We start from the raw sequence: 72,089 nt of genomic DNA, 5'->3' as shown, positions 1-72,089 counted from the left end.
TAAATAAATAAATGAATACAATCCTATTTTAAAATGAAAAAGTAGGTTTATAATGTTCGGAGTCAAGGAAATTTTGAGTAATTATACCTTAGTAAAATTAGTGACATTATCTCCTCATTATGTGACCCTCAGAATACAATATTGCCCCTAATATTCACTCTTTTAGGACAAAACTCACTTTCTTTTCTGGTACTTTTAGTCTGGTCAGCATCTCAAAAACATTCAACAAACACATCAAGTCAATCAAAACTTTGAGAATTTGACCCCAGTATTTGACAGATTGAAAGATGACTCTCTAGATAAGCTTGGTGAAATTCCATAGATAAACATAAAAATATCTAGAATAAAGTTCAAGTGAAGTTTTCAATGATTTGGTAACTTAATGATCAAGTATAAAAACAACAGAAGCAAAAAATCTGAGAATTACATCAGCAAAATAAGTTATGTAAGGTATAACCATTATTACAAATGTTAATTTCAGAGCACGAGAGAGGCAGACCATGAATTGGGAAGAAGTATAATTTTAATAATTTATATTTATATTCCCAGTGTAAGCAATGATCAAGTGGAATCATTAATGGTCAAGCTTGATCATAGAAGAAGAAAAAAATAGATGACATGATCAAAAAAATCAAGTTTTATCAAAGTAGAAATATTACAGAATTCTAAACCCAATCTTGAGAGAGAAATATGCTTTTGTTTTGAGAGATGATATCAATATTAGTCATGATGTAATACAAAGGTAGCACAATATGTATATGTGTGTACATATACACCCACACACCCACACACACCCCCACACACCCCCCACACACATACACACACACGGTTGGGAAGAAAACATTTATTGCATGTATATTTTGTGGTAAGGTATTTTACTTTGATTACGCACACAATATGGAAATGTGGGTGTTATTATCCCCAGAATACAAATAAGGAAACTACATTGACCAAGAATTATATGAGCATGATCCTAGTGCAAGCCCTTCCAGTTATGAACTCTATGGGTCTGGGGAAAATCACAACCTCTCTAAGCTTCAGTTTCTTCACTGACAGTATAAAGATGATACTTGCCTTGCTAAACTTCCACAGTTGCTTTGTGATGGCAATCAGATAACACATGGAGCTTCCATAATCCATAGAGCTCACAGTATAACAGTTTTTTACAGTTACAAAAGACATGCAGATAGAACCAACATGAGCATAAGTAGAGTGGTTAAGAGCCTAGCCCCTCGTATCATAGAAGTATGCATCTTGGCTATGTTATTTTCTACCTGCATAACAGTAGAGCTGCTTAATCTCTTTATACCTCAGTTTCCATATTGGTAAATGGTAATAATGATAATGCCTAGCCTATCTTATAGAATCATTATAAGTATTAAAAGTTCTTAGGAGACGCTGGTCATCCTAACTTCTCTATAGAGAACCAGACTCTGCGCATCTTTGCCAATTTTCACCAATGACTAAATAATTTGTAAATATAATTCTGTTTATATCAACAAATATTTATTAAAAATCAACACTGGAAAACATTATATATTTTAGGGAGTGCAAAGATGAATAATATCTCTTCACTTGACTCATCCTGCCGAGACAAATAAACACATAAATAACCATAATATAAGGCAAAGTGTGATACGTAGGAGTATCAGAGAAATTCCTGCTATACTTCCTGTATGAAACAAATATTTAATTGCCATCGTTTGAGTCTGTCCAGCCCCTTGGTCTATGGTAATTGAAGGACAACACATAGGGAGGTATTTTCTATATAGATAAGCACAGTAAAAATTCACACTCATAATCTGGGTCTATGTTCAAAATGAAATGAAGATGGGAGCTTTTATACCAAGAGTACCATTCATTGGGCTGTCCTCTGGAAAGTAATATAACATAACTGGTCCACGGATTTGGAATTTTTTTTCCCAGAGCGCAGATGGATATGTGCTGATTCTCTCATGTTCTCATTACTACTGCAACCCACGTTAAAGACAGTTGCCTGTGCTTGGAAATCAGTGTTTAAGAATGGAACGAATCAAAGATAAAAGACATGTAAAGAGATTGAATCTGAAACCTCATTTCTCTAGGTTACTACTATGTAATCAATCTGTTGAATTCAGATGCCCAGACACCATACTGAAAAGGTTGCTCTTTTTCCTTTTCCTGTGCAAGTTCAGCAAGTATTTACTTGAGATCCATGAAGCTCAGATTGCATATTTCAGCTCTTATTCAGAAATTTAGCTAAGTCATCAGTAATATTTCAATACCATCCCATTTACACTATAACAATAACCTTTTTCCTGTTCTTTGTTGGAATTGTTCATTGATAGCTACTACTTGAAACAAAATTTAAGCATTTCACCTACATTTCTGTAATAACTAACCTTTTAATTGGTCTGAGTCCTACACTTTCTGTTATTTTCAAATCCATTATGGAGGGCAGCCCGGGTGGCTCAGCGGTTTAGTGCTGCCTTCAGCCCAGGTTGTGATCCTGGAGACCCGGGATCGAGTCCCATGTCAGGCTCCCTGCATGGAACCTGCTTCTCCCCATGCCTGTCTCTGCCTCTCAAGTGCACGCTCTGTGTCTCTCATGAATAAATAAATAATATATATATATATAAAAACAAATCCATTATAGAAAAATTCTCATAGTGCCTGTCATTTTTCAAAGTACTTCCATTTGTTCAACTGTATTATCATTCAGCTATGGAGGGGTTGAGCAGGCTCAAATGAGTGAGAGCAGGAAAATGTTGGATTCATACCTGAAAGGGCACCTGGGTGGCTCAGTTGGTTAAACATCCAACTCTTGATTTCAGCTTAGGCCATGATTTCAGGGTCATGAGATCCAGCCCATGTCTGCTCCGCACTAAGTGTAGAGTCTGCTTGTCCCTCTCCCTCTGCTCCTCCCCTAGCTCTCCTTCTCTTTCTCTCAAACAAACAAATAAAATCTTCATTTAAAAAAAAGGAAATGTTTTGTTCATACTTGAATCATAGAATAATTACTCTCTGATATTCCCACATGTCACACTCTGCATTTAATTATCATTATTTACTTTCCTTATGAGACTATGAGCCTTCAGAGTGAAGAGACTCTTATCTTTATCATCTTTGCATCCCCTAATGTGCAAGTATATTACAGTATACAAGTACATTACAATTCATATCAGGAACTTTCAGTGGTTGCTTAATAATAGTTTATTAGGGGGAAAAAAAAAACCTTCACAGCGTGTCTCCCACCCACCTAAATTCCAATCTTATCTCTTGATATTCCCCTATATATAACCTATGCTCAGATGGACTCCAAACCTAAGAAGTTAAAGGAAAGAGAAGAAAAGATTATTTTGTTTCATCTCCAGACAGTCTACATTGGTTGTCGATAAAGTTCAAAAATATATGTCTTAGTATATATATACTAAACTGATATTCCCAACTCTAGAACAAGTGAAGTATTTCCTATTCTCCAAGGTCACTGTGCAATTTTCTACACCCAGTTTTTTTTTTTTTTAATTTTCAGCCTACAATGGTAAGTTTCATTCTCAGATCACTGCTTCTCAATATCCATCTTAAATAACACCTCCTGCATGAAGCTTTTCCTGATTTATTGCTTTTCTAAGAACTTCTATGACATTTTGCTTATATCTGTTTCTTTTATATATGAAACATAGTCTGCCTTATAGCCATCTGTAAGATTGTTTCATTAACAAACGTAACAAATATAATCTCTTTTAAAGGCAAGAATTAAAACTTTTAATAAAGTATTTGATAGAGTATAAGGCTTTAAATATAGATCAGTCATTTTTTAAAAACTAGGTGTTACATTATTTTATACTAGTTGGTTCCCAGAGTTACCCCTGTAATTTCCAATTTGGAGTGGTCAGCCTCTACACAATTAACACAAGAAACTACACGTCAAAGGACATAAGCAAGCTCCCAAACTCACCTTAAATGTACCTTTCTTCTAAAGCAAATGTGTTATACCGCTAAATGCCAGCAGGCCCACTTAGTTCCACCGAGCCACAGAAAGTTGGAAGTTTCTAATTATCAGCACAGCAGCATACAGCTTTTACATAATGACTCAGTTTTATGCAACATCATTGCTCTGAACAAGGGAGAAATGTTAATGGGCAGAGTGAAATGAACTATGCAGATGGACATGACAGGAAGCAGCACCTTTTCGGCACTACTGTCATTTGAGTTATTTGACTATACTCATGGTCCCATGCATGGGGCCTAGAAATAAGGCTCCTGGGCCTTCTTGTTAAGTGGCACATTAGTGCCAGAGAAAAGAGGCAGTTTGTTTCACCAAGGATGGTTATGATGCCCATTCCTCACTCAATGCAACAAGAGGAATGAGCTTTGTACCTAAAAGGAGGCAGTTCCTAAAGGAACTACTTCAGTTCCTTACTCTATAAACCAATCTCCTTGATGGCCTAAACTCTTTATCACAGTGCCTTCACCCTTCCTCTTTACATCATCCTGCTCCTTTATACCATCATAGCCTTACACCATTTCTGAAATGTAAACCACTTATGTTCCTTTTTCTTCATTCCCTATTCTTAAATACCCCGTGACTTCATCTTCCCAAATGTCTGTTTCCTGTGGCAGAGATGATTTTTGTATAGTTAATAATACCCTCAAATGCTGCTTTACAAACTATCAGGAAACATCACTGGTGACTTGAGGTGTTTTGGTACCATGGAAACATGCACTAAAATTTCCAAACCTAGTTCAAAGGAATATATTTTCCCAAAGTTGATAAAAGATCACCTCAACACCCCTCCAAAAAATGTAAAAACAATCCATCTTGTATTATTATAACAATTTTCCTAGTTTTCCTCCTGCCTCTTCTTTACTATTAATGTTACAACCACTTCTGTGAAGTCTTAGCAGCCTGAATCAGCAACCAATAAGAGCAGATCTCTGAATTTTCATTCCCCATATAGAGACCTTAGTCTGCTTGGGAATTTTTGGTGTTGGGTTACTTAAAGTAATGTTAAATTACAGGAAAAAGAATTTTATATTTTATGTTTATAAATGAGGCATAGGTTTCTAGTGTTTGAAAAAGTGGACAGTGTGACAGAAGGGAAAACCAATAGGACAAATCAAACTCAACACCCAAACAACAAATAATCCAGTTAAGAAATGGGCAGAAGACATGATATGAATAGACATTTCTCCAAAGAAGACATCCAGATGGCCAACAGACACATGAAAACATGCTCAGCATCACTCATCATCAGGGAAATACAAATCAAAACCACAATAAGATACCACCTCACATCAGGTCAGAATGCCTAAATTAACAACACAAGAAACAACAGATGGTGGAGAGCATCCAAAGAAGGAACCCTCTTAAACTGCTGGTGGGAGTGCAAACTAGTGCAGCCACTCTAGAAAACAAGATGGAGTTTCCTCAAAAAGTTAAAAATGGAACTACTGTACAACCCAGCAATAGTACTACTAGGTATTTACCCAAAGGATACAAAAATATTGATTTGAAGGAGCACATGCACTGCAATGTTTATAGCAGCACTATCAACAAGAGCCAAGCTATGGAAAGAGCCCAAGTTTCCATCAACTGATGGATGGATAAAGAAGATACATACAATGGAATATTATTCAGCCATAAAAAAATACATTTTGTCACTTGCAATGACATGGATGGAAGTAGAATGTATTATGCTAAGCAAAATAAGTCAGAGAAAGACAAAAACCATATGATTTTACTCATATGTGGAATTTAAGAAACAGATGAATATAGAGGAAGGAAGGAAAAAAAAGGCAGGAAACCAGAAAAGACTACCAACTATAGAGAACAAAATGAGAGTTGCTGAAATTGAGGTAGAAGGGTATGGGCTAAATGGGTGATGGGTATTAAGGAGGGCACTAGTTGGGTTGAGCACTGGGTTTTCTATGTAACTGATAACTCACTAATTTTACTCCTGAAACCAATATTACACTATATGTTAACTAACTAGAATTTAAATAAAAACTTAAAAAAAAGACAAAGTAAAAAGCAAGGTAAACTGCAATCCAAATCCAAAGCAAAATTCACTATAACTTAAAGAAGTCAACTATTATAATGTGCTAACCATATGAGGTTAATTAAAGTCTTCTGGAAATTCATGGGAAAAAAATCCTAGTATTTCTCTAAAGTACATTGTTTACTCCATACATTCTATATGTTCCTGATTCTCATTTCTCCTACATTAATTTAATTTTATATTCCTGGGTACAAACAAAAAATTGAATGTTTTCATTGAATGTTTCTTAAATACTGTGCCATGTAATAGTTGATCATCTTCAGGCTAAAATCTCACATGTATTCAAGTGTTTGTAGAAATAGACATCTGCTTGACTTCTCTAAAATATTTCTACATAGTTAGGGAATGGCTACTTAAACCTCAAAGAAAGCAGAGGAAATCTGAACTCGGAAAATTTCATAGGTCAAGGACTGAGGATGTGATTTAGGATTTAGATGATTTAATGAATAACATGACCTTTTCCTCTGCATCAATCTTTCCTATTAACTGTGACTGTGGTCAAATCACTAAATTTATCAACTGTTCCACTGCTACTTCTGTAAAATGGAGATTACAAATTCTACTACACAGATTATAATTAGAAATATGTATAATAAAATATAAAGAAAGTCTTTGTAAATTGTGGGAACTACACAAATAAAAAAAAATAGAAAGATCTTGCCCTAGACTAGGAGCTCATGCCTGTCTTTCTCCTTTGATAGTATGCTTCAGCCAGACAATAATTGGTGAATGGGCCAATTTATCCCTATTTTTTATCCTGAAGGCATTCTTTTGGGTATGTCATTTCTGAAAGTAAAACATATTAAATATGTGTTGCAAATAAGCATTATGCTTTTTTCTCAATAGTTTGCTTTAAGCATTTGTTTTATATGCTGAATTATAAAATTATTTATATCGGGACTTTAATTTATACAACAAAATCTATGTAACTCTCCTAACTCCAATATATGACTTGAATGAATTTCATTGCTTTTCCTTTTCCAAATTCAACATACCACATATCACACACACGCATGCACACACACACACGCACACAAACAGAAAGCAAGTCTTAGGAAAAGTAACATTATCAGATGGTTGCACATGTGCATAACTACTTAGATAGTTATAAATTAGAAATACTATCTTTAAAAAACAATTGGACTCCTAAATTCACCATTTATTAACTTATGGGATCTTGAGCAGGATATCTATCTCACGAATTTTGTTTTTATAGCTACCATCCAAATTCTGTAAGATAAGGAAAATATGTTTTTAATATAATCACAGTATTTTTATAGGAAAATTTGTGACAGTGCTTTGTAAATTATAAAACAGCCTAGAAATAGAAAACATCGTTGCAATTACAGTAATAATTATTATTAATGTTATTTATCAAATGAAAAAACAAAACCTTAATGATGCCATAGATAATGAACTTCACATCCTCGATTCTGGTACTGTCCTAGACACCCTACTAGGTCAACATTAGACCCAAAACCTTTAGCTGAGGCTGCAATCACAGTCTGAGTGGTAATTATGAGAATTAGCACCAAGTATATAGCCAAAAGTTGGACAGTTTAGTCCAAATAGGACAAAATAAAGAGGTAGAACCAAGATTCAATCAAGATCAATTACCTTTGAAAATAAAGGTGAAATCCTATTGAATATGATGGTGGCTAAAGTGAACAGAAAGAGAAAAGATAGAAACATTTCTTAAGGGAGAGTTCTGGGGCCTTTGCCAGCAATTTATGAAACTCTGATACTGGCATGGTGTCCTGGGAAAAACATATAGGGAATGGTAAGTCATATTAGGAATGGTAGGTCACAGAATCAAAGACTGTTCAAGTCAGTGATTTAGCTCAACCTGAGTTGCACAAATTGTAATTTGGGAATAGAGATGGGAAAATGACTGGTCCAGAGACACACAGCCGTGGTAGATTACACATTTGATCCTGAATAACTGTTAAACTTAAAGCTCATGGACATTTCATAAGGAGACTGGGCTTTAGGTGATATTGTCATATTATTTTCATTCTCAGTTTGAAGACAATATCTCCCAATCCAGTTTCCCTTTCTGATCTCTCCAAATTATTTTTTTAAGATATTTTAAATTTATTTGAGAGAGGGAGAGAGCAACAAGCACAAGCAGGGGGCAGGAGTAGAGGGAGAGGGAAAATCAGGCTCCTCACAGAGCAGGGAGCCCAACATGGGACTCAATCCCAGGACCCCAAGATCATGACGGAGCCGAAACGCCCAGTTGACTGAGCCACCCAGGTGCCCCTCTCCAAATGATCCTTAAATACAATAAGTTTCCAAAATGCTAATAAGAAGCAGAACTATTGCTACTTACAAAAAGAAACCATATGTCTTTTCACAATGGCATAAGTCATCTAAAACACTAAAAATATTCCTATAAATTCCATTCCCAATTTTACTACCAAAGTATTTACTTACCTTATTGTTAAGATGATTCATTAATATTTAGTTATTGATAAAAATTAATAAAATGTTAAGAATATTTATATAAACATCCTCTAAAAAGCAAATATGTGCATGCTTTTTTAATATGGATATTATTAGTAACAGTTGACTCACTAAACGTTGTTTTCTTTTTTAATATAAAACTTCTAGGATTTCAAAACTTCTCAATACTACATGGCTCCAACAACTTAAAATAAATGTTAATGATCACTAGAGCTAGTAGTCATGAATATTAAAAATTTTGCACTAAATATGTTTTTACTTATAAAAATATTGATAATAGCTTTTTTTTAAACCATGTATTAGCTACTTACTCTATGTGTGCAGTGATTTTATGTATCCCTTATATATTCTTTATAAGAATGTGAAAGAATCACAGAAGTGTGAAGCCCTGATGAAGGCAGGCTTGCAAGCCTTCTCATTCATCTCTGGCCGTCTCAGTTACTTGAACCAAAAAATTATCTTCTTCTCTAAGCCAATTTGAGTTATCTCTCCTTTTACTATAATTAAACAACCTAAAAGAGGAAAAACCTCAAGAAAATTATGATACCTTTCTCTATGAGATATCCCAGACTCCCTATGTGACAATTTATACCTTAGAATATGGTCAAATCACATAATTCTTCTTTCCACTATAAGCTTATATACATTTCTTGAGCAGAGGTTCTGTATCTTATTCTTTTCATATCTTTCACTAGACCTCTTGCATATATGAGGTACTCAAAAAATAATTTTCACATTACTAATTAGTCTATTTATGCAAATGCTTCTTAGCTGAAACGATAAAAGAGTTACTTATTTTCTGTTTATTTTAGTCCCTGATGCACTAAATCTCCATTGATGATTCATGTTTGACAACCACCCTCACAATACATAAAAGTTCCAGTGTATTCTGTTCCTCCCGAATCTGTCTCCCTAGACAGTGCAGCCAGGAAACGTGACAGCACCTAGGCAGCCCAGCCAGATCTCTGACAGGTGCCACCCACGTCACACAGCCAGAGACCCAAAAGGGAAACAGGGCATAAGAACATGGAGTGTCAGGGAAACTCCAGGGTGCCATGACAGACCGATGAGAGCTATGTCTAAATAATGTTGATGGGAGACCAGTCCTCTGGGGTCAGCAACCCTCGCCTTCAAACATTAGGAAAACAACAGCAGTAAACCTTTTCTTAAGAATAGGGAGAGAAAAGGTAGTCAGACTCAATGAAATTAAATTAATTCAAGTGTTACCTTTGAATTTTTAAAAACTTATCATTGACTTTTAACAAAATCAATGGGCACTTTTTTTTTTTCCCATCCCTTCCTCACCAACATAGAGACAAAGAATTGCTTTATCAAGGAGGATACACAGGAAAGGCACAGAAAGAAGCCATACATATGGTCATGGTATGCTTGCGCACCTTGCAGAGCTACTCATTTTGGTGGCTCCTTTTCCTCTGTGCTGGCACTAAAGATTTAAATGAGTAAACAACGCTTCATAAACATTCTTTCATTTTATAATGCCTAGCCTGTAAACAACACATATCATCATCCATCTTTTCTTTCTGCAAAGTACAAAATAGTTTTAGGTAAAATGACCGTCTGACAAATTATAACATATTGGGGAAAAAATGGCAAGTGCCTACTATGTGCTTCCCACCTCACTTCTACACACAGTTGTTTTCAAAATACTCTGTCTTCAGAGATCTCACTCTAGTCAAAGTGATTCTCCCTGAAACAAGAGGACTCATAGTTTGGTAACTTTCATTCCTTTACTTTACCTTTCACACTCTTAACATACAAAATATTTAAAATTACAAACTAAAACAAAGCAGGAATTCTGTCCCTATAGTCATCATAGAAGAGGGTCTTTAAAGTATAAATTAGGGGATCCCTGGGTGGCTCAGTGGTTTAGGGAGTGATCCTGGAGTCCTGGGGATCGAGTCCCATGTTGGGCTCCTTGCTTGGAACCTCCTTCTCCCTCTTTCTCTCTCTCTTTCTGGGTCTCTCATTAATAAATAAATAAAATCTTTAAAAAAAGTATAAATTATACTTTTTCTCAAAGACTATAAGGCAGGAAACCATCCTCCTAAGAATGTTCTCTCTCTGCATTTATTTTTATAGTAGCATCTTTAGAGTTCTACTTAAGGGATATTTTAATTAATATACATGTACCCTGAATTATATATAATTGATGCCAGTGGAAAATCTGATCAATGTTTGTTTATGTAACACATTAAAATATTTCTACACAAAAGAATGCAAGTTCAGTTGTACCTTTAGAAATAAAAGCTAATTTACCCTACTAAAAAAAAAAAAAAAAATATATATATATATATATATATATATATATATATATATATATATGAAATGCATTAAGGTCTTGCTGTGTGTCGCAATTAACCAGGTAAATTAACCATCACCAACTATCTAGATTAGTTTAAAGATTTACAGGTACTCCTTTCAAATGCTAATCATTCAATTTGCCTTTACAAATCCATAGCATACTCAAGCAGATTTCCTACAACACAAACAATAGCCCTTTGCTTGATAGAAGAGACAAACATTTTCACTCAAATCAAAGATGCGTTTTTTTTACCAGTATAGATATTGTCAAAAAATCAGTACAATAAGGAAAGAAAGACAAATTAGAGACAAAATTAAAGAAAATGAGATAACAGCAATGTATGAAGGATTCAGTATTCAAAGATAGTAACTGAAATTTGATGCTGCAGTTAATCAAATGCAATATTCAATAAATCCTAAACTTTTGATCCAATAACAAGACTGATTTTTTTTTTTTAACTTTCCAGCTTCTAGTTCCACATGTAAGGAGCTTAGAAGTCAGGATTCCATCCCAATGAATAAAAAATTGAACAGATTGAAAAATTAACAAACTCTTCTTCTCAGATCCCTAAGACAGCAGAGGACACAAGGCAAGCCACCATCCCATAGTTTAGAGAGAGACATGTGACTACAGGGAGTCACTGCTTACTGGAAGAGAAACACATAAGTGGATATTGTTGTGGGAACTAGTGCTAAGGTAGAAAAATATGAATTATAATTTTTGAATTGCTGGAAGTTCAGTGTGCTGAGAAAACCCAGAGCAGTGTACAGATTCAATGCAATCTTTATCAAAATACCAATACTATTTTTCACAGAACTAAAACAAATACTCTTAAAATTTGTATGGAACCACAAAAAGGTCCCCAAAAGCCAAAGCAATCTTGAGAAAGAAAAGCAAAGCTAGAGGTATCACAATTCCAGATTCTAAGATATAGTACAAAAGTATAGTAATCAAAATAGTATGGTACTGTCACAAAAATAGACTTGTAGATTAATGGAACAGGATTGAGATCCTACAAATAAACACACTGGGATGCCTGGGTGGGCAGTCAGTTAAGCATTTGACTCTCAATTTCAGCTCAGGTCATGATCTCAGGGTCATAAGATTAAGCCCCACATCAGGCTCTGCTCTGGGTATGGGACCTGCTTAAGACCCTCTCTCTCCCTTTCCTTTTGCCCTTCCCTGCCACACACATGCACTTGAAAAGAAAAAGAATAAGACAAGAGAAAAAAAAAAGAAAGAAAGAAAGAAAGAAAGAAAGAAGAAAGAAAAGAAAGAAAGAAAGAAAGAAAGAAAGAAAGAAGAAAGAAAGAAAGAAAGAAAGAGAAAGAAAGAAAGAAAGAAAAGAAAGAAAGAAAGAAAGAAAGAAAGAAAGAAAGAAAGAAAGAAAGAGAAGGAAACTCATGCCTATATGGTTAATTAATCTACAACAAAGGAGGCAAGAATACACAATAGGGAAAAGACAGTCTCGTCAACAAATGGTTTTGGGAAAACTGGACAGTTACATGCATATGTATGAAATTGGACTACTTCCTTATACCATACACAAAATAAACTCAAAATGGATTAAAGACCTACATGTGAGACCTGAAACCATAAAACTCCTAAAAGAAAACATAGGCAGTAATTTCTTGAACATTGGCCTTAGAAATACATTTATGGATATGTTTCCTCAAGCAAGGGAAACAAAAGCAAAAATAAACTATTTAGACTACAGCAAATAACAAGCTTTTGCAGAGCAAAGGAAACCATCAACAAAGTGAAAAGGCAGCCAACTACATGGGAGAAGTTATTCACAGATGACATATCTGATAAGGGGTTAATATCCAAAATATATTGTTTTTAAGACTATACAACTCAACATTAAAACAAACAATCTGTTTTAAAAATGAGCAGAAGGCCTGAATAGACATTTTTCCAAAGACATACAGAGAGCTGACAGAGACATGAAAATAAGCTCTACTAATCATCAGGGAAATAAGCTCCACTAATCATCAGGGAAACACAAGTCAGACCCACAATGAGCTATCACCTCACACCTGGCAAAATGGTTATTATCAAAAGAGACAAGAAATAGCAAGTGTTGCTAAGGATGTGGAGAAAAAGGAGCCCCCATGCACTGCTGGTGGAATGTAAATTGATGCAACCACTGTGGAAACCAGTAGGAAGTTTTGTCAAAAAAGTTAAAAATAGAAATACCACACAATCCAGAAATACCACTACTCAGTATTTACCCAAAGAAAACAAAAACACTAATTCAAAAAGATATTTGTATCCCTATGTTAATCACAGCATTATTTATGATAGCCAAGATATCAAAACAACCTAAGCATCTACTGATAGATGAAGATTAATCTGTACACATAACAATTGGTATGATGGTGCAATGTAGCATTGAAAAAAATGAAAGCCATTTTAGCAGTATAAGAAATAAAAGAAAGACTTGAATTAGAAATATCAATGCAATTTTTTAAGAAAAGATTCTGGCTTCTGGGGGAAAAAATGTTTCTGGCAAGATAAAAAGGAAACCTGTAGCTTTTGTCATCCTATCCTATCCTATCCTATCTCAAATGCTCATATAAGGCAACGTATACAATACTCAATCAGTAGCTTCTAGACTCAATCCACTAGAAGCTGTCTTCCTGTGGAACAACTGATTCAATCTATGTAGGCGGGACAACTCAAAATGAGCCAGAGACACGGTGTTGTCAAAACAAGTACACTCTCAGAGTAACAGAGATTGTTAAAAGGGATAAAGAGGTCAGTCTGAAAAGAGAGCTACTATTGGCCAAGTAGTATCAATAATCTCCTCAAGACAATCCTCGATCCACTGTGGCCTTCCTGTAACTGTCAGATAAAACCCTGAAGAGTCTTGGAAGCCTTAGTGTTGAATTAAAAGGATCTATGAAGCATGCCCTTCAGATATATAGAAGTCATCATGTCCATGCAAAAGTTTCTAATGTTGCTCTGTCTTAAATCATTCTAAGGTCTTAACAAAGGTTCTTATTCCTAACCTGGATTTGATCTTTGTGTTGAGATCCTTTCTTACCTGGAGAATCCTTTACTGTCTGAAAAAAACCTTCTAGACATTTTACATGTCTTCTAAATTCCATTTTAAAACTGAATAATGTGTTCTTTAACACACTTCTCTCCTCTCTCATTTCATTATTAGTAGCTAGAAGAGGCTTGGTGGCACCTTCAGGACCATGCCTGGAAATATCCTTAGCTGCATCAGAAAGTTCATTTGGTGTATTTCCCCTTTTCTATGCTAACATAAGCAAGAGTCCTTTTAGTTTTCATTCATTATATAACTAGGGTCTCCTTCTCCCCAGCACTCAGTGACATCTTCCTCATTGCTTTAGCCCTCCTCTGACAGTCTTCCTGAGTTCCTTTGGCTTCACTGCTCAAGACCTTTCAGGCTTCCTTCACAGTCTCCTCAAGCCCCTTCTATCTACTGATAACTTGTCCCCAATCTAATGACACAAGTTTTGGTGTTTTGATAGAACCCTACTTCCAGATCCAAAATTTCACACATTGAAAATTGCACATTGCACATACTGTCACGAAGCAAATGCCTCAAAATTTTAAAACCCCCAAAATCATTTTATTGTCTGCCATGGTTTCTGCAGATTAGGGATTTGGAAAAGGCTCAGCTGGATAGTTATGATTTGAGTTCTCACATGATCACAATCAGACCCTCCAGAGTGAGAATACTGGCAGCTGTTGCAGCTGGAGACTAGCCAACATCTTTTTCTTTATGTGGTCTTAGGGCTTCTCCGTGTTCTCTACCTATAAACTAGTTTGGACTTCTTTATAGCATGGTAACTTCAGGGCAGTTGGGATTATTTATATGATGGCTTGGAGTTCCACACTGATGTTCTGATGAACAATGTGGAAGCTGCATTTTCTTTTTTTGATGTAGCCTCAGAAGGCATGCATTGTTGATTCTACTGCATTCTACTGGTTGCCAGCAAATCATAAATAAACTCAGATTCTAGGGAAGAAGAAATAAACTCTAGTTCAAGTGAAAAAGTTCTAGAAATCCATATGGGTAAGAGGCGTTCTAATAACCATCTTGGAAAATAAAATTTGAGGGTCTAATTGCGGAAAGCCTCATTTGCTGGACCAACAAATTGGACAATTATCTTATATAGACTAGTTCTAAATTTCAGTGTTAAGATTAGTCGAGAGGCATATTACAAGTAATTTACACAAAGAATAGTTACAACTATCAAAACTGAAATAAAATTACTAAAAAATAAAATAGAGCTCATATAAAGTTATCGCTATTATAATATCACATTCATTCACTTAGATACTTAGTAACAAAGTGGTGGAATTATAGCTAGTTAATGGGTGATTTTACATTTATAAAGCCAGTTTTGTGTATGCCAAAGCTTCACTGGATTATATTTAAGATGTGAATATTGTCCCTCTTGCGTTTCAGGATGGGAAATTAGTGAAAACCGCTGTTGTAGCCAATGAGGAGGCATTGAAAACTTGAATGTCAGTATCAGTCCATGAATTCTAGCCTCAGCTGTGACTTCATTGAGGTTAAATATGATTTTTATTCATCTTTTTTACTACCATCTCTTTTACCAGAGAGCCTATTCCACATTTTTGTCAGTTTTCTCAACCTCTAAATTCACCCTTACACACTTCATTTTTCTTTTTAAAAAATATTTTTTATAGATTTTATTTATTCATGAGAGACACACAGAGAGAGATAGAGGCAGAGACACAGGCAGAGGGAGAAGGAGGCTCCATGCAGGGAGCCCAATGTGGGACTCCATCCCGGGTCCCCAGGATCATGCCCGGCTAAAGGTGGCGCTAAACCACTGAGCCACCGAGGCTGCCCCACACACTTCATTTTTCAACAGACGGTTTCAGCTTATTCTTTTTTCCTTACTCAAGTTAACAGCATCACCATTAACCAGTCACCCAAGCTAGACACTTCAGAGCTTTCCTCAACTTCTCTAACTCTTCAATCCCTAAAAATCTGTTCTCAAATCTTATTCAGTCTATACCAAAAATGCCTCTTTGGTCTTCACTACCCTAGTTCAGTCCTTCAACAGCCTTTATTCAAATTAGTTCAGTGAACATCTCACTTGTCCTCTAAATCCAAGTCTCTAGTCTTCAATCAATACTCCTTGCTTCCTTACAAGCAATCCACATTGTTTCCTTGAATTTTTTCTAATCATAAAAGTGGATAAAGAAGACTTCCCTTTGCATGATGCCAGTAAAATTTAAAACCCACTTGCTTCATATCAGACTTCTCAATCTATGAAATTCAGCAGTCCAACTGTTGAGTACAAGTGAGTACAGATGCTATTCTAAGTCAAAGAGTGTGTTTGTTGTGGGGGAAGGGAATAGGGACCAAAATCATTACATTACACCTAGATAAAAAAAAATTTATCTTAAGTATGGTAAGAAGTACAAAAGAACTAAATATAAAATAGTTTATTACGCTAGTGATATGCTTAAAATTTCCCTTACTATTAATCAATTCAAAGTATTTTATAAATACATTTTCAAGAAATTTTACATTCAGTTGTATAGTGACAATTTTCCCATTTCTAATATTTCATCAAAATCTTTGCTAATATTTATATTCATATGTCAAAAAAATTATCTTTATTGGTGATATAGTTAATAAATAAAACTTAAACTATCATCATAATATTGAGCTTTCAAAATCAAAAGAATCATATCCCTCCCCAGATAATTTTTTTAACTCAACCCAGAAATAATTCTATGCTTTTACTGCAATGGACTTTTCACCATTTCCTATTTTCACCCCAGCTATGACTGACATAATCCTACAAACCTACTAGAGCTAAGGAAAATATGGAGCCTTTGCTGATGGGCCATATATAATTAATTTTGTCTTTCTGGGGCTACCAGGATATTTTAGTCATTGTATCAATATGACATTTAGACCTGTATCACCAAAATATTAAACACAATATTCAGAAGCTGTTCTTGGAATATTTTGAATCTAAAGTGAAAATCTCTTTAGTCTGGGGAAACTACTAGTTTTGGGGATGCAGGTATTTTCCCTAATACCAACTGGTAGGTCAGGGTCAGTGACTAATCAGACAAGGGATTGCTGACGTTCCTTGTCTCTGCTTTAATAGCAAAATAGGAATGATTTCAGAGACTATCAAACAAAAAAACAAAGGAGCGGAATGCCCTAACTCATATGGGATCAAGCACCTCAAATTTGGATGAAACTAAAAAGATAAACAAGGTCTATATAATAAAATATATATCACATATAAAATATATACAACATATAATATGTGTAACGTGTAATAATTCATGTTACATAATTACAATATATTTACATATAGTTATATGTAACTATAGAATATATAACATAAAATATATGATATAGACATCCTTTAAAATATTACTTTAATAAACTACATTTTTTCATTGAAGCTGATGGAGCTCAGAGAGGATCAGCATCATGCCCAGCATCAAATGGGCATCTAATAACTGATAGAGTCAGCACTAAAGTCAGACTTTCTGACACCCACTTTTTTTTTCTGATACCAAATTTTTTATGTTCCCTTCATCATACTACTCAGTCACCAATATGCCGTCTATGCCCAGGAATTAGACAATGAAAACAGACAGATGTGGATACATTTTCAAGAGCAGTCAAAGTGAGATAGTTGCAGCGATTCAGCTCAAAGCAAGAAGCAATGTGGACATTACATGACACCACGATTAAAGCACATAACTGATCCCTGATAGTGGAAATGTGTGAGGCTGAGATAATTGGTTTTTCCAGCTCTTCATCCAAAACCAAGTAAAATTCACCAGTGGGCACTAAGTGCTAAAGAGATAGACGCTTGTCAGGAAGAGAAGAAGTCAGTGACGGAAATAGCTTCTAGTGCATGGAAGTTACCTCTAATATACAAAACATTGGAGTGTTGAAGTAAAAAACAATTTAGTTTGACACCTATGCTACAAATTTGATTAAAAAATAGGTCTGAAAGGCAGCTACTGCTTAAGATAAAAATATATGGGTTTTTTTTCTGTTCCTAAAGAAAACATCAGATGCTATTACGGCATAAAAATAATAAATAAAACTTAAAATATCACAAAAGCTGAAATTGTTCTGCAGACATGGCTGATTTTGATCCTATTCTAGTTAGCATGGTTCTGCCGCTGTGCACATTGTGACAGAGCAAACAAGATAACAAGAAGCTCAGAATGACTTTTTCTTTTTTAAATATTCTGATCTCTTGGGTTTAATCCAACCTTTAAGGCACAATAATAATAATTAGACTGTCAACACATTATACAACTAATTTGTGAGCTGCAATAATAAAAATAACAGGGTGAGGGCAAGATAAAGACAATATTCCTACAATTTAGAGAGCATTAACGGTTCAGAGTAAAATATAGCAAAATATATAAATTGGGTGGAAAAAAATCGAAAGAAGAATTCTGGTGAATGTCAAATCTGCTAGAGTATTCCTAGACTGTAAAAAACAGAAAAATCATAAAAATTTGGGGATACTTACTGAGGTATTCTAAACTAAAGAGCCAGATCTCTGCTTGACAATGGCTAGAAATGAACTAAAATTTAAGAATTCTGAAATTTACTTTTCCAAACTTTTCTATGAAGCACATAGCATTACTCTATAGTCATTTGTATAGCAGTTCTAAATATTTCAAACACAAGAAATAATTTCTACCTATAAGAAATAATTTAAGGTACACACCTGGTGTCTGACAAACATGGTCCTTAACTTCTGGAAGTCATATAACACCTCTGCTGAAGACTGTGTGGGGAACAGCAAAGTAGGCCAGTTACACAGAGGGAGAATCTATTCCCTGCTCCAGGCAGACAACAAGGTGAGCCTCCACTGCATTCTGAAATGAGCACCATGATAAATCATTGACTAAAATTTCCTTGTTCTCTAGTAGGCTCCTAAGAACTAGTCACACTCCGTTTCATAAAGAGGAAAGACTGTGACAGAGAATCACTCTAAGCATACCTACTTAAACATCTTGATATTGAACATGTCACTTAGGTTACAGCTAAATGAAACCATCTGCCTGCCTTCTTATACCACATTACTTCTCAGCATACTCAGTTCATTTCTGTGCTTTGAAAATGGCATAAAACATGTAGGAAGCAACTTACCTGCTATATAGTATTTTGTTAGAGTGCATTGCCAGCTGCATGAGACAAATACAATTTTCAAGGTCATTCCCATGGTAGAGAGAGTTAACAACTACATCGAGACCCAAGAGGATGGTGCTAATTAAACTGGCATCTAACAAGACATATTCTGTGAAATCAAGACTTCCTGCTGCCACAGCAAAATGTTCCACACTGTGTATTTTCTTTGATAGCCCTCTTTCTGGAAGTCAGTCCTTCCTTTAAATTACCTCTTCGATGCTATTACTACATCACTGGAACATTAGATGGCAAGGCAGTATAATGGAGTGATTGCCTAAGAGAGTGAGCTCTAGGGTAGGAATGCCTTAGTTCAAACCAGGATTCCAGGATTCCACTTTAGAGCTGCAATCGTGCCCAATACCACTAACTCTCGGGTTCTTTTTTTGGGTTTTCCCCCCATTTTGTTTTGTTGTAATATCTGAAAGGATAATAATGTGTATCTTACAGGACTAGTCTAACATTGAACTTTTAAAAATCTATGTGGAATGCTTAGCATCTTGCCTGAAATAAGCACTTAATAAAACTCCAGTTCTCAAAATATATTTGGCCCCAAATCCATCGTTGTTACCACATATGAACTGAATGCTTACCCTATGGTATATATTCTATCAGACTCAGGGCCTTCTCAGAAATTTCTACGTAGAACAAATAAGACTGCCTTTGTAGATATTTAGAGTCTTAGTATATTACCTGTCCAGTGTCTGGTCAGTGACCTTAGGGAAAGAGCAAAACAAAGCAAAAAAGATTTTTTAAAATATCAGCTGACCCATTTTTGTGCATGAATATCAACATTAATATATTGACCTTGTTTTCTAAAGAAGAAAAACATTTGTGCTTAAAATATCAGTTGATTCACACATACCACAGATTTTCTTTTCTCTTCTTAACAGTCCACCAAGGATGTGCAATATGGCCTCAGCCATAGAATTTTCATGTTTGCTGCTTTTCCTGAGTTGATCATTGAGTTGTCTGAAAAAAAAATATTTGAGAATTGTTTAATATTTAATATGTCTTGATAAGTCTGCTAGCCTAAGGATTTCATGGGTTACTGAGCTATAAGACTTTCCTTATCTTTCTCCTTTTACCATACATATCAAGTGCATGTCAACATTTGACATCAAAAATTATAATCTCTAATCGGTCACTTCATACTCTATGCATTCAATCACCAATGTAGTATTTTACCGCGCAATTTTACCTTGGTGGAAATCAATTTAAATAATCTGATCTTTCTCAGACTTTACCCTATTTCCTGGGTGATTACATTTGTTTCTCTGACCAAAAAAAGTAGATTTAGCCATTCAACCCCCCACTTATCATCTAGTTTTTATGTCCAATAATTATGTGGAGAAAGAATACACATACACAAGAAAGATCATTAGATGAATGGAAGTATAATGAAAATTCCAAATGAGAAATAAAGTAATAATTCCTATAAAGATTTCAAGGATGGGAAGATTTCAGGTAATGCTTGAAATGGAAAAATAAAATGATATATTAGGAGGTAAACTCAAGCTCTTGTCTGGTCAGCAAGTTTATGAAGTATCACAGTCTCTGAACTAGTACGATTCAAAAAAACCCATAGAAATGTTTTCTGGCGTCTAAAACTGTAACAGATGGCACACCTAGGTATATGCCCATTAATGTGAGCTGATATATGCTTGCAGAAAATCAGTGTTATAAAGTGGTATACCCACAGGAGGCCTTTCAATATTGTAATACTCACTTAGACTCATTTCTTTTCCAAATAAAACATGGTTTTTCTATACTTTCTATGAAGTAGCAGCATCTTTTCCTTCAAAAGTTAAGATAAGGACCTACCAAGCTTTCAGGCTCAAAAATATATACATTAATTTATCAAAATTATAAATATTATATCTTGGATATTTACTTTTTGCTCTTCAAATATTCCCTTAAATCTAGTTTGTAGAGCTAGCTTCTGTCATTTCTCAATTGATTGTTCACAAAAGGAAAATCTTCTTTCATAAAAGAAAAATCTCCTTTCTCAAAAAACAATTTGAGATTTATGTTCATACCTTTTTATCACCCTTAAGGAGCCAGATCTGTTTACAGGCATCTCATTTAAGGAGAATTCTGATGTGGTGTGGAAGGAATTAAAAATAAAGGAAATTGATCTGATCTAATTTGATGTAACATAAGCCAAGTGGTTTATTATAGACAAACTCCCTCAACTGTGAGTTGTTGCCCACTAAAGGAAGTTTCATATAAATGATTACATGAATGGAGAGATGTAAAATCTGGTAGACACATCCACCACAATATTAATTTTCTTTTTCCATAAATGGTATCTCATACCCCATCCAACCAGATATAACCAGGAAAAGTCACTCAAATGAAAACAAAAATATTCTTATATGTACGTGATGAAGTTAATGATCCACATCTGGAGATTTGTGTGAGGATAAGAAGTCAAACTTTAAAACATAAATCACTGAAACCTATCAATCTCCAATCCTTTATAGATCTTAATCACCTCTATCACAAATATTAAACCAAAATCTTCAAAATGTCTCAATTACATGGTAAAGAGATTAAAAAGTATAGACAGTTCCATCCAAAGTCCATAGGTTCTCTAACTCTCACCTACCTGGATGTAGATTAATGAGTTGTCATGTTGAATTCTTTGCCAGGCGTATGTATACATTTATTTATTTCAATATCAAATTATAGAAACAAGACAATTAGGAATCCTAAGTGGATGGAAGAAATTCTTGACACTGGGTTAGACCAAGGCTAGTAAAGTGGGAGTGTAGACCAGTGTGGCTCAATAAAGAAACTGAAAGATAATATTTAAAACCTTTTATAGAAGTTTGATATTGCTGGGACATTTTTATTATATTTTATAAAGTTGTCCATCCTCAATATATCATAAATTTAAAATAATGGTGATGATGAAGAAGGAGGAGACAGAAGAAGAAGGAAGAAGAGGAGGAGGAAGAGGAGAAGAAAAAGAAGAAAAATGTGGTTAGACTATATAGGTCCTACTAATGTCCTGGCCAGGACAGAAGACAAAACAGAGGCAGAGTTGGGATGATTTTTGCTTTCTTGAAAGTTTAATCTAACACTGGCTTGTAAATGATGCTCTTCTGGGTAAAGACTTGGATTGTAATCCTTACTAGCTAAGTCATTTTGGGCAGTGCTGCTCAGCAAGCAGGACCCCTCCCCTGGGCCACACATAGGCAACCTTACTCTTCAGAGCACAACTGGCCCTGAACAGTGCAGAGGTTGGGGCACTGCCCACTGCCCCTTGCAGTCAAAAGTCCAATATAACTTTTGAATCCCCCAAAACTTACTTACTAATAGTCTACTGTTGACAGGAAGCCATACTAGTAACATAAGCAGTCAATTAATACACGTGTACTAAACTTGTATGCTATATGTACTAAACAGTGTGTTCTTACTATAAAGTAAGCTAGAGGAAAGAAAATATTAAGAAAATCATAAGGAAGAGAAAATAATTTACAGAACTGTAACCTATTTTATCGAAAAAAAAAAAATGCACATAGAGGGCCCGTGAAATTCAAACCTGTGTTTTGCAAGGATCAATTGTACTGTTCCTTAAAATATCTAATAGAGTGCCTGGAACTAGAGTCTTCCAGGAAGGGTGCCCTATACCCAAAGCAATCCACATGGATTCTATTCACCAGAAGCTCCTACCACCAGACCACCCACCTCCAGCCTGTTCCTCCCTTTCAGGGGCCTTCCAACCTTACACCTACAACTTCATCCCATCTCTTACATGTGGGGCTAACCAAATGCCACAAAGAGCCCCAGGACTCATGCCTATTATTTCTAAGGGGGAGCAGAATACATCACCCCAAAATGTGCCACTTTGGTAAATGGATTATTCTGGGCTGAGGACAATCACCGCCCAGCAGCCTCAGGAAGAGACATTAACTGCCCCTCCCCCACCCGACTTCACTGCCTAAAAGAATTTGGATAGAAGGCCTGTACCAGAAGAGACCTACTACCAGAAATAACTTTTTAATATCAGAAAAACTTATCTGCGTGGCATGGCAAACCTTGTTCACCAAACATTTGCTTTTCTCATCTTCCTGTGAATTGTCTTCCTCCCCTTTGAAGCCCCTGAACTATACCTCTTTCTCCTTAATTCTGGATGGTATATAAGCCTCAAGTACCTGACATCTGGGGAGTCTCATATTTTAATGGGGCTTCTATACATACATTTTTCTCCTGTAAATCTGTCTTATGTCAATTAAATCATTATACCCACTAAAGAACCTAGAAAAGTTTCCCACTCTTACATTTCCTTCAGGAGCCACATGAAAAGCCTGGTTTAGAGCAGCCTGGCTAGTGGATTGTTTCCAAGTTATTTAAGATGTCTCAAATTGTTTTAATAGACAGGGGCCCAGGAAAAAATGTTTGCCCCTATACACATTCTCTGTCTCTGTCTCTCTCTCTCTCTGTCTCTCTTTTTCTCTCAGGCAGCCCTGACTTCAAACAAATTGAAGCCTCCATTTCCTTGTTGGTTAAATGGGGGGAAAAAATAATACTTATCATGTTGTTCTGAGAATCAAACTGTGTAAAATACCCAATAAAGTGCTCGATCCAATGTAAGTTCCCAATAAACAACACTGTTACTTCTAATATTGTGTGTGCATTTCTTAATACACATAGATGTCTAATAAATATTCATTCCCTCACATCATCATCAAACACCTAACTGACTCCACAAGGACCTCAGCTCAGTCCTCATTTCCTCTTTGTTCTAACCCTGGTTCTAGCTCTCCCTGCTGATATCAGGGAGATTTTCCCATCTTCAAATGGAGTTCCCTTATGTGGCTCAGTGTAGTCGGCCACGCTAGGGTGATAGATTTGCAGCATGTGTGCAGAAATGTTGCAAGCTGATTGGTTAACAAAGCGTGTTTCATCCATTTGTGGGCATTTATATGCTTCCAGGTGAAGGATGTATTCTCAAGTTGGTAGCAGACCCTTAATCAGACTTTGTCTTACACTGGTCTCATTCCCTGAAGTCTGTTTCTTGTCACATCCCTGTAGGCATTTGAATTTGTGAGTTTCTACACACTTCAACTCCATTAGCTTCTATCCTTATTTAGTATTGAGGAACAGAAAGACAAATAGTTTACCCTCTTGGCTAGTGACACAAAGAGGTCCCCTTGCTTACACAGTTGCCCCGCCCATGACCTTTCTTGGTATGTGGTCCTCTGCTGCCCCCTAAGGGCCTCTGCTCACTTTACCCACTGGCCTTGGTTGAGGCCACTGAAACCATTAATAATCCTTGTTCTGGATTCAGTGTGTGGAATGCAGTGCATGGAGTGTGTCCTGGAGTAATTTACAAAGTTATATATCATAAAGGATGATTTTGAAGCATAAAATATACTCCCCACCTGAAAGTGTTCTTTTTGTCAGATCCTTTTCATAGACTAATCCCACTTTCTTGAAATATATCATCACTTCATTAGTTGTCTATCTATAGTCCCTGCTAAATGGAGAACACAGGCAGAGCCATATAATCCAGCCTGGCCATGAGGAAATGGCTCCAAAAAAGAAGAATTCCTACTTAGACTCACGTAAAGTGAGTAGAAAATAGATATGCGATGAAGAAAAAGCTTAGAGTTGTTAAGGAAATGATAATAGATCATTGTGGATAAAGAGCTGAACATTGTACATAAAGATGGGATAATGAAAGAAAGTGGGAAAAGAGGAAATTGGAAATGTAAGTAGATACAGAGCATTAGGAGCCATATTTAAAAGTTTATACTTTATTCTAAAAACACTAGGGATCCACTGGTGGGTTTTAAGCAACAAATATTGTGTTCAGGTTAATATTTCTGAAAGATCACCTAAGAACACTATTATAGCAATCCAGGCATGAGAGGATGATTGTCTGGACTAGATGAACAGAACTGAGGAAAGTAGATAAAGTCTGAAGATATTTAGAAAGTAAGATCAACAGATACTGTGAAAAAAGAGGTGAGTCAAGGATGATCAAGTTTCTGTTTTGGATCACTGAGTACATATGGTGGTAGAATTAATTAAGATCAGTATCTCAACACAAAAATATGAACCATATAAGAGAAAATATATAAACATTGTCAAAATTTAAAATTTCTGCTCTTTGGGCACCAGGGTGACTCAGTTGATTGTCTGCCTTCGGCTCAGGTCATGATCCCAGGGTCCTGGGATCAAATCCTGCATCAGGCTCCCTGCTGTGTGAGGAGTCTGCTTCTCCCTCTCTCTCTCCCCCCACCCTTCCCTGCTCATCTTCTCTCTCTCTCTCTCAAATAAATATATAAATCTTTAAGAAAATAAAATTCCGCTCTTCAAAAAACATTATTAAGAAATAAATCAAGTTAACTGGGAAAAAATATTCACATAATACATATATCTGAAAATGACTTGTTACCAATTCAATAAGACAAGCCAATAAGAAAATGGCAAAGATTTGAACTATATATGTTTTTGTGTACAATTACACAAACACTGCACACCCATTTCAATGGCAATTTAAAAAAAAAAACTGACAATGCCAAGTCTTGACAAGAATATAGAATAGCTGGAAATCACATATATTGCTGGAAAAAAATGTAAAATTATACAGTTTCTTGGGAAAACAATTTAGTAGTTTAGAATAAACCTAAGTATGCACTTGCCTTGCCATATAACCCAACAATTTACTTCTAGGGATTCACCCAAGAGAAATAAAAACATATGTCCTCCACAAAGACTACAAACAGACATTGAAACAGCTTTATTCAAATGGCTAAACCAACTCAAAATTTAAGGTAGGAAAATTGTGGCATATTTATACAATGAAATACTAGTCATCAAAAGGAAAGAAATAATCTATTGAAACACAAAACTTAAATGAATATACATAGCACTTCAAGTGAAAGGAGCTACAAACAAAAGTGTACATACTGTATGATTCCATTTAATATGAAACTCTAATATAGGAAGCGAATCAGTGGTTACCTAAACCAAGGTAGCATGGGTTGAGTGGGAAGGGACATAAGAGAACTTTTGAAGGTGATGGACGTGCTTTGTATCTTGATGATGATGGTGTTTCATGGGGCTTTAAATTTGTCAAAGTCCATTAATGTGCACTTACAAAGAGTGCATTTTGTTGTTTAAGTCAATAAAGCGGACTTAAACAATAAACAGATAAATACTTGGTAAATTAAAAGGTCATAATTGACAATTCATGAGCTCCACATGATGAAGTTTCTTTGGCTTCCTTATCTCTCTGGAGCCCCTTTTAATTGAATTCTAGTAGAAAAACACAATGACGTGTCTTCACAGTATTTTGAAGGATAAAAAAATCAATTTTCAAATGTTTTTTTAACTAATGTGTGATACAAAGCATTAGTTATCCCTCAATCAAAAAAAAAAAAAAACCTCTTTAATTTAGCCTATAACTTTCAGAATATTTTCACTCAATGAACCTTTATGCAGATATCATCCTTTCTAATAAATAGCCTTGTTGAATCATCACAAAAGTGAAAAAAATAACAAATGAAAGTGGCAGAATGAAAAAGAGACTGTACTAATGATCAGTGTTAATACAACCACCAAACAGCTGCTCAGCTCTTTCCAGAACTAGCCTTACCCTCTACTACATCTTCTTTAGCCTTTCTCTTCTGACTCTGGACCATCTGTCATTTGGCAGATAAGCCATATTCGGAGACATCTATATTCAACTACCATTCTCAAACCCTGTGAGTATGCACTAATTCTAAACAAGACTATGATGATCTATTTTAACATTTTGTTTGCCTTAGTTTCATTTAAAATTCTGTCACACATGGGAAAAACTTAGATTTCAGTAGCAAAATGCAGCATAATTGCCTCTGAGAAGGTTCCCTTACCTTCTGCAAGCTTTTAGTATCAATTCAATAAATTTTCAAGCCTTGCAAAGAAAGAGAATACCACATAATTTCCTCTAGTCAATAATGAAGATTCATTGGGGATTCAGCTAATTTAGAAGCCTCACAGATTCTAAGCATCTGTAGGATTTTTCTCCTTAGCTACATTTCAATCTCAGTCCTGAATATAATATTTTAATTAGTTATGTCCATATTCAATTATCATTTTCCTGCTTTCCAAATGTTATATATCACTCATGAGAAATGGAAACCAAATTCTCTTTCTTGATCTTTGAAATAGCCCAGAGTGCTCAGGTAATTTCCAAATCTATTTTCTCACTTGTGTAGGGTAAGAAAATGAAACGGACCCAGCTTGCTGAGCTAAATAGGAAAAGTTCAGAACTGAGATGAAGAGGTAAATTATCATTTCCAATACATCAAATCAACAAGTTTATAGACAACCTAGGAAATTCTACACCTTTCTACTGAACTCCCACTGAACATATCATCTAAGATGAGGGGGGAAACATGGAGGCAGTGTTATCTTCCTATATGACTGTTCCTAGGGGTCTATTTTGTTTAAACCAAGGATAGCAGGTCATTACTCTCTTGATAAACTCTCCAGTTTATGCTCAGAGCAGTCAAAATACTTGATTTAAAAAATAAAATGAAAAGAGCCCTTACATGCGATAAAAACCAATTTCGTTTTAATTCAGAAATAAAAATAGAGCCTAGTGCAACCAACTGTTTACTCTTCTACTTAACCATGTTTTTACATTCCGGTAGAGAAAGACCAGTTTACTCTCTGCACAAATGCAAACATTTGAAATGACCACAGGGCACTGTGTGAGAGGTTCCCAAAACAGGACAATTGCCTTCTTTCTACTACTGTTTCCATTCCCTCCCCTTTTTCAATTTAGAGTGTTTGGTAACTTGCCCATTCGCCTAAGAATCAGCGGGTATAACTATCTTTAAGGACAAGATTGTGCTGTAAAAATAACCAGGTAAGAGACAGGGTGCTAGTGCTCCCATCACTAGAGACCAGTGGCAGCTTCTGGCACACACAGCTGGTAAACAGAACAGCAAGCAAGCCAAAGACCAAGACAGTTCAGATGTTAGAATGCTTTGCTTACCAAGAAAGCACCTACTATATTTGAACAAACTTTTACACTTAAAACAAACATGGTGGAACTGAAGGCAACGCATATTTTAACTACACTTCCTCTGAAAAAAAACACTATTCCGACTAAACATCTAAATAGATTCATGACTGCAAACACTTGGGAGAACTGTAATGGTAGGCGCTGCAGCCTCGCCACTGGAAAAATATAAAGGCTAACAAAGCCTGACCCTGTCACCTCCTGCTACTCACTCTTAAGCCCTTTCCTTTCCAAAGACCAAGCAAGGAAAAGTGGAAATAAGGACAATCATTTTTCGTTACTGATGGAAATAGAGTTTTATGAATATGCAGTTTCACTCCAGTCCCCAAAATCTGTATTTAGGATCCTCTTATTAAATAAAATCAGGCTCCACTTCAGTTTTCAACAGTGACACAAATAAACACATTCATACTCACATGTATATAGAAAATGCACACATAATTTTTGGGGAAATTCAGAAATCCACAGCACGTGCTCCATTCAATTCAATTCAATGCACAAACATGCCTTTGGCCTGTCGAGGTGTGTTATGAAAAGCACAAGTTATATTTACTTTCCAGCTTTTAACCCTGCCTCGTCACCAATGTACAGAGTACTCCTACCTTTCTTACTGTCTATAATGTCATAAATATTTAGAATTAAGCAGAAAAACCTGGCCCTAATGTTAGCAAGTAAACAATCCAATTAAAGACAGAACAAAACAAAACAAAACAAAAAAACCTCAGCTGACTCTTATTCTACAATTCAGAGTTGGCTTCTGGTGCCATTTAAATACATAGGATCAATGCCCTTAAAGAAAAGTCAAAAAAAAAAAAAAAGTCAAAAAAAAAAATAGAAAAGTCACACTAAAATTGGTGCTTTTAATTCTCGTCAGTAAAGCTATCCCCTTACTTCCTGAAATAATGACTTTCACGGAACAAAATTTGATAAGGAGCCCCAAATTAGAATCAAAAGATAAGTTGCACAAAGCTACAGGATACATTTTTTCTGTAGTTGTGTGTGTGTGTGTGTGTGTGTGTGTGCGTGTGTGTGTGGTTTTAACCTCTGCTTTTCTAACCTCTGACTAAAGGAATAATAACCTAATATATTTTTTCAAGAAACAGTGACAACTGCTGTCACCCTTTCCTTCACTGTGTAGAAACGGGACAAATTCCAAAGCCATCTCTGGTACTATAATTATTGGATTTTGCTTTCTGCTTAAGGTTTTCATTATTGTATAATGTTGTTACAAATGAAGGGAAGAGATTAAGAAGTAAAAGAGGAAAATCTCAATCCAGAACACTGGTTTTTTTTTTTTTTTTTTTTTTAAGTAGCCTCCATGCCCAATGTGGAGCCCAACATGGGGCTCAAATTTACAACCGTGAGATCAAGACCTAAGCTGAGATCATGAATCAGAGATGCTCAACCAACCAAAAGCCACCCTGGTGCCCCGTAGGACATTTTTAAGAAACTTGTTCTAGGAGGTGGTTAGGGGCCCACCTTCAGCTCAGGTCATAATCCCAGAGTCCTGGGATCAAGCCCCAAATCCTGCTCCCTGCTCGGGAAAGAACCTGCTTCTCCCTCTCCCTCTGCCTTTCCTCTCAGCTCATGCTCTCTCTCTCTCTCTCTCTGTCTCTCTCTCTCTCAAATAAATAAAATTGAAAGAGGAAAGGAAAGGAAAAAGGAAAGGGAAGGGAAGGGAAGGAAAAGAAAATATTTTAGTGGAGGAAAAATAGAACTCTTCATTTTCCTGCTGCCACATGTGGCTTAATCCGCAAGTCCCCAGCCTGCTCCTCCCTGGGTTGAGAACCCCCCCCCCCCATCCCTGTTCCACCACTCTCAGCTTATTCCTTTAAAGTCTACTTCATTACTCTAACTTCTTGATTTTATCTACTCTAAATTTCCAGGTTCTCTACCTGCAAAGCTTTTCATCCACATTTAAGGAGTAAGCAGCCTCTTAGTGTCCCTTGGTATGCGGCCACAGCCTGCAACAGTGACATTCTGTGTGTTTAGATGCACCTGAGCTGACGTGGATTCAAAGTGCCCCAGCAGCAGCATCTTTGCACAGGCGGGACAATTATATATCTATGCCCTTTCAGGGAAGAGAAAGGAGACCACCCGCCCCAAGCCAGTGCCACCAGCTAGCTCTCCTCTGGTTCTTTACAGCCCCCACGCAGCTGTTCCAGCGCAGAGGGAAAGCACAGCTGCCTCAGTTTGACTCACACCTACAGGGCTTTTCTTCATTCCCTCTCTCATTTCCATGATCCCCAACTGCTTGCATCTCTCCTCCCCTTTTATCTGTATTAGAGGAAGTACGAGGCTGTGGGCAGAGCCCTTTTGTCTTCCTGTTTAGATCAGACATGTAAATAAACACATCTGTTTGGCTAGGGCACAAGCAAAGCCTTAAATAGTAGCATTGCCGAAAAGACATCGCTAAGTTCTGCTCAAGAATTATTACAATTAAGATTTCTCATGACAAGGCAGCTTTCATACAGCTAATCAAACAAGACATCATCTCACAAACCCACTTGCCTCCTTTTTGCATATATGAAAAATGCTGTTACTTAGAGAGCCCTAGAAGGCAAGCAATTGCATAGAACAGCCAAGTAAATCCATGTTCTCAAAACAGGGCACCACGGAGAAAATCACAGCCCTTTAAAATAACAACTCTCTCTAAAGCAGATAAAATCCTTGAAGAAAAAACCAAAAAACTGCTTTAGAGAATTGAAGTTGTTTTCATGAATTTCTCTCCTTCAATCTATTCGGTATTTTTTCACAAAAATGGATGTCAATACTAGATATGTATTTTGTTATTTGTGAAAAAATACATCTCTCTCTCTTTTTTTTTTTAAAGATTTTATTCATTCGTTCATGAGACACAGAGAGAGGCAGAGACACACGCAGAGGGAGAAGTAGGCTCCCTGCCAGGAGCCCAATGCGGGACTCGATCCCAGGACCCCGGAATCACAACCTGAGCCAAAGGCAGATGCTCAATCACTGAGCATCCAGGTGCCCCCCCAAAAATATATCTCTTGAGGATTGTCTACTTTATTAGTACTGAACAGATTATTAACCAATTTTTTAAGCTATCTTTCTTGAAGGGAAATTTAATGGTTCATGTTTATTTCTTATGTTTAAAAAAAACCTAATCCTCACTTACATAACACCAACATCATCCACATTTATACAATACAATTTGTTCATTTAGGTACTTCCCAAACATTTTGAAAAGCTTTTAGCTCAGTTTCTGTTTTCTTGTCCAGGGCCAGGTACAGTGCTATCTAGAAGAAAAGACCATCCTCTGTTATGTAATTGTACCCATTATTTAGCCAGCATGGCCACCAGGTCAATGGCTGGTCTGCAGTGACCATGGCACTTTGTCATACCACAAATTAGCTGCAGGCAACTCTCAAGCCAGATCAGCCCAGAACATTGCCCTGCACTCTTCCCAAGTGTTAATCGCCTTTCTGAATGTCAGAGTGCCAAGCATGTGGACAAAAAGAATTCCAGCCAGCCTCCCTAGGCCAATTCACTCCACCGGTTCACTTTTCATGAGGCTGGGTCATGTCACCTGTTTACTTTCTCCTACTGTGCTACAACCTTCAGATGGTGCACATGCTGAATCCTACCCCCTTATCCATCTGGCAAATCCATACTCCTGAGGCCCAGGCATCTCCTCTAGTGCAAGGCTGTGATGATGCCAAACAACACTGTTTATCTTTCTTTTTTCAATGCAACCAGCAGAACCTGTACTCACTTTCTTTCTTTTACCAAACCTCTGATTACACTGTACTATGGTGATTTGTTTGCATGTCCATCCTTCTCCCCTGCTCTCACTTTTGCTCTAAAGTTTCTTCCGGGGCCTAATCTCGATACCATTCCTCAGCCTTCCCTGAAGGCTCAAGTTGGTTTCCTCATTATATGCTCCCATTCTGTGCTGTTCTCTTCCTTTATATAAAATCACATCTGTCAGCATCTATACAATTTCTATTTCCCAGAACCTTAAGTTCTCTAACTAGAGGGACCTTGACAGCCTTGTTCACAGCTGCATACCCAAGGCCTGGGACAGTGCTTGGAATCCAACAGTTCTCAACTGTTTGAAAACATGAAGTTAACAAATGACAGCATGGTAGCTTCTTGAGTGTTGGAACTTTATTCAAGTTTTTACGCCCAAGTCAGTGAGCAACAATTTTCTGAATCAATGATCAATTTAGCAAATTATGTGTTCTTCACTTACACTCTACAAATATAGTCAAGTTACAACAAACTTGATTCTCCAGGAAAGTGTATAACTTAATTTCCCAAAATTTGTAAGTATCACAGATACAGCAAAGTAGAGTAAAGCACTGGGAATTGAGTTTTTTTTTTTAAGTAAAAATTTTTAAACTCGTAGTATCTTGAAAATATTATACCACGCCATAAAAATTTGTTCTGATATATATCCAGCAGCTAAACAAAAGCCAATACATATTCATGCATGTTTGTCATCAAGCATGGAAAAATAAAATCACAGGTAATTCAGAGTAATTCAAGCCTTGACTTTAGTTTTACTTTCAATATTACTTTCTACTCATACTTGCATATTTTTAAAAATAATCAATTAGTCATAGTCAACATTTATGTTCAGAGACCATATGAGGCAGTATGGAGAAATGCAAAAGAAACAGGAGGGAGACAGATGGCTCCATGTAATATACATAATAAACAGTCCTGCTTTGCTCTGCCTTACTTGAATATTATGCATTCAATCCGTAATGCTTTATATTCTTTTGCATAGGTGTGGGTTTTCTCCTCTGATTAGACCTGAAATTTCCTGGCAACAAGTACCTTGACTTTTAGTTAACTCCTTTCCATCACCATTTATCCTTCCTTTTTACTGTACCAATTCATACCTTCACTCACCCGATGTTTTGAGTGTCTGCTGTGTCAATTGCCCTGCGAGACACAGGATATACAGTAGAGAACAAGATAAAGTCTCTGCTCCCATGGGGCTATACTGAATGTGCATGTGGGAGGTGGGGCAAAGCAAAGATTAAACAAGCAAACAAACACATATGAAAACTTTAGCTGGAAAAGTGCTATAAAAACACATGTATAAGGGATTAGATTAAGGGATTAAAACTAATAAAGATTAGGGTTATTTAAGATGAAATGGCCAAGGAACATTTAAGCAAACACCTGAATATATTAAGGAAACCTTGAAAAATCTGGGTAGAAGAATGTTGTAGGCAGAGAGAACAAAAATGCAAAGGCCCTGAGGTGGTAATGAGCCCTGTGAGCTCCAAGAACATCAGAAGGATGGTGTGGCTGAACCTGAGTGCATAAGGGGCAAAGGAAGATGAGGTTAGAAAGAGAAGATCATGGAAGTCCAATCTGGGCTGTGATAAGCAGTTTAGATTTTATATTCATGTGACAAGAAGCTTATGGAAGGTTTTGAGCAAGGGAGTAACATAATCTGATTTGTCTTTTAAGAAGATTACTGTGGCTGCCATGTAGCGAATATACCAGCAATGTTGCAAAAAAATGGGAGCTGGGTGACCAATCAGGAGATATTACAATGGACCAGGCAAGAGGTGGGAGTGCTTTGGGTTGAGGTAGAGAGAAGTGGTTGGATTTTTAATGTACTTTCAAAGTAGAGCCAGAAGATAGGACTCGCTAATGGTTTGCATCTGAGTTGTGAGAAAATGAGAAGAATCAAGGAGGACTTCTAGGTGACTGATCTGAGGAGTAAGAGTTCTGATATGTGGAAGACTAGGGGAGAAGCCTAAAATAGGGTTTCAAGAGCAGATGCTCCATAAATGCTAATTTGGTAATTGAAAAACAGAAAAGTACAAATTAATAGCATTACAAGCTGTTTATATAAGTGATAATAAGTACATAGCCTCAAATTCCAAATCTGCAGCACTTTAGAAAGTAGCAATAGTAATCAGAGCAAAAACTGGAATAAAATAACATCCTGAGATATATCATCTTTAGAGAGTACAATTGAAAATCACTGCAGACAATGGTAGGACCTTAGCTTCAAATTTCACAAATTCTAAGAGCTCTTACATTAATTAAAATTAGTTTGAAATTATTTGTTGAATCATTAGCAATACTTTAATTCATTTATCTCTCATGTATTTAGCAGAAAACATCACTGTTTAGCATTGGAATCTCCTACCTCTAGATACTGATGCTCTCAGAGGAGTTCGAACAGACAAGCTAAATCATCTTTATTAATTGTCATGATAGTAATCAGCTGAGAACTTTCAACTTGACCTCTATGTAGCATTCAGAACAAATAAAGATTCGTTGCTACGATATCTTAATAACGTAAATATCCATTCCATCAAGCCATGCTTTTGAAATTCATCTCAGAGTTTAATAGGGAAGTACCAGCTCCTTAATTGGTAAGGTTTGATTAATATGTCCTTTCTTACATCCACATGGCCCATTTGCAGTAGGTTAAATTTGTTTCATTTTTCAAGTTACAACAGTTTAGGGATTTCTGCCTCCCTTTCATCTCTGATATAAAGTTTTGCACCTAGGCAACATATACTAATCTATTTTTAGTGATATTCTAGCCACTTAAATTCAAGACTCTAGACATTTAATAAAACATTTATTTCTTGGTGGTTATATAAAGATCCAAAGACTAGACACTGAGGTAAAAAGCATCATTTCATTTGTATAGAATTTTTCAGGAAGGGAAATAGGGGGAGTTTTCTTTTACTATTTATCACCTAAGATTTGAAATTTTTGCCACTACACTGCTCAGGAAACCCTAAGGATAGTTTCCAATTGGTCCAAGTTACAATAATCTTGTGAAGATTTACTGCTGAGTTTCATGTTATTGGAAATGAAGGAAATTCTACTCACAGTCCAAATACCAAATGCAGCTTCACATGGGGTCATGCAGCATCAATGTGCCACAGGCTTTATCATAAATCAGATACTCTGGAACAAATTTGGAGTGTTGACTTCCAGAGTGTCCACGTAATATACTGTGCCTTTTTTTTTTTTCTTTGAACACACAGAGGGCAGTTGTAAATCACATACTAACTTAAAAACCAAGAGACCTTTTTTTTTTTTTTTCTCCCTGGAACAAAACTAAGTTAATGGCTATTCAAGAAAATACTACCATCGGAAGGGAGTGGGGAGTCCTTAGAACATAGGAAGAGACATATTCACTCCTTGGGCATTTCTTTCTTCCTTCCTCCTTTTATCTTTCTTTCTTCCTTCCTTCTTTCTTTCTTTCTTTCTTTCTTTCTTTCTTTCTTTCTTTCTTTCTTTCCTTCCTTCCTTCCTTCCTTCCTTCCTTCCTTCCTTCCTTCCTTCCTTCCTCTCCTATGCCATATCCTGTCCCACACTGTGGCATACATTTGTCTTCATTTTATTTCGAGAATTAGTTTCCTTTTCTATAACTATTGGCTGGTAATTTCATATGTAACTTGCATAATCATATCCATAGGCTATGGACAAACTTTGTATCACTAAGTATAATGATTTTTTTTCATTCTTTTTTTCTATCAAACCAGCATTCCTCTTCTGTGGTGATTATCTTACCCTTTGCAGACAGTTGCAGAGGTCTTTACAAAATATCTTTCGTGGGGCTTTCTTCTGAAATGTCTCCTTAGCCCTGATAAAAACCTGGCATGTTTGCCCAAAGCTGCCACAAAACTTTGTGTACTATTCACTCTCTACAATTGAGAAGTCCTCATCCTTGACATCAAACTGTACACCCCAGAATGGGACTATATGTGCCTGGAGCATGAGATATTTTTTCCTAATTCACACAATGGGCCAGCAACAGCTCTATTTTAGCCTCACAATCTCTAGAAGTATAGATTTCCTTCACTTTGACACACTGGCAATTCTACTAGTCTATTTTCCACAGTAAAGTCTGGCACCTGCTTCTGTGCCTTCAAAAACACCAAAGTACACAATGAAATTCTCCCAATATCTTCCTTACCGTACCCAACTCTGATCCCATGGTAGAACTAGGGCCTACTTTAATGTGAATAATGAATATAATCAGTCAAAATTCTAAATAAGAATTAACTAATCAAATCCAGCTATATATTCGAAGTTAATATCCTTTGTATTTATTTCAGGAATATTTAGGTTCCATATACAAATTTATTGATAAAGTATTTTTAGCAACTTAAATAAGAAAAAACTCAAATGATTTTCAATACATTAAAAAAGAGTATTTGATTAAATTTAACATCTACTCCTAAAAGAAAATTTCTTAAAAACATGAATAGGAAGATGTAGTATGTTAAAAATCAATCATAATTCTTCCAGCCATCTTCACACTTAAACATTAACTATTTGCACCTCCATTAATGCCAGTATTAGTTTGCCAAAGATAATAATTTTCTCCACAAATAATGTGCACATGATTATTCTGAATCAGACAGCTAATGCAATTAAATACGAAAATGAAATTCAAGTGAAAAGTACTAAAGTATAGGAAAACATTTAAGAATTTATCCACCTAACTTCATATGAAATTAGACCTCTTACTTGAAGAAAATTATAAAATTTTACTCAGATGCATATAAGCAAAATAAATATGTGGAAAACATGCAGATTATGGATTAAAAAGGAATATCTTTATAAAGATACAAATTCTCCCCCAAATTAAGCTATAGATTTATTTCAGTTTTAGTCAGAATATTAATATTTTTTCATTGAATTGACAAAAATTTTCCTAAAGATCACTAGATATCCAGGAAAATTATGAGAAAGAATAATGAAGGATGACTTTCCTTCCAGATTCTAAAATGTAGTCTAAATTTATCATAATTTTAAAAGTATAGTACTTTTGAAATAAAGAAGAATAACATAGGGGCATCTGGCTGGCTCAGTCAGTCAAGTGTATGCCTTTGGCTCGGGTCATGATTCCAGGGTCCTGGAATCAAGCCCCATGTCAAGCTCCCTGCTTAGTGGGGAGCCTGCTTCTCTCTCTCCCTCTGCTGCCCCCAACCTGTGCTCTCTGGCTCTCTCTCTCTCTCTCTCTCTCTCTGTCAAATAAATAAAATCTTTAAAAAACAAGAATAACACAAATATATAAAAATGGCAGATAAAGATTGATTTTCAAGCTGATATAGAAAAGATGAATAATTTAATAAATGGAGTTGGCACAATGAGTGAGAAATGTGGAAAGAAACCAGGTAGATTTCTCTCCATCCTTACTCTAAACTAAGTTGGAAATAAATTAAAGATTAAATTTAAAAGTAAAACCATAGAAATACCATAGGATCCAGTAATTCTACTATTGGATATTTACCCAAAGAAAATGAAAACACTAATTTATAAAGGTATACATACCTCTATGCTTACTCCAGCATTTACAATAGACAAGATATAGAAGCAACTGAAATGTCCATCAATAGATACACGGATAAAGAAGATATAATAGGTATATATCATACATGCACACGATGGAATATTACTCAGCCATAAAAAAGAATGAGGTCATGACAACACAGATGGACCTAGAAAGTATTATGCTAAGTGACATAAGTCAGAGAAAGACAAATACTGTATGATTTCCCTTACCTCTGAAATCTAAAAAACAAAACAAAAATCAAAGGAACAAAAGGCAGAAACACACCCATAAATATATACATACATAAATACAGGGAACAAACTAATGGTTGCCAGAGAGGGGGAGGTGGGAGAAATGGATGAAGTGAGTGAAGGAGAGTGGAAGATACAGGCTTCTCATTATGGAATGAATAAGTCATAGGTGCAGCATAGAGAATACAGTCAATGGTACTGTAATACCATTGTACGGTGACAGAGGGTAGGTACACTTGTGAATATAGCATCAAATATAGACTTATCGAATCACTATGTTGTACACCTAGAACTAATGTAATATTGTGTGTCAACTATACTTTGATAAATAATAAAAAATGTCCAATATAAGAGTGCTAATCTTATAGTTAAGATTAATCAACTCTAAGCATATAGAAATGATATTTACATACTTAGTATATTATATAATATATTATATAATGTTATATTATATATAAGTATATTATATAATTATATTAGTATAATATAAGTATATTATATAATTTTATATTATATATGCAAAATATAAAGATGATATAAAATGCAATAATCATTAAAGAAAAATAGCTTTGACCTCACATGAATGTAAACGTGTGAATTAGACACCTATTAAAAATGACAGTATTGACACATATACAAACAAAGATTGTGTGCATTTATAGCATGAGCTCATTTTCAGAAAAAATCAATTAGTTTATGTTATTCAAATAACATGACTGTATTATACAATTATAAAGTTGGGTGTTTAAAAACATAATTCTTTTTCCTTGAACTGATTTTATTTCCTAATTCTAGATCTCCAAACAGTCAGACTCATATCAGGCAATTTAATTTAGCTCCTACATTACAGTTCTACCCCATTCAGTGATCTAATAGACAACTTAGATTGTATACATCAGTTAGTTTGGTTCAGCAGTGCATCCGAGACACTTTTTCCCACCTCATCTTCTGGCTTTCACCATCCCAAATACCAAGCACCTGATTTCCACTGCCAGCAAATGGCTGCCTCTCCCTACTGTAGAGACCATATCTCATGACCGTGTCATTGTAGTCTGTGACCTCTTGGCCACATCAGGAGGGGCTCTGGCGGGGGCCACATTTGGCTGCAGGCAGTGACTGGAAGGATGACATCTCAGAGATGCAGCTGCTCTGCTATTCTCTCCTCCTTTGCCCTGCCAGCTCACACATTCACTGGCTCCCCCAGGTAGGTCATGAAGTCCACGTTTTAGTCCATTGTCATGAGCAACTCCCTGACATGTCACTCTTGAACCAGGCGACACTTTGGAGACTGGGACGGTTGGAGGAGGCCCCTCTGACATCTAAATGAACCAGGTGGCTATCTTCCTTGAATTCCCGATGCAGGATGGTGTGGGGCACATCTGCCCAGCCACCACTTTTAAAATGCAGCCGGAAGACAGAACATCCATCTCCTTTCCTCGGGTACCTGCGCACTCCCTTGGGGATTCTTATATTTCCATCTTTCTTTTCCATTTAGCATTCAGCACAAAGGATCAGGGGAGCAAAACAATAGCAGGCTGGTTTTCCCTTTCTTTCTCATCTAAAAGTCGATTCTTCTCTCTCTACACTCAACATGGTTCAAAGCCCTCTATGCATGAGGAAGGGAAGATAAAGGAGCTCCTCAGTTCTTCATCCTGACAGATGCACTTTGTCCCAGTAGCCCCTCCCTGCTCCATAAAAACTCATCATCTAAATTGGCAATGGCCTTGAGAAACAGAAAGAGAAGGAAATGTTTGACATTGCAAGTTATTATGGACCATCATTATTTCAAATCTCATCTTTCTACATATATATCTGTGTATATACACATTATTTATAAATATTATTGTATAAACATAGATGCAATTGTAGAGACACAGATACACAGAAATTAGCCTGAAGATGATATATATCTCAATATTAATAGAGGTTGAGAAGTGTTTTACCCTTGTCCAGCATTTATTACATTCATAGGTAAATACTGAAGCCCTTTTTAAAATGTGATCTAAATCACATTTAACTGTCCAAGCAATCTTTTAATTTACCCGGATAACAATTTATATTTCAAAAGTGTTGAGAAAACCACTGAATCATGTAAGTCCACCTCATCCATAGACATGGTTTCAGCTTAGATTTGAAAAACTCTCACTAGGAGAAACAGAGACTACATCAAAATTTGTACAATTATGTGTTTCATTAGGCAAAGTAGAAAGAAACCATAAAGTAAAATCCTGCTTTATGCCACCAGATATTAAAGCCACTGGACAGTTAAATAGAGTCACCAGGTGTTATCTTTCTAATTCCCACCATGTGCTGCAATCAAAAACCTCTTCAACATCATTTTGATATGTGGCAGCAGAAAATGTGCATACTTGTTCAATGTAAAACTGACATTTGTTTTTTAGTAAATGTTTATCAATTCAGAATAGTACCAAGAACATCTTTTCTTCAAAATTGATTGTGTTTGATCAGAGCAGTCCACTGTTTATAAATCTCATTTTCCCCAAGGATAAGGAAAAAAATTATAATTGACTCACGATACTAACCACAAATCCAAAGCCACGAATATTAAAGGCAGCTATACGAAGTGAATGGTAACAGTGAGACAAGCTAATCATAACTCAGAAATATTGAGACCCAGAGTGCTGATTTAGCACGTATAACTTTCCTGTTATGGTTCAAGAATCATCATATTTTCTGAGTAATTTGATTTCTTGTAGGAAATATACCAGGATTGCATCTTGGAATAACTAACGATGTTAGGGATTGGCTGGATCCTTTACAATTGCAAAATCTCTAACCTTAAGTTTCCTGAGGGACATCACTTATAAGAAACAGGGGAAAACAAGAAATAGTCCAGTACTCTGACTTTTAGAAACTTCTAATTCACAAGTGCTGCAAAAAATTCTAAATAAAATAGAGCTGAGATCAGGAATAGAGTGTGGGAGGAAGAAATCACTCAGGACCAAATGCTCCTGCGTAAGCAGACCCCAATTCACTCAAAAAGCATAAGGCCACCTTCCTGCACCCCCAGGCCACTCTATCCTGACCCCACAGCCCCAACATAAGCAGAAAGCTTAATGTGACTTAGTTATACAGTAATTCATTTCCCTCTGTGAAGAGTTACCCACTTCAATCTAATTTCTTACGGCCTCAGGGGGTATATTATAGAGTGTGTTTTGGTTAAATTGCACTAGACAAATAACATGGAAAATCTTGTATGTGTTAACCACAATAATTCTTATACTCCTATAACATTTTAACAATGAGCCTTAAAATATGTGATAAATTCTATATGATCCTCACAAGACTTTAGGGTTCAATACAAAAAAATAGAACCACTTTAGGTGTATTAAGAGATATGAGTTTAATACAAGAAATTTTATTTACAAAATATCTAGAAATTTAGAAGAACAGTCTCTAGGCTAGACTTCCAGGAATGACCCTGAACACTACATAACTGAAATACCAGCAGGGCTGCTGATTCTGCCAAAATATAAAGGTAAAAGTTAACAGGCGACCACTGGAACTAAGTAAGAACATTCAGCTACGACTGTGTTCTGATAATGAGATCTGTTTTCTGAAAGAAAAAGCCAAAGCTCCAGGAAAATGGCTTTCATATCACTCCTACATTTTTTAAAGAGATTTAATTTAATTAATTTAATTTGAGAGAGAGAGAGGGAGCCGGGGTAGGGGCAAAGGGAGAAGGAGAGAAAGAATTTCAAGCAAACTCCCTGCTAAGCATAGAGCCCAACGTGGGGCTGATCTCCTGACCCTGAGGTCATGACCTGAGCTGAAGCCAAGAGTTGGACAGTCAACCAATTAAGCCACCTGGGCACCTCCTATCATTCTCATCGTATAAATCATGAATACATACTTCTAAATGATAGGATCTAACTTGTTTTCAAGTCTTAACAGCAAGGAGCCTGGGAAATATGGATTTTCAGCTTTCTAGCTTCTGCTGGACAAGAAGGCTACACAGAAGCAGTTAGAAATGGATGCTCAGGACAGAGCAATCATAGCTACCATGGGCAAGAGTTGGTACTTCCATTTCACAGATGAAGAAACTAGATTCAGAAAATTTGACTTGTTCAAGGGCCTCAATGTTAAATAATGAATCACCAAGAGTAGAACCCAGGAGTTTCTATGCCACATCTGGTATACTTTCCAATTTGCCATTTTGTGTTAAGGGATTATTAAACTAGAAAAGAAACAATTGATCACACCCCATAAAGGGAACTATCATTTCCTGACATTTATTTGCTCATTTATCAGGTTATTATTATGTTTCAAAGAGGTCAACTTGGGAAGAATCTCTAGATAGATTGATTAACATTCCTTCTCAATGAATGTTAAGCTGTTAATAGAGTTTAGGGTATAGGTGAAGCTGGTAAAGTGCTTTTGTCTTCCTTTGAAAATTCAAAAATCGCTCAAAACCTTGAGATAGAAAGAGGCATCTGAAAAAAAATTCGTGTTTTTATTTTATCCTCCCCTAAATTAAAAGAATATTTGAAAAGATTTATAAAATCAGAATAAAACAAAAGCACAGTTATGTTATCTTAATTAAATTCAGAATGCTATTTGAATCAAATGTAATATAAAAGTAAGTTAACTAAATATTGGTGAAATAATCTCTTAAAGAGACACTGGCCTTAAAGATATCACTATAAAGCCGCCTACTATAATCTGGCTTCCTTACCAACTTATCGTATCTCTTTTTTAGTAATTGGTGCCTTTCTAAAAAAAAAATGAATTATTATCTATATCTTTACATGTGCATATTAATTTAATCTAATGTGAAATTTGAAGTTAATTTTTTTAGCCTCAAACTCACTCAAATTCACTAATAAACATGTGGAAAGTGGTTTTGCTGTCACTTTACAAATCTCCAAGGCAGCATCCAGTGCTCATTTTTGTGACTACCTCTTTAAGGGGAAGCATTTTGGAAGAGGTCTCCTGAGAGCATTTATAATAAATCTTTCCTGACTTCCTTTTAAGCAGGAAAGAAAAATCTATTTAAGACAATGCTTTAAGGCAAAATGTTACCTGACTTCAGATTCAAACTTTTCATTTATTAGGGAAGAAGTTAAGGTCTCCAGGGGGTGCTGAATCAGTCTATTCTGAGAAGTAGAAATGGAGAAACTACTTTAGTTAAATGGTGTCTAACTCTGGCAATAGAGACAAGTCCCTGCCCTGCCAACATTCTCTCTCCTGGAAGTACCACCATTCAGCTCTCAAGAAAGGCATATTGATTCCTGAATTGAGAAATAAGAAAATGATGAAGAATAATTGCAGCAGCTTTCATGTATTATATCCCCACTACATGCCAGTCATGTTTGATGCTTTATATATATAATATCTCCCCTAATCTTCAGAACAGTACTATAAACATTAATAATCCCATATTACAGAAAAGAAAACTAAGGCTCATAGGAGCTAAAATTGTGGCCCAGGTCACACAGCTAGTATGTAGAAGAATCAGGTCTCAACCCCTGGTCAACTGCCTTCAAAGTTTGCATGCCCTACCCTAGAGTTGGGCAATGAAATACCAAGTAACTCAAGTAAAGGCCACTATCGTATTTAAAAGGAGCAACTCAAATAGAGATAGTCTGAGGCAAGCAATGCAGATTGACACAATGACCAAAAACCTACACCTTGTAAAACTGCAAGACCACAGTAAAAGCTCTGCAATCTTACCTGAATGTCTATAGCAATCAATGTAAAGGTTATTCAAGTTCAGCAAACTTGCCTGTAGCAAAATACAGCTAAATTTGTTCTACTTATGGGAATGGAAGGAGACTAAAGATTTCTGTTTCCTCATTTTCAGATCTATCCCCAGTTTGAATTTTCACCTTCAGAGTTAAGGGATGCATCATTGAAAGGGATGCACAGCTAAGAATAAATAAGTTATTCTTGAAAAGACAATCAACATCCCTTCTACTCGTCTATGTATTACTGATTTTCTTTCTCAAAAAAAGATTGTTATTGATATAGGAGTGTTCATTTTGTTCAGACCCAAGGTATATTTTCTGTATAGCTTCTATTGCATCCTATAATATGTGTCTTAAACACATTACACTCTTTATTTGGATAGTTAAAATTTATTTTCCAGTTATGGGGCCAAGCCAATTGATCTATTTCACTTTGGTTCTTGGTTGGAGGGTGGCGGGGGGTGGGGTAGGGGTGGTGGCAACGTGGTAGATATTTTTGGCTGGTAAGGGTTTTTTTTTTTTCTTTTATTTAATTGCACATTTTTTTCTTCCTACTACCATTTCTTCCTCCAAATGTCTGCAACTTATTGTAACTCAGACATTCAAAATCAGATGTGATGTCTGAAGCATTGTAACTGAATTGTGTGGGAAGAAATACTCAGGACTGTTATTATTCTTCATATAGTTCTTCAAAAAGCACTCAGCTTTTCTGCTGCCACATCACATTATAAATTAATTTTGCTTCCAAGTAATGCTCACCTTAATTTTCTTTTACTTCACTACTCTTAACAGGTTATCTTGGCTGAAGCTCAGATGTACTAGGCAATGATCTCTCTGGAGGCCCTCAAATGCTACCACCATATACAATCACCTTAGCTGTCTGAAAATTCCTCAGGACATTTAAAGTTTCTAGCCACAGTTCTTGATTTGCCTGGGGACCATGGAGGCCCATAAGAAAGAATTTTTGACATACTGGGGTAGGATGTGTGGAAAGGGATTGTTAAGGTGACACAATGAGACTTAAAAATACATATTTTCTACCAGAAGCAATACTAAAAGGGAGAAGTATTTCTGAATACAGTAGGAGGCTTTCCTGGAATTTACCCCTACTGCTTAGACTACTCCTACCAGTGCCATCACCACCACCTGCTGCCCCCCTGCCACCATCATGGTAATTATTCTCCATTCTCCCCTAACCTGGATCCACTCTCCATTATGTTCAGTGTACGCCAGAAACGCTGGCTCCTGCAAACTGCATTGGCTGGGGTATGGGAAACCCAGTAGGAAATCAGAAAAGAGGAAAAGAGGAAGAGATCAGTGTTATTCTTGGCTCACTCATGCTTTGTGTCAATGCTAGGATTCTAACAGTGGCTGTGACTCTCTGACCACAGCTTCTGCCACGTGGCGCCCCCTCCACAGTTTTTTTGGTGGTCACAGGGCTTTGGTGAGCTGTTCTTCCCCCACAGGTTTGGGAATTGTAGCACCTTCCAATACTGCTACTTGGAAGTGCCTCAACTTCTCTTGTTTGTTATGTTTCTGAACCCCACACATCTCCAACAAATACTTTCATTAAATTCTCCAAATTTCATCAATATGCCTTCTGTCTCTTGCTGGGCCCCAGGCTGATAATAGTAACTGGGTTCAGGAGTGGCCTCAAGAAACAGAACCTGGGGTTGAAATTCTAGTATTGCTTCCATATACATTATTTTATAATATAAAGATGACCTCGCTACTCAGGTCGGGGAGAACATGGGTAACTAGTAGAGGACAAACTTTTGGGAGATTAAGTGTCTGTATCATTTGCCTATTATGGTGATAAAGATTATAGGCTGCTTCTCACTCTACTGGAGAGCTTATAAAAATAAAATAAATGTTTTTAACTCAAGACATGATGGAAAACCAGAAAATTTCTAATAAGCTTTATATGTATCTCTTATGTATCTGTAGAACAGACATGATTAATGATCAAAACTATAACCTGAGCATGTAAGTGGCAGAGTTGCACTATTGATTAAATACCTACATTCAGTGGGCTTTGAGAGTTCAAGTTAAAATTATAGTTAGCAGCCCTTCTTAAGTCTTAGGGTCCCACCCCTTTGTAACTAGGGTTCTAACTATAATCTATGAGACTTGTTACAATAAGTCATTGGTTGAAAAAGTAGAACCCTAAAACTTAGGATGAGGTCTTTAACTTGAACTGTCAAAGACCCCTGAATCCTCCTAGCTGGCTAAAACAGTCCCTCCAGTTTGTCTGAGAGAACTATTTTCAAAGACCTCATCTCAAGCACTTCCCTAGCAAAGACATTCCCATTCTCCTCAAGGTTAACTCCCACCATCATTCATCACTTCCATGGCCAGAAGGAAAATTGCAAAGTATTCTCAAGGATAAGCTAGATTCTACACCCAAGGGGAGACAGGACCCTGACAACTTTTATAATCAGCAAATGGAAGTAGGAAGAAGTATGTTTAGAAACAGATTCTTGGGGCGCCTGGGTGGCTCAGTCAGTTAAGTATCTTCCTTTTACTCAGGTCATGATCCCAGGGTCCTGGGATCCAGCCCCGCTTCGGGCTTCCTGCTCACTGGGGAGACTGCTTCTTCCTCTCCCTCTGTCTCTCCCCTTATATACTCTGTTCCCCTTGCTTGTACTCTCCTGTGCTCTCAATAAATAAAATCTAAAAAAGAAGAAAGAAAGAAAGAAAGAAAGAAAGAAAGAAAGAAAGAAAGAAAGAAAGAAAAAAAAAAAGAAGAAGAAGAAAGAAAGAAAGAAAGAAAGAAAGAAGAAAGAAAGAAAGAAAGAAAGAAAGAAAGAAAGAAAGAAAGAAGAAAGAAAGAAAGAAAGAAAGAAAGAAAAAGATTCTTAAGGGATTAAATCAAGAAGATAAAAATATGAAGTTGGTTTAAAAAGGATTTATCAATATGGGAAAGTTTATCTAAGATTCTAAATATAAACTATGTCAGCTGACACACCTGGGATGAGCTCTAATAGTTTGCTGGAAGCCTGGACTCAATAGTGACCTGCACAAATGAGACTGAGATACTGGAATTTCTCTGCAACAAAAAGGTAAGAAATCAAAAGTATAAGGAGTGGACCTATTATGTGTAACCTAATCAGCCACACCCTACCATACCTTCAGGAGAAACAAAGGCACACTTCTTCTCCCGAGCTATAAGAATACTTTGGTAGTGAACACCAGTATTCCCAAAAGTTCTGTCATTGCTGCCTTCCATAGACCAGAGAAGCTACAGAAGAATTGGGCTCCCTAATTTCGATGAGAATGATGCAGCCTTAGAGTGGTAGAGGCCAGGTGCCAGTGCTCAGTCTCAGGGATGAGGCTGGCACAAGTAGTGCAATAAACCACAAAGGCAGAACGACAATACAGATTTTGATCCACATGAATATATGGTTGTGGCTAATTTTTTGAAATAGATTGTCAGCCTTCTAAAACATCAGTTAGTCTACATTACTAGACCAATTCTTCCTTTGGTAAGTAATACTCAAAACAAAGTACTATAGTGGGAATTCATGGCCTTTTACCCTATTCTCAAACTCAGAGCCTTTTGAGATGGAGGCTAGTTTCTTTTAAGGAATCACTGAAATGTGGTCACAAAAATACACTGTAAATCTTGCTCCACACCTTCCCCCAGATGATCCATAGCCATTTAACAGGGTCACAGTGAACTGGGAAAGAGAATAACCATACCATGTAGGAGTTATTACTTACTGGCTGTAATTTAGCACTAATCAGTGTGGGCACAAACTCAAGAAATAAATGGAATCTTGGCCCATATCCACCTTCAATGGTCAGTGGGCTTTCAGTGGTTATTTCCCATGTTCCTGACCATAGGTAGAAAAATTACAGTTAACAACTGGAACCATCTGTAACCTGTTCTCTGACCTATGACGTAAATGTCTTTTTGGTGGGAAGAACCAAGTAAGGCCACTGGAATCTCCTCTGTCAAATAGTAGACAGGAAACAATACTCTGAAGATTGAAAGAAACTGGGATGGTGATTCCTTCTCCATATACTTTTACTGCTTCAAGTTGGCTGGTACAAAAGCCAAATGGATGCTTTCGAATGACCCTGAATTATTGGTGCCATCAGCCACAGCTGCTGATCCAGATGTGGTTCCCCTACTAGAGCAAATCAACACAACTGCAGGTTTCTAGAGTATAGTCATTGATCTAGGAAATGCTTTGATTTGTTGTGGGGTTTTCTCCCCCTATTTGAATTTGTAAAAACAACGAGGAAAGGTTTGTTTTTATCTAAATAGTAGGAATAGAATTATGCCTTCAGTGTCTTACCCTAGGACTATGTAAACTCTCCTGATCTCTGTCATAATATAGTCCAGAAGAGTCTTTACCATGTTGGGATCCCAGAAAACATCATTCTGATCTGTTACATTTGAGGATACTATGCTAATTGGACCTCTTGAACAGATGGTCACAAGCACCCAGATAGCTAAGTAAAATCACGTGTGATACTGAGTAGGAGGTAAACTTCAAAAAGCTTTGGGATACTACCACATTGCAAAAATTCTTTGCAAATTCATTGCAAAAAATCCTTAGGTGTAGAGCATGTGTAGGTATCCCTTCTAAAGTCAGCAACAGTTAAATGCACCCTGAATTTCCTACTGGGAAGAGAGTGGCACCAAATTGAGCATTAAGTCTTTGTGTTTTAGAGGAAACATATACTACACTTGGGAACACTGCTCTGACCCATCTCCTGACTAGTCCACAAGGATACCAGTTCTAATTGTTGCCCAGAGCAAGAAAGAGTTAGCAATAGGTCCAAGTTGTGATGCAAGCATCCCCACCTCTTAGATTTCATAAGCTAGAATATCTAAGTGGTACTTGGACTTTTAAAAATAGCAATGCCCTTTGGAGCCTCCATTGTATCACAATAGGAAAAACAGCATAGACCATAATATTCTGGGGCAAACCTAAACTCTCTTCTACAAACTACTATTTTCCATTTGTAAAGTTATTTCTGGTTTGCTACTTGACTGTGGTATAACCAAATAACACCTGAGTGCAGCAACCAGGGGACTGTATGACCTGAGTTGCTTGTCGTAAATTGGGTATTATTTGCTCAACCAAATCCTAAAATTAGATGCATGCAGCAGCATTGAATAATTAAATGGGAATGGAATATACCTAAAAATAAACCTGGAGAGGTCCAAAAAACTCAAATACCCACTCTGAACAGAATCAGACTTCAAAGTACCCACTCCTACTGCTGCATCAGGAGTGCCTTAAACCATACCTGTGTCCTCATGGGCGGTCATCTATGACTATCAGGCAAAGAGGAAAAGTTATCTGTTACTTGATGGCTGTTAAACCCATCCAGAAGTGGGTATCTGCCCTATCTGTGGCCGTATGAAAGACAGTCCTAAAGGAAAATATTTCCAGAGGGCAGATTTTAAGGAAGTATATTTGGTTTTCTACTTTGTGTGGAGGGAGAGATGGTCTACTGTATGGATTAATAATGATTCCTGGAAGAAACTAATGAGATGCCTATTCCATCAGAGACTTGAAAAACAAGATAAGAGGACTGGTTTCAAAGAGTTCTTGGGTAGAGATATGTGGATAGATTTCTTGGAATAGTCATGAAATATTAGGATATTCATGTTCTATATAAAAGCTCACCACAGGGCTTCTATTGAAGAGGAGTCTTCTAATAATCAGAGACTAGGTGATTCCTACTGCAGATACCATTTAGCTTCTTTTATGCAGCCAATTCAGTATTTGTTTTCTTCTTTTCTTTTTTCTTTTCTTTTCTTTTCTTTTCTTTTCTTTTCTTTTCTTTTCTTCTTTTCTTCTTTTCTTTTCTTTCTTTTCTTTTCTTTTCTTTCTTTTTTTCTTTTATTTATTCATGAGAGACACAGAGAGAGAGAGAGGCAGAGACACAGGCAAAGGGAGAAGCAGGTTCCATGAAAGAAACCCAACTTGGGACTCGATCCCGGAAGCCTGAGACCATGCCCCCCAAGCCAAAGGCAGATGGTCAACTGCTGAACCACCCAGACATCCCTCAGTGTTTTCAAACTGGCCATGGTGGTGGGACTGGAAATTATACACAGGGTTCAATAACAAGACTTTTTTTTCCAAGGCTAATCTGGCTATTATAATTGCTAGGTGCCCAGCCTGTCAACTACAGAGGCCAGTAAGGAGCTCTGATATGGCGCTTTTCTCCAAGGGAAACAGCCATCTTCCTAATGGCATGTTGATTATGTTGGATCCTTTTGATTTGGGAATAAGGAAAATATTTCATCCTCAGGAACCTAAATATCTATCCTAGATATGGATTGGCCTTCCAGTCCACAATGTTTTTTCTAGCAATCTTTTGTAGGTTGAATTGTGCCCCCCTGCAAAACATATGTTAAAGTCTTAAACCCAGTACCTCAAATGTAACTTTATTTAGAAAAAGGGTTATCAAAGTTGTAGTTAGTTAAGATAAGATCATACTGGAATAGGGTGGGCTCTTAATCCAATATGACTGATGTCCTTATAAGGAAAGGATGTGAGAACACAGGGAGAAGTGTCATATATATGACAACAGAGGCATAGATAAGCTACAAGTCAAGGAATGCCAAGAATTTCCCAAAATACCAGGAGCTAAGAGTGTGTATGTGTGTGTGTGTGTGTGTGTGTGTGTGTGTGAAACAGACTAACACCATCTTGGAGAAATATGCCATGATGACCCTTTCATGACCTGAAGCCTTCTTGAGCATAGCCCCACTCCCACATTTTTTAACCACACTTTTAAGTACACCCTTGGGGCATAACACCTTTGATCGATTCTGGAGATATGACTGACTCTCAAACATTTCCTCCCAGCTGGTCTCCCTGGGGTGGTCTCCAGCATTGTATTACCCAGTCTTTAGGACTGGGTCTTATAGGAGGCAGGGAGTGGAGATCTACTTGTCTTTCTGCCACTCAAGACACCTTCTTTCCATAAGTCCCTTTAAACTATTTCTCACCAAGCTGGACTGGTTAGGCATTTTTGTCAGGCTTAACAGATCCTTTAGCCTTTGGAGATGGAGATCATTTAGCATATTTCTAGCCTCCAGAGCTACACAAAAATTGTTTTAAGCCACCCAGTTGGTAGCACTTTGTTACAGTGACCTTAGAAATCTATACATAATCTTATCTGTGCCCTTTTCACTGACATACCACAAAACATCACCCTCAACTAAGCAACTTACATTGTAAAGAAATAAAAGCAGCAATGGGCTTATGTTTATGGAATTCACTGGCTTTGCCACATGTGCCATCTTCTAGAAGCAGATGGCATAATGAAGGCTCAGCTATGGCACCAAATGAGGATGATGGGATTATGTACTCTAAACCAGTGACCAATATATGATACTGTCCCCCTCATTCTTCACCATGCTCAGGTCTAGGAACCAAAGGATAGAAGTGAGAGTAGCCCTTTAATACTAAACCTGAAATATCTGTGTTAAGAAATTTGTTTTCTGTTCCTGTACCCTAGGGTTCCATAAAATTGGAATTATAAACTCCTAAGAGAATGATGCTTCCAACTGGGAATGGAGTCATAACTCCATTATATGGAAGTTAATTCTTCTTATTAATTTAAGGTTCTTATGCCACTGAGTTGACATGCAGAGACAGAACTTTTAATATTGTTGCGGTAATCTATCCCAATTGCCAAGGGGTGACTGTGCTGCTGCTACTGAATAGGAACAAGAAAGCTATGGGGGATGTCGAACTGGGTACAACAGTTCAAATAAATGTGAATCAAATATTCCCCATTTGGCGATTCTGTGGGCACTTTACAAGAGGAAATCTGGTGTCTTACCAGTCAGGAACTGTAAAATTCTGATAAGATTTAGGGACTATGATGGCCATTTTTTTGTGTCAACTTGGCTAGGCTTTAGTACACAGGTATCCAAACAAACACTAATTTAGGTGTTCCTGTAGAGATGTTTTTTTAGATCAGATGAAAAACTATAATCAACTGACTTTAAGTAAAGGAGATTATCCTTGATTATGTGGGTGGACCTCACTCAATCAGTGGAAAGACCTTAAGAGCAAAACAGATGTCCCTGAAGAAGAAACTCTGCCTCAAGACTACAGCATTGCTCCTCCTGACTGTTTCCAGAATGCCTACCTGCCTTTCAGATTTCCAACTTACCATGCCCCAGCCCAGTCACGTGGCCAAGTATATATGTATATATATCAATTAAATACATACATTAATTATATATCATACATATGTCAATTTTATATAAATGTATATCAAATATATGTCAATTAAATATATACATACATTCACATATATACATATATTCACATATATTCATATATATATTCACATATACATATATCCTACTGTTTGGTTCTGTTCTGTGTCTCTGGAGAAACTATACTGACACAGGGACAAGCTATGAAGGTGAACTTTTCTAGGACCCATAGAGAAGTAGGCCTATCTTTACGCCACCTCAAAACATTTGTTTTAGAGAGGAGGGTTATTATTTCCTCTCTTAAAGTTTAAATTAATTTATACTTTAAGTTAAAATTTATATGGGGGCTTGGGAAGGATTTAAGGGTAGAGTATTGTTTGTCTCTGTTTTAAATTCTGTGTGATAAGGAGAAAAAATAAGTGGGAAATATCAGAAAGGGAGACAGAACATGAAAGACTCCTAACTCTGGGAAATGAACTAGGGGTGGTGGAAGGGGAGGTGGGCGGGGGGTGGGGGTGACTGGGTGACGGGCACTGAGGGAGGCACTTGACGGGATGAGCACTGGGTGTTATTCTGTATGTTGACAAATTGAACACCAATAAAAAATAAATTAAAAAAAGAAATGTAAGTAACTAGCTAATAAAAATAGGGAAAACCCCAACTGACAAATAATAAAAAAAGGTGAATTAAAACAATAAAAAATAAAAAATAAAAAATAAAAAATAAATAAATTCTGTGTGATTTCTCATGTTACTTATGCTGCTTGCATCCCTTTTCTGTTAAGTCACAGTGGTATGTTGAACTGCAAATACAGAAGTGGTGCTTTGGTCTAACAATGAGTTGCTTTACCTGAGATGGCTTATTTGCACTGGATACCCCTATGAACCACAGTGCAATGTCTCTAGGAGGACTGAGCAGCTACCACTGGCTGACTAACCATAAATAGAAGTTACTTAATTTCTATCTTCACACTGCAGGCTTGGGGCCTCACTGATACAGTGTTCAAACCTGGAGGGATGCCTGGGTAGCTCAGTTTCTGATCCCGGGGTCCTGGAATCAAGTCCTGTATTGGTGGCTCCCAGTCGGGAGCCTGCTTCCCCTTCTGCCTATGTCTCTGCCTCTCTCTGTGTGTCTCCCATGAATAAATGAACAGAATCTTTAAAAAAACAAAAAACAGGAGAATTGACTAACTACCTTTTGGTTTTCAGAGAAAAGACTGAAATCTACTGAAGAAAATGCAAAAAGGGGGGTGGAGTAGGGAGAAAGAGAGAGGGAGAAATTTCTCTGAGCTGTCCAAAGTAAACACATGTGACCCTTAAGGATGCCTACCACAGCATAAGTAAATATTAGGTAACTTTAGGAATGTTACCCAAAGAACTAAAAAAGTAAAGTGAATTTAGAACAAATTTGCATTTTAAAAACTACTACCTAATTCAAAGTTTCTCAAATTTAAACCATGCATGGAACTTCTTTGAAGGGAAAAATATTAGACAACTCAATATTATTTAAATTATTTACCTAATATTATCTATTTAAGCACTTACATAAAAACAGGTATAAAGTTCTTACATTTATACCCTTACAGAGCTAAAATATCTAAATAATTTTATAAGTTAAATGAAAGCAAAACTACAAAATCAATGAAGTTGTAATTTAAAACATTAGTGTGTCAATATGACAAATGATTGTTTATTCTGTTTAAATTTTTTAATTTAAAACACCTCAGGTTATTTTCATGGAAAAAGAAAAACATGCTTTACGGAGTCTATTTAGAACATGATAGATCACCATTGGGGTCTTTGTCATGGTTAATATTACTTATTTTTAGGCAATTCTTTTTAAACACTGATGTATTATTTTGATTGACCAATGAATTAGATAAAGCATTCCAAATTACAAAAATTGGTAGCAGTGTTTCAATGTCATTCAGTAAAAAAAATCCTCGTTGTGGATTTACTATAATAATGACTACTAATGAGCTTTGGCAACTTACTAAATACAGAGGCAGAACCCAAGAACCCTTAATTCACAGGAGGAACATAGAACTGTCACAACTCAAGGTATTTTGAATTAGACATGCATAGACTAAACATAGGCTCTATCTTATGCTAGAAATCGTTTGGATACAAGGAATAGAACCAGTTCAACCCACTTCAGCACTAGAGGCTCTACCTCTGTCCTCATGGTGAGGGTGGAATCGGGAATTGGAGAACAATTAGGATCTGGGATAGCTATCCCATGTGGGTGTGTCTGTCTCTGCTTCCCTCTCTCTTTTCTTGTCTCTGCCCCTAAATGACAGATGTGCCTGCCTCTATTTCTGTATATGTGTGTCTGTTCTCTCTGTGTCTGTCACTGCCTGCTTTTTGTCTGTCTCCCATGCCACCAAGTCTTTTTTCTGTTTCTGTCTTCATCTCTCTATTATCTTCCCTCTGTGCTGTCCAGATTTATCTACCCATTTACATGTCAGTCAAAGACTGCTACTCCCAGTTCTGGCTTCACATCCTTTATAAATTTAAATGCCAACTAGGAAGAGTCCCAACTCCAAATTTCTAGGAGAAAAAAACCTGATTGGCCACACAGACTACTGATGTCAAGCTATAGCTGGTTTGAAGTGAGTATCACATGGGTGGCTGCCCACTCAGCAGCGGCTGTTAGAACACACTCTCTGAAAAGAACATGGGTATTATAGGAAACATGTCTGCTTAAATGTCTATTAAGAGTCCAAAACATCAGTTTCTCCTAGCAACTATTCATTAGGGTACTTGAAATATCCAGTTGATTTTGACTTTAAAGATAGTGTCCAAAAACCAATCTGGGAAATTATACCATAGGCACAAAAACAAAGGCATTTAAAAATATAAGAGCCCCTGACATATCCTAGAAAGAGGTGAATGGTCCAAACCACAGGGACTATTGCACTGTTCTACCTACAGACCACTCTTAAAGACACTCATTTGAAGCACTTAAAAGGAGAACTGAACTTCAAGACTTGGGCTTGCAACCCTAACCACCAAAGTATGTGTTTTGTCCTTGCACTTTCTGGGAGAAAAGAGCATGGATAAGACTACTTTCTCCTTAAAGATTAAACATAATATTATAAAATTCTTCTAAGAACACTGCCTTTTATTTATGCACATCAGTGAAATCACTAAGAATGCTTTAATCATAAAAATTTTAAAGAGTGAAATTATATCCTCATTAAAAATTAATGTTTACTAGACACAGGCAGGATGGTATAAAGCTTATGCACAGAGCTGATAATATTAGAGAGAAGGGAAGATTAGATTAAAATTAATATGTAGGAACACATAAAATAAAGCTGAGCTTTACCAAGGGCACAGAAAATTTGGGGATTATGACTGGGGCTGTTCTTTTGAGGTAAATCCTCCTAGAAAAGCTAGACTGAGTCTCTCAAAAGATGAGAACACGTTGGGAGAAAAAGTCAATAAATGTATGGTAAGAGTATGAGTGAGAAAAGGAAGAAAGGTTGGAATGGACTTTCATTCAGTGGCAAGCAAGGAGTGTTAAGGAGTAGAGGTTTGCACAAAGCAACAACTGGCATATCGGAAGAGTTTCAACAGAGGGGAGGTTAAGGCAGCAAGTTTGGCAAATTCATTTGGCAAGAATTTATGCCATAAGCTGAATGATGGGGTGGACAGGGACTCTAACCTTGCCCTGTTATAACTGGCATGGAAATATTTAGCGCCAAAACACACCAATCAGCCCAGGACCTACAGATGTGCACAGTGGCCGTTCCCATCACAGCAGGCTGCACACAGTGCCCTTGCCCTGCAATCAAAATCCACCTCTCCTAAACACTGACTGATTTCTGATTGTGTCAAGATGCCAGATCTCAGCTAGGCGGGACACAAGAGACAGTCACTGTCATGTCCCCTGGCCTAAATAAGACTCTCTTCTTCTGCCAATCCCAGACAAATCTAAATGAGTCTCAGTGTGCTGAGAGATGAAAGTGTAGAAGTGGCTTCTTGGGGGTCAGAAGGCAGGGAGAGAATGAACAAAAAAGAAACAATAACGAAAGAGAAGGGGAAAACTCACAGGCACTGCCAGGAGGAAATGGTGAGCAAATATGAATTTGAGGCTAATGTCGGGGGAAGATGAAAACCATGATGGGAAAAAGCAATGGGGAGAATAAGAAGACATAGGAGAAACACTTGAGAAAATAAAAGGGAAGATGGGGGATAGTCAGAGAACAAAAATTAACAAAAGCCAGAACAAAAAAAAAAAAAAAAAAAAGAGAGAGAGAGAGAGAGAGACTAACAACAAAACAACAGAAAAGCAAAGCAAGTGAGCTAAGGGAGGGAACAAGAGGAGAATCTGTATGTACTGTGCATCCTTTTGGCCATCTCTGGCTTGGGTTGCTGCTGCAAGGCCACAGTTTATCTAGCTAAACAGTAAAACACAAATAAAAGACAATGAGAGAAATAGAAATCTCTGCATAGAAGCCTAAAACTAACCTCTTTAATAATCAGTAAAAAGGCATCAATATATCTATTTTAAAATTATCCAATCATATAATGTTCTTGCATTCTGAAACTACCTAACTTTTGAAGTACATGTCTTTCATTGAGTAGTCTATCCTTCCAACATGTGACCAATAATTAGCCCACTGGCCTTACTGCTTCATACCAGTGTAACATGAATAATACATTAATTTTCAAGGGCAACACATCACAAGGACTTTAAAGGAATTAACCATCTCACTGGATAATAACTCAAGAGTTTTCCTCACCAGCTCATAATAACCAATAGCAGAAGAGCTATGGGAAAGTAACTTTTTAGCCTGCCATCTTGGTCTCTCTGACAAAAGAAAATCTGAATAAAGGAGAATAATAAAATTTCTCAAGAACCATGTGCATTATTAGCTATGTCACTTTTCTCTTACCTGGAGTTAAGTGCTGTCTCAGATGGATTATATTCACAGGTTATGCTTTCAAGGCCATGTCTCCCAGGTAATATTTGATGAGTCCTTCTTGGTATCTTTCAAGATTCATCTGTAAGAGATGATATGCTGAGAACATTTTCTATCCCTTCTATGTCACTAATGGCATGGGATCAATACTGAATAGTCATTAAAAAGCCTAGAGCTAAGTTTACTTGGAGACCCCAGTTGAAGACAATCTACAAAACTGTTTACAGTTTTAACAAGGTCCTTGTTACTCTCTTTGCATTTATTTCATTTCACTTGACTATTTAAAATAGGATTCAGAAACTTTTTGAAGAATCCTGAGGGTTGTTAAGATTAATGGGTTTCAGATTTTCACTGATGTATACGTTTCATCTTTTAGAAAATCCGGTTCAGGTAAGAACTTGATTGATTGGAAGAGAAGCAGTCCATCATATCCTCAGAAACTATGACACTCAGAACGGCAAGTAGGCAGGGGGCCAGAAAGGAATCTGAGCAATCGAAAAACACATATTCATGCTCCTGGGTGACTTCCATGTGATGGCTACCATTTTTCAGCTTAATTATTTGGGTGACTGCTATGGAATGATTGTATCTGTCTCCCCAAAAATTATGTATTGAAATCTGCATATCCAATATGATGGTATTAGGCAGTGGAACCTTTGGGAGATGCTTAGGTCATGAGGGTGGATTAGTGTTAGGTGCATGAGTGGGATTAGTGTTTTTGGTTTTTTGTTTTTTTGTTTTTTTTTTTTTAAGATTTTACTTATTTATTTGAGAGAGAGAGAGAGCAGGAACAGGGGAGGTGGTGGGGCAGAAGGAGAAGGAGAAGCAGAATCCCTGCTGAGCAGGGAGCCCAACATGGGGGGCTGGATCCCAGGTCCCTAAGATCATGACCTGAGTCGAAGGCAGACGCTTAACCAACTAAGCCACCCAGGCACCTCTAAGTATTAGTGTTCTTTAATAGAGACCCCATAGAGATCCCTAACTCATACCTATTCCACCATGTGGGGACAGTGAGAAAGTTCATCTATAAAACAGAGGATGCGCCCTCACAGATACTGAATATGCCAATCCCTTGACCTTGGACTTCTCAGCCTCCAGCACAGTGAGAAATACATTTCTGTTGCTAATAAGCTAACCAATCTGTAGTATCCTTTTTACAGAAGCCCAAATGAACCAAGAATAGTAAAAAGTATCAGGGTAAAGATTTTGTTTTTAGTTATGTTAGTATGAAGTATTCCACATTGGATTATACATGGATTGCAGAAAACCTGGAACATAAAGATAAGCAAATACAATAAGATAAGAACTAATCATAATTTTACTCTCCAGACAAAATCAACACTAGTATTTGGCCAATTTTTTTTATTTGTGTACATATTTTTAAATAAATGTGTGTTTAAATTATTTGAAAGCCTGCTCTTTTCTCTCAATAGGATATTATAAATATATTCCATATCAATAAATACAATTCCTGTACTTTTATTTTTAATAAATATATGTTATATATTGTATTATATTTGTAGCCTATGTAAGCAATCAGATATTAAGTTGACAGTTTTATTTTTCAAAGAAGGGTACAACACCATTAATCTAGAATTTTTAAAGAAAAAGTTGCTCTAAATAAAGAAATTACCAGTCAACTAACACCAAAAATATTATTAAGCAGAAATTTAGAGATCTCAATATGTCCTGACCTTCCTTAATACAAAAGACAGGTGTTCAAATATGTGTAACAAAAGATATCTTGATCTAAAGGAACATTTGTGGTATTTTCCCTAAAATACTATATCTCATCCATTTTTTAATGGAAGCCTACTATCATCATTTAACCATTTATTGAAAAACTATACCCAACAATCATTTGCCATGTATCAAATTAATGAGTCTGCTTTTCAATTTGGGGATTGCTGCTCTTATTGTCACTGTTCTCTAACTGCCTCACTACCTTTTAGCTGTTTTTTCTAATTCTAATTTATCACGGGCTGAGACACTGGAGACCTAAGCTCATTAACATGGGTATGTTACATAAGGCCCAATAAATCGATGAGGAAAATATTGGAGTCAGTAAATATCGGCCATTGGTTTTATATATCATTCTCAGTGATTAATTTATATAATATTTATTTAAAAATCAAGATGTGTACTGGGTATTTTATGCTATGACAGAAAAGGAATATGAGATTTAGAGAAATGAAATATCTTGCCCAATGTTATCTAGCTGTAAAATTGCAGCATAAACACTCAAACTAATTCTTCTTACTCCAAATCAACTCGAAAAACTTTGTTAAATGTAATTTCAGGGTTATTTCCTTGTTCCTGGCTGAGGGATTGTAATCCAGAGCAAACAAAGTTTCCTAAAATATGTTTCATCAAACACAAATGATAACCAGGTATAGTATTATGTGACAAGAAAAAAGAACACTGGATCAAACAACTTGCTCTACTACAGGACTCCTCAGAGATTTGAATATGCTAGTGTACCTCATAAATCTCCAAAAGCAGCAGATTTTCATAACTACTTGGACCTCTGAGGTGACCCTCTATAACAGCATACCTCTTTGGGCTCCAAGGAGCAAACTACAGAAATACTGTCCTAGTGGGGCAAGAATAGGGGGAAGGCATTCATCTGACCAGGTAAGTAAGGTGGGATAGTCTTAGTCTTTGCGTTCACTTTTTACTTACAATTTGTTAAAATAACAGAGATTAAAGTATAAATTCTGGAGAAGCTTGATATTTGTGTGAACTTTTATCTTTTGATAGTATATAAAATTACTTCAAATGAAAGGGATAGATAAATCTTTCAGGAGTAGCCACAGAATTCACCTAGAAACTACTATGAATAACATTTGGTGAGATAAAAGTTCAAACTCACAGAGAACATATACATAAAATGGAAACTCTTATGCTGGATTTGGAATTAAACACACCACGACAGCAGATCATACCACTGTTGTCCATGACCACCCTCTGTAATATGACACACTCTCCTTAGATCTTCTTGATCTGTAGCAAAAAGAGAATTCCCAGTGTAATTAAACCTTCACTAACTGCACATGCTACAAATATTTGAGCAATCCTTCAAAACCTCAGCAAATCGCTTTTAAAGTAGCTAAATCTATTTGTAGTTTATTAAAACAATTTTAGGAGGTGGCATCATTTTAGAATAATAACAAGGAAAGTCATCATGTAGCCCATGAAATACAAGATTTTCTGAAGGGAAATGGTTCCCCAACTTGCCTTCTCAATAACATTTTGCATCATGGAAATATTCTTTGCAAAATGTTTCCATCAATATCTGTGAGTGGAAATTTTGCTAAGCATTTTATGTTTATTATCATAAATTTAATATTTTAAAACAGTCCAATGAAGTAGGCACATTATAAATAATCTCCAACTTTACAAATAATAAGATTAAAGTTGAGAGAGATTAAGTTTTCAGAGTAGGCAAAGCTAGGATTGGAAGCCAGCTGCCTTATTACAAAGTACTTTCCTTAACCCACGTCTCTCTGTGATGCTCATATTCAATTAACTATTCCATATATAAAATATATATAACACCCTGATGTTCCTAATTAAATCATACAGTAGCCATGGAAGGTTTATTTTTTATTTTTATTTTTTCATGGAAGGTTTAAAAGGAAGAGTGTATTCTCAGTAACATTCCCCTATTTTACTTAGCAAGCTTCTTGTGACAACAAAACATCCTGTCATTCACTTTGACCTATAACTAACCTTCATTCTTCAACTGGAAGTCAAAAGACCATGGCATCCCATGATTTCTTCTTCTCTTTTGACATTTCTGCTGTCTCATCAAGGCTTTTACAAATGGAACTTAAGTATGATTAACTACAGTACAAGTTATACCCTAAATAAAAACCAACGGGGCATGTATGAATGACAAAGCAACCCAGCTCTAAAATCCAAGATAGCTTTACCAGAAAACTAGTAGATGACCAATCTGCAATTTTGGATTTTAGATAAATTAATTTTAATTCATAATTCAATAATAGGGAGAAGAAATCATATGACTAATTTGGCCTTTGGTATAAAAGTTGGAAGTGATATAACTGAAGGAGTCTAGAAGGACATCCTATCAATCAACCAACCCACAATTATTTATTGAATATTCTCCACCACTGTCATTTGCCACATGCCTAGAATCCCAACCCTTGAGTTATCAGTAGGGGTTAAATCATGACCAGAAACCATGTATGTGTAAATGTGAACATTATGACCTGGAAAGAGGATGGCAATAACTCCTCAGTGACTATGATTACAGTAGCATAATATAACCCAGAGCCCGAGGGGGATAGAATGAAAGACAGGTAAATTATGACTAATTCTGGAGAAGTCACAACAATGAGTAAAGCGCTGTAGGACCAAAGATGCACTAGAGCTATTGGTCTTAGTTCCAGAAGATAACATCATTGTATGGTACTGGGTACTAGGAAAGTGAAATAAATGAGAGTGTTGAGAAAGAGTACTGGGGCCACTGGCTAAGCTAACCTACAGCTACTGAGAGAATTTTTTGTTTTTTTTGTTTGGTTTGGTTTTTGGCCACCATTTTTCTACATAAGTTGGTGACTTTTTACAATGAAAATACATCCTGCATTTGAAGCTGACACCTCACAGGTAGGAAAGAGTCCCTCCCTGAACAATATAGGAAAATGTCACAGAGGTCTATTACATCAAACTGGCAGCGTTATACGTAATTAGAGCTCTTGTTCAAAGAGAATTACAAAGGCACATGCATAGATTTTTTTTCTGGTATCCCTCTCTTCTGCAAAGGGCTCATCTTCCAACAAAGCATGCCCTCTTTCTTGTGGTATGTTAAATGTTTAACAATTGATTCTCCAAGAGGGAAAGAAAGCTTAATATAAAATGTATTGTGTTAAGAACATTAGCATCCAATTTACAAACAATGATAAAATATGCAATATTTTATCATTCTAAATTCCATACCAAGGACTTTGATGTCACATGTTGTTTTTTTATAAAATCTATTGTCAGTTTTTCCATCCATTCTGTCCCCAGTAATAATGCCACAAATTTGGACTATGTATTAGTGTTTTATTATGATCTTATTCCAAAAAGAAGTCTCTCATGTCACTGACAAATAAGTGGATTTCTGATGTAAATGTTATTTGATATTTTCTTTTAATTGCAGAATGAGTCTAAAGTAAAACAACAAGGACATTTGTCAGACTTCATTCAATTTTTACTTTCATGAACAATTTCTTTGCTGAACCAGATAGTGGTTTCACATACTAGACAAATATTTTCTCCATTTTATGACTCTTTCATAATCTAACAGCTACAGATACAACACAATTTTAAATTTAATCTGCATTATTAAAATGTTCTCCATTTTTTAAGTCCAGACAATGAACAAAACAATAATTGTAGCCTTTGTGATTTTCATGTTGTAAATAATTCCATCATGGTTGATTCCAAACTAGCAATGTAGAACTTGGAAAAGCAGATAACATGATATAATATTTCCACCATATATCCCCGATAGATGTAAGTAACAACAAAAGCATAGATAATAGTAAACTGTAGTAAAATAACTAAGAAGTGACAAGTCGGTATTTACTACCTTTGTTTTTAACATAATGTTAAATTACAAGTTTATCTAATTTAATTTTTGACAATGACTATTTAACAAAGAACAAAATTGCTATAAATTTAACAATGGACTCTTTCAAGTCTATATGAACTGGCTTAAGGAAGTCACTTCTTCCATCCTAACTACTAGGATTCTATTCTCTCTAAGTATATTTCCTAAGTTACAGATTTGTTTCAGAAATTCTCTACTACTACTTCATTGGTTTTTAAAAATTCTCATTATCATTTCCTCAAATGGCATGAAATCTGAAAGATATAAGTAATGGAGGTGAAGTAATGGAGGTGAGGAAAGGTGGGTCAATTCACCATTAAAGAGCAAACTATGAGACAAGGGAAAGAACTCTGGGGTGTGGAGTTAGAAGCCCTGGGCCTGAGATCCTGTCCTGATATGTTAGATGTACCTTTTCAGTTTGGAGCATCAGAATTCTTATCTGTGAAGTGCAGTTCACAGCCACTCACTACACATGTTTTTTGTGAAAATATGTAAAAAAAATCTGTAGAAATGTTTTATAATTAAAATTTATGATATAAAATAAATCATTTTATAATATGCAATTTTTTCAGATGAGTTTAATCTTTTCAACCTTTTTTATAGAAATGCTTACAAATAATACATCATATTATGTTTTGAATTTATGAATTTTTAATTAATTGATAAAATACTGCAAATATTCCTGCTGTTCTGATTTTGTAACAATTAGTTCAACATTTGCTATATTAAAACCATGCATGTGTTCCCAGACCTACTTCTTTCCCTGGGTCTGATTTTATAAACGCTGGTGATAAAATCAAGTCTGATTTATATGATGCATGTCTTGTGGGACGTGTCTATGGCTCTTGGTATCTTTGATCAACCTCAAGAAATGACAGCATAGCTGTGTAATGACTTTTGAATACAACTACTGTTAATTTGATGATTACCAGTTTCCACTTACTGATTTATGAAATTATCATGTTTTATTTTCTAAGTGATCCTAATAACATTAGAAGCATGCCAGAACAGACTCGTGGAGAGTAAGTTGTGCAAATTTCTTCTTTAATAAAACTAGCCAGAGCATGTTTTAAAAACATTGTATTCATATCAGTTATTCTCTTTATATCCTTTGTTTCAGTACACTTTCCTGAAGATAGGATTGGAGAGGATGAGGCAGCTAGATGTACTGGCAAGTCTTCTGGGTTAAGAGCCATACATCCCAATTTCTAAGTTCCTGTTTTTGTAAAGGGACTGCACTGAGTTCCTTTCCTAAACTAGGTTTTTAAGAGACTTAATTTTCATCATTCCAGTCTCAGGACATTATTGACATTTGACATCTTAAAATGTTTGAGAGGAAGCAAGCTTCAATAGTCAGAATTTTTCCAGAATTATGATATACAGTCCAGGTTAAATCTACCAAATCTGAGTAGCAAAGAGGACTAAATGAAACATGCTTCCCCTCATCCAAAGTTTTGTCAAAGGCTGAGAAAAGTTCTACTGAACTATAATGAAGAAGGATCTTTCCTAAAGGTGTGCAGTGCTTGGAGGAGAAGAAATGTACTCGGACAACTTCAGAATAATCCCAGATCTTCCATAAAGTGCCCAAAGTGTGTTTTATGTAACTTTAGTCCTGAGAGATAGACAGTGAAGTATGTTCAGTGTTTAGAATTTTGGAAAACTGCATATTACATCTCCCAAGCATGCCCATAAAACCCTTCTCCCACATCAGTTATTATCCCTTGGAACATTCAGCAGAATGAATTTGGGAAAACTACTGATTTAGATACATCTTGATTCATAGAATTGAATAGTGCTAGCAGCATGCACCCTACACAGTCTGTGCTGGGCTCTAATGGAGGCTGCAAACTGTCAGAAATGACAATGTCTTTTCCACTTTAAAAATAGTCAGTCACATAGGCAGTTTTTGCTGGTAGATTACTGAGATTTAGAAGATGAGAATCCAGAACACACTCTCCAGAAATTCAAATATGTAATGAACCTGGAGTTAGAAAATCCTACCTCTTAATAGCTATATAAAAACTAAGGGTGGGTCAAATACCCACTTTCACAAGTGAGGAAATTGGTTTGTTTCAAGCTAACATTACATAATTTTAGTTTGTGTCTGAAGTTAACCTAAGATTGTGGCTGTAATTTAGAGAGCATAGCTGTAATGAACTGGAGTTTTCTTATTGGTTGTTCAGTTACTCGATATTTAGAATTTCTTTTTTTGGTAGGGGAAAGGGGTTATACTTCAGATTTTTATTGTTACTTCATTACAATTGACAATTTATGATTAAAGTCATTTTTCAGGTTTAGAAAAAAATTTGTGTATATTACAAAATAGGTAGGTTTGGTTATGAACATTTCCAGTACAGAAGATACCAAACATTCATGAGAGCTTGAATGTAGGAATAACATTTAAGAAATCAGGATTTCACATCTAACTCAAGTAAAAAAAAAAAAAAAAAACTTATGACACAATTTTCAATTTCTCTGAGCCTCATTTTGCTTATTTGCTTGCAATGATTGAGCAAAATAATCTGATGTTCTTTCTAAATCTAGATTGGCCTATTATTTCCTCATAATTTTCCTAGAGGGCCCTTTAAGTATTGAGTCATTTAAGTGGTTATTTATAAAACATTACTATCATTTGTGGATTTTAGATTCCTAAACTCACAATAGGCCTTTACATAGGAACATACTTTGAAATAGGTCCTTTCCTTAGAGAGAAACAGTCCACAGTCCCTTTGTTATCATAGCTTGCAGTGATGATTACTTTGCTTTGTAGTGACTGAGGTGTATAAAGATGGGATATGAAAGTTAGTAGAAAATTATATGAAAAGTTACCTTCTCCAGATTAAAAAAAAAAAATGAAACATCTCTGAAGATACAAGGCAAATGAAATACAAAATCTGATTTATTTCACTCTATCTTGGTGTTTTACCCTTTAAAAACATACCAATTCCATGAAGATCTATAGAATGTTTGAAAACACTTCCTTTTTGTTTTTCTTTTTTCTTTTTTTCTTTTAATACCTAACTCCGTGGGACGCCTGGGTGGCTCAGCGGTTGAGCATCTGCCTTTGATTTGGGATGTGATCCCTGGGTTCTGGGATCGAGTCCCACATGAAGCCCCCTGCATGGAACCTGCTTCTCCCTCTTCCTATGTCTCTGCCTCTCTCTCTGTCTCTCTTTCTCTCTCTCATGAATAAATAAATAAAATCTTAAAAAAAAAATCTAACTCCAAGTCCTCCTATTTCTAAGAATTGATTCCTCACCCCTAACTGGTCTTCTGATCTACCTCTTCCTCCTTGTCTGCCCCCTAGACACAGAGCTCCAAAATCCAAACTTCCTAGCCCATCTCAAGACGTGCTTCTAATTCAAGCAAAAGAAAAACTAAAACAAACAAACAAAAATACAACCTTCAATACAAATAAGAATCATTTGACATGCAAGTGGATGTGGTAACTGTCTGGATCTTACAAGGTTAGATACAGAAGTGAAAATGCCTCTGAGTAATTCCTTAAATGATATGAGTCCTTCCTAGAACTTATTTATTACACAGGAAAGAAGAGTAGGATGTTCTTTCTGAAATATTTTTCTTGGGAACTCAAAATGTAAGCCTCCACCACTGACAGGGCAGCATTTTTAGATTAAGCCATGGGAAATCTAGCATGATTTACAAATACAACAGTCCAAGAATAACAGCCTTTCTGCCATCCGTGATTGGCATTGCTATTATAGACTCTATTATAATCTTATCTTGATGTCCAACAAAGCTATTCATTCAGCAACTAAGCTCATGTCAAAGACAAGGCAAAGTCTACTTATTTGCAGAATAATGTTTTTGAAAAACACAGCCTCATTGCTCAAACAGAACCAAGAGCGTACATGACATGGTGCAAGGTGCTTATGATAGAAGGTGGCAGGAAATGAAGTTGAAGCAGAAATACCAACTGAGAAGGTGTTTAATCTTTGAGGTGTGAGGTATTACATTCTAGCACTCTCTCTGACTGATATCAGGCATGAAGGGAAAAACTAGCTAAAACATATGGGGGAAAGTACACTTAAGTCCCTTTGATGTCTGTGTCAGCAAAGCACTTCAGCTATTCACATCCAGTCTTTAATAAAACAGCCGAAGTTCCTGGTTTGTAAGTAAAGGAAGCTAAGAGACTGCTGAGTAGAGTCTGTCGCACACATAAAAATGCAACTGCACTTCAATGAAACCACTCAATATTCACGTGCGCACGCATATGCGCACCTCTTAGAGCTATCTTATGAGTAAGTCTATTCCTGCTTTTCATAAGGCTTGTAATTTTCAAATACTATTTATCATGGAAAACTAATGAATTCCCACAAATGCATATATTCAAAACCCTGAGGAAAGTTGGATAACCCCCCTTTCCCCACAAGGCAGAAACTGAAGACCATGAGCACAGGGGTGATAAAGTCAGTACAGGTATCTGCAATGCAAAATGATCAAAAAACGCATTCCTGACTCTTTAGCAGGAGGGAGAGGCAGACACAATAGCAGCAAACAAACAAACAAACAAAAAAAAAAAAAAAGAGAGAGAGAGAGATTTTGTCAATGATTTAGAGCCTTCAAATCCATAAGAGCAGCAAATACCTCTCAAGGACTAAATGTGTGGCAAATAAATCTCAACACCAAGAGAATCCCAAACTCACACCCTATTGGTCTTCCCAGTAATTCTTTTTTTTTTTTTTAATATTTTATTTATTTCTTCATGAGAAACACAGGGAGAGAGAGGCAGAGACACAGGCAGAGAGAGAAGCAGGCTCCATGCAGGGAGCACTACGCAGGACTCGATCCCAGGTCTCCAAGATCAGGCCCTGGGCTGAAGGCGGTGCTAAACCGCTGAGCCACCTGGGCTGCCCACAATTCTTTCTCCATCTCTGCCCTCATCAGTGATGCACGTGTGTGCTTCTGCACTCCTCCAGACCTACCACCTGACACCATCATCTATTACGTGACACCATCTCCTACCAAGTGCTAATGAGGGAAACTTAGAAAGCATTCAAAGAAGTTCATGCTTTTCAAGCAGTTCTATCCCATTTGCCCAAGACAGCTGCCTAGAATTCCAGAAACTAAGAATTGGGACTGAATTCTGAGATCACCTATATACAATCCCACCCAAAAAGAATTGCCCTTCAGACTGTGGTAATGCCTCTGCTTCAGTGTCTCTCAATAGACACGTAGATGATGATGCTTCGAGTTTGGGCCACTGTAAATTTTAATGAAATCTATCTTATCTTGAATTATAATCTGGTCTCCTGTGGTTTTTACCTAGGGGTTTTGCCTGGTCCTTGAAAGAGAGAGAGACAAGAGGTATTTTGTAAGAGATCATTAATTATTCTAGTTTTTAGTTCTAGAAAGTTTTTAGCATTGACATTGAATATATCAATGAATGTATCACCCAATTTGGGGGGAGTATACTTTTTTAGAAAAACATTACTCATGTGGTACCTCCCAGTTCATCATCATTTCTTAAATATTACACTGTTGGTGGGAATGTGAACTGGTGCAGCCACTCTGGAAAACTGTGTGGAGGTTCCTCAAACAGTTAAAAATAGACCTGCCCTACGACCCAGCAATTGCACTGTTGGGGATTTACCCCAAAGATACAAATGCAATGAAACGCCGGGACACCTGCACCCCGATGTTTATAGCAGCAATGGCCACGATAGCCAAACTGTGGAAGGAGCCTCGGTGTCCAACGAAAGATGAATGGATAAAGAAGATGTGGTTTATGTATACAATGGAATATTCCTCAGCCATTAGAAATGACAAATACCCACCATTTGCTTCAACGTGGATGGAACTGGAGGGTATTATGCTGAGTGAAGTAAGTCAGTTGGAGAAGGACAAACATTATATGTTCTCATTCATTTGGGGAATATAAATAATAGTGAAAGGGAATATAAGGGAAGGGAGAAGAAATGTGTGGGAAATATCAGAAAGGGAGACAGAACGTAAAGACTGCTAACTCTGGGAAACGAACTAGGGGTGGTAGAAGGGGAGGAGGGCGGGTGGTGGGAGTGAATGGGTGACGGGCACTGGGTGTTATTCTGTATGTTAGTAAATTGAACACCAATAAAAAATAAATTAAAAAAAAATATTACTGATGGAAACTCTGCAACTCTGTTTATAAGTCCTTTCTATAAATGATAGGGCAATTTATTAAAATTAAAATGATTTTGTTTACACAAGATTAGTGTCTTTTATTGTTTCAGCATGTATTTCAGACCTTATTCTACTTTTAGAGTTAGGAAACAAATTTTATTGATCTACAATATGGAAGAAAAATAGCTGAGTAGAGAAATACCTGTCATCTTGATCTAGGGACACTGTGGGCTGGTCTCCTCCTTGTCCAGCTCACTCCCTGCCCTCTGTAGCACTGTCACGAGTCTCTACTATTCTAGCCTTTTACCTGTTCTCATATGCTTCTGGACCTCTGCCACTTTTTTACATGCATGTGGCATTTCATATTTGGGAACTTTAGAGCCTGAATTCACCACAGCATTTTCTGTGAAGTGTCATTGATTTCTTTGTTGGTCTTCCCTTTATTTTATTTTATTTTTTTTTTGAAAAATAATAAGCAGTATTACCATCAGACTTTCATGTTTTTCAATACAAGAATACCTGGTTTTATGATGTGCATATCTCTTTTCCCCCCGCAACTTTTAGAGCCCAGCTTCTGCCAAATCTAGAGGTATACTTGACTGGGGCTAATATTTCTTTACTTCTTTTTATGTATCCTAAGACATTTTCACCCAAGATTCCAATCACTTACACCACTCAACTCCAAAATTGCTTTATTCCATCCAAGCAATAAAGTCTTGGCAGGACTCTATGCTATGACTATCTCTCTCAGATTTAAAATTCAGATGTGAGAGGGTTTCATGAATACACACGTTAACACATGTAACTGGATTAAGAAACAAAGTCACTTTTTCTGACAGACAGTAAATCTGATTTGGCTGATTGGTTTGACATGAGGACCGTTTTGCCAAATAAGTAAAATAAACGTTTTCAATAAATTAGCTAATTCTATAGTTCTGAGATTTTAGCAATACTATATTGAATGTGCATGAAAAGAAAACATTTCATCAAGACTACGTATCATTAAATGTATATCAAGATTAATAATAACAGCTATTGAATACATTTCAGTAAAAAAAAAAAAGCCTTTTTGGTATACTTCCTATAAATTGAGAAATAAAAATGACTCTAATGACAGAGTGACAAATCTTCTTGCAAGTCAGGACCAAAATTGAAGAGAACCTAATTGAATTGTCAGCTGATAGATTAATAAAAATATTTTTGATGATAGATCACTATATGAATTTTTGGCACAGAACTTGGAAGGAGTTCAAAGAATTGAGTGATATTGCTCTCCCCAAACTCCTTCCATTTCTTTTTATTTAGGATAATAAGTTTTTTCAGAGCTTACATATACATTGAATATAAAAATATAAAAAACAATTGATGTTGAACTTTGCTTCAAGCAAATCACAACTAATATTCATCCAGGAGCAAATAGGCTATACTTATTAAGAGATTCTTTTCACTAATATTTTCTTTTTTATATTTAAGAAGTATTTATCAAATCTATAATATTTATGTTGTTTTGATCAATTGAGTAATAATAATTTTCATGAAACTCAATCTAGAATAAATTTTTTAACTCTCAGAGCCTTATGGCCAGAAAAATAAAAATAATTAAAAACTTAAACAATTATTTTTGTTGCAGAGAAATAGGATAGGTGACCAATAAATGACTTTAAGAAGCATAAAAGTATATTGTATTAGAATAAAATTCACTAGAAAAATATAATGAAAATATGAGTTCAAAGAAGAAAACAAAACCTCAAATGAATGATATTGCTACCCTAAAACATTTGCCAACTATTAAATAAGAGCTTGTTTCTGTATTTTTAAATATTTCTCGAATCATAGAATTTAAAAGTTGGAAGGGAAATTGAAGATTGACTATTAAACTGATCATACTTATTCGTTTGCATTATCAGAAATAATTCTGAATAATTTTGTATTCCCTCAAATATCAAATTAACTTCCACATTTTTCCATCTTAAGTTGAAATGGTTACCAAAATGTAATTTCTGTCACAATATAAATAATCACATTTAAAATTTCTAAAAACAATTACATTTACCATTTAAAATATAGTCAGAGGGAATGCAAACGCTATGTTTATTTAATACTAGCATCACCCATGTCCTTCAAGCCACTGATAAGCTTCTGCAATATCTCTTCTCTTCTATATCCTCTTTTCAATGCTTCCACTGTGTTTCTGCTATCACCTCTATCCTCTCAAGTTCTGGTGACAATTACAAATTTGCATTTGCTTTGTACATTATAGATTATTCACTTACAACATATCCAGCACATTATAGGTGCTCAGAAAGTGTTAACTATTATGGTTATATTATCTTCCTTGATAAATATTTCAAGTATACCTTATTATCAGTTTCATATACATTGTTTTATACATATCAAATTTTAAGTATTTTTTTTCCATTTTTTCAACAATCCTGGACAATTTGTTAGTTTTACATTTTTATGTGGACATTTTTCTTCTCCTTCTCAGATTGCTACTTGAAATATGTATCAGAACTGGGATATTATCTCAATGATCATGGTTATGATACACTCAAAAAACCTTCATTTTTTGGTTGAAATATTATCACAGAGTGATTTTTCACCTGATTGAATTAGACAAGTAGTTATTGACCAAGCTAGCCCTGGAAACTGGATAGAATTTAACACATGCTTGTTTAGCTCTCTACTCTGGAAAATGAAAACTTGATCACTGCTACTCCACTCTCTGGTTGTCCTTCCCATGCTTCATTCAACCTGTCAGCTATCATATACCATTGCTTTTCCATTACTAAATTTTCATATTTTTATAAGTAAAGTTAAGTTTCAATGCTAAAGACTGAAAATCATTAATAGTATCATATGTAAACATTACTCACTATAAAACCAAGTATAGGGATTGGACAAATATAAAAAAAACAAGTAATTTTATCCTGAAAGCTAAAAAATTTTACCCTGAAAGCTTCTTGAAAGAATATTGAAGGCTTGTGTTAAAATTATTTATTTTAAATTCTCAGTTACTCAATTTGTTTCATTTATCTGGGTAGATTTCTTGTTTGTTTTCTCTTGAAAGTTTAATATTTTCCTTCAATTCCCACATTTATTTTCTTATTCACAAAAGAAATGTCTGCCTCTTCGATCAAATAACTAAGTCATCCAGCTTCTTAATCAATTAAATGTGTTGAATAGAATAACTTTTTCATAAAAACAATCTTCTCAGAAGCCTGCTATCTCTTCTAAATTTGATGCATGTTTTTCATTCTGACATTTCTTTTAATAGTATTCCAGATTTAATCTGATTTTTTTTTTTATTTCTGTGTTGTCTTCTTGCTTAGTTTCCATTTATGTTTTGGTGGAATATATATACATTTTTTTTTTAATTTGGTGGTAAGTAAAATCCTTCTAAGTTTGCATATGTTGTCCTTTTGTCCTCACACTTGACGGACAGACTAGCTGGGGTAAAATTTCTACATTTAAAATAATTTGCCCAGATTTTCAAAACTTTATGTCCTGGTTTCTAATATATATTGTTGTCCAAGACTTGAGAGAAATCTGACAATAGACTTCAACAATAGGATTCTCATGAATTGTTTGCAAATTGTTTCATTTGCCCTGGAAGCTTTGAACGTCTTCTCTTTGTTTTAATTCTGAACCTCCATTAAGATAGATCTAGAATGGATATAGCTTCCTTCATTCTATTTGGCCTTTTTTTTTTAAAGATTTTATTTATTTATTTGACAGAGAGACAGAAAGCACAAGCAAAGAGAGAGGCAGAGGAGGGGAAGAAGCAGGCTCCTTGCTGAACAGGGAGCCAGATACAGGGCTGATCCCAGGGTTCTGGGATCATGACTCCAGCTGAAGATGCTTAACTGACTGAGCCACCCAGGCACCCCTCATT

At 36.2% G+C, this 72,089-nt stretch overlaps 1 long non-coding RNA gene and 1 other non-coding gene across 2 annotated transcripts; one reads left to right on the top strand and one right to left on the bottom strand.

Annotated features, from left to right (window-relative positions):
* Window positions 1-18,575: 18,575 nt before the first annotated feature.
* LOC119870672 lies at window positions 18,576-56,542 on the bottom strand. Its single transcript, XR_005353111.1, has 3 exons — window positions 56,425-56,542; window positions 19,896-20,002; window positions 18,576-18,720 (listed from the first exon to the last, which is right to left on the bottom strand). It is a non-coding gene; the product is annotated as an uncharacterized LOC119870672 (long non-coding RNA).
* Window positions 56,543-62,741: 6,199 nt separating this feature from the next.
* Window positions 62,742-62,867, top strand: LOC119869902. Its single transcript, XR_005354888.1, has one exon. It is a non-coding gene; the product is annotated as a small nucleolar RNA SNORA72 (small nucleolar RNA).
* The last annotated feature ends 9,222 nt before the right edge of the window (window positions 62,868-72,089 follow it).

The sequence above is a fragment of the Canis lupus genome, chromosome 1 (assembly GCF_011100685.1).
Source record: "Canis lupus familiaris isolate Mischka breed German Shepherd chromosome 1, alternate assembly UU_Cfam_GSD_1.0, whole genome shotgun sequence".
NCBI lineage: Eukaryota > Metazoa > Chordata > Mammalia > Carnivora > Canidae > Canis > Canis lupus.
Note: the sequence above shows the minus strand (reverse complement) of the source record. Positions and strands in the feature narration are given on the sequence as shown.